Raw genomic sequence first — 72,089 nt, forward strand, 5'->3', positions numbered from 1 at the left:
TATTTATAGAGGTATATTACATCTCACTTCACACTTCTCTAATACATTTTGTCTGTGTGTGAAGACCCTGCAGAAGTGTTGTGAAAATCTGTGAATAAATGTTCCTAAGTGAAGTAAACTTCAACAGATTTCCTGTTAAGGAACAGGATTAAGAACCGCTGAACTATGTAATTGTTGAAACATGCAGCTGAACAAATATAGCTATCAAAATGAACATTGCTAATGACCCCCCCAACTGTCAACAGTATTTGTCAATCAGCAACAAAGGGAAACGGAAGAGCAACAGCAGACCTGGTGTGAGAGTCTCCCAAGCTTTCAAGGTAAATTATTAGTTGTATCTGGCTGTTGGGTATGCTCAAATGAAAATGCTTTTTTGAAGTTTGTAAGTTATGGGGTAATGCCCTGTCACAATTACACATATTACAAGTGCAACCTACCCACTCCACCTTTTGCAGCTCCAGTGCGTGTGTCTGAGGCAGACCATTACGGAGATGGCTGGAGTGTTGATCCACCTAACACACAAGGTACAATAGCATAATCAGGGATGAGTAAATCAGAAACACATTCACAGAATTTAAATGCAATATAAAACTAAATAACATCATATGTGTGTTCAATCCATAGAGCACACATTCTCTGTCCTGAGAACATCAGGGGACGACCAAGGAAGAACACGGAGTAAGATTACTGCACATAAATTCACTTGAGTAAATTTTACAATTTGACATCCCTCACCCAAATAGAGTCAGTTAACAGATCACAGTTCAAATTGCAATTGAAATGCACTTTACAGTAAAATAACTGCAAAATGATTTTTGGACAAATGTAGCCAGACTCAAGGCACTGGGATGACTCAAAATTATCCACCCTTGTTAAGATAGATTCTGAAATGAATGTGTCCCGATGAGTGTGAGGCCTTAGAGTGTTAATTTGCAAATTTAACAAGTGAATCTTACCTACTCCACCTTTCTCAGCTCCAGTGGGCGTCTCTCAGGCAGAGCATCATGGAGCCGGCTGGGGTGTTGATCCACCTAACACACAAGGTAAAAGAGCATTTATTACAGTAAGTAGGAGGAAACAAGACAGGCTTGTAAAAAACTGGTAGGGACTACACAAGCTTCCTCCAGGGTTAGTGACATCACTAACCCTAAAAATTACATAAACCCTGACCCCGGGAACACACAGTCCATGTTAAGAATTGTTGTTGTTGTAGAGCACATTTGTGAGTCTGCTCAAGCTGTCGGATCCGTCTTTTCACATGCAATACAGTATTAACACAAATGCAATAGCATGTCACTCTGTAGGCATCTTAAAACAGTTCCCACACAACCGATTTATAGATTATCATGACAGAATATGCTAATTGAAGATAGTTAACTTCACATCAGCAACATAAATTCATCAACTGACCATTCAGAAAGGTCCTTTTGCGCTACATGTTGTCACTTCTTTTTGAATCTCTCCATCTTTGTCCAACTCCAGTGTTTTATTATTTTCTGATATTTCAATTAACTACACATTTACATATTTTAGTGTGTGTTAACTTGTGTTTGAAACAAGCCAATCTTACCTACTCCACCTTTCTCCGCTCCAGTGGGCGTCTCTCAGGCAGAGCATCATGGAGCCAGCTGGGGTGTTGATCCACCTAACACACAAGGTAAAAGAGCATTACTTACAATAGAAAAGGGAGAAAAAAACAAATCTTATTCACAGCACTTCAACAAAATCTAAAACTGTATATTTCATGATCTTTTCCACTCCATAGAGCACACATTCTCTGTCCTGAGACCCTCAGGTGATTGTGACCACCAAGGAAGATCACAGAGTAAGATAAGAAATAATGAAAATAAATAAAAACAACAAATAACTGACAGTGTCCTTACCAGACACAGGCTGCGTTTACACTTGGCATTAACATGCTTTCACAGTGATCCAATCAAGCAGATTGGATCATTAGCCAATCAGGACATGGCACATTTACATTTGTTCACATTAAGTGGCCACTGTATCTGGATAACCGATTGGATTTCTAAAGTGTTGTCAATTTTTTATTGGCCATATGAGTCTAAAATTAATTTGAAGGAATATTAGACTGGTTCAAACTAAGCTTCTGTACTGTATATGTTTGATTTATGTTGTGTTTAGGACAAAACTTGTAATTAGGCTCTCTAAGTATATCAAATTTTGGATTTAGATTTATCGTCCAATATATCGTTATTGGCTTTCAGATATAAAGAATTAATGGTTATCGGTTTCGGACAAAATTTTCATATCAATGTATCCCTATTTCGGAGAGCAACTACTCCTAGTCACCCCTTGTCATTTCAAAGATTTGTATAATAGAGAGCATGTCAAGTAGAAACGCCTCATCCATTTTGTGATTTTGCACCCATTTTGGGAGATGCGTGCGCAGTCAGTAGTGAGGAGCCAGGCAAAAGTATAAACATTACACTTGTTTCAAACGGATTTGACAGAATCAAGTGACGAGACCAATGCTGCAGGGGGTGCCAGGAATAGTCACACTCACATTTGGAAATATTAGAGTCCTAACTGTACTCAAAAGAGCACTGATATACTGACTGGTGATTGTTGGTAATGCCAGTGTAATAATTAATAAATTAACCATACTGTTTTTATAAGAAGTGAACAAAAATCTGTTTTATGCTTTTCGGTTTTATATTTTAGTGTGTGTTAACTTGTGTTGGTAACAAGTGAATCTTACCTACTCCACCTTTCTCAGCTCCAGTGGGCGTCTCTCAGGCAGAGCATCATGGAGCCAGCTGGGGTGTTGATCCACCTAACACACAAGGTAAAAGAGCATTCATTAGGCATGAGGAAATCAACATTTAAAGACAATCTAATATATATATATATATATATATATATATATATATATATATATATATATATATATATATATATATATATATATATATATATATATATATATATATATATATATATATACACACACACACACACACACACATATAATTACATTATCTGTTCAATCAATAGTGCAAACCTTTTCTGTCCTGAGACCTTCAGGGAACCACCAAGGAAGAGAGGAGAGTATGTTTCCTACAAATTATATTTTTACATATATTGTGTTATGCTGTTATGAAAATCATCATCAGCATTTAAGTTTTTACTTACCAAAATCCAGTCTTGAGTATTGTACCATGCAAGTCATTTATCGATTTAAATGATCTTCTGTATTGCAGCAAGGGCAATTCTGGAAACACTAGAGAAAATGGACATGAAGATCAACCACCTGACTTCACTTGTCCAGTCTCTAGTGGGAAACAGACGCATTCTACCACAGATGCAGAATGACGAAGAGGATGACGTCTTTCCACTTGCATCTATTGAAGAGCTAGACCGGCTGGAACAAAGTTTAGTTGACAGAGGGTTTATGCAGAGAATGGTAAGAATCAACTGAATTTTCAACCTACAACTAATAATGAAATACTGTGCATGTTTACACGCTTGTCAAAAGTCTGAGATTATCAAGATTGTAAAAAAAATAATAATAATAATTAAAGAAGTTTCTTCTGCTCAGCAAGGCTACACTTTATTTCAGAAATGCAGTGAAAACAGTAACAGTTAAATATGATTAAACCTTCCCATTTTAATATATTGTCAATGTCAAATGTATTTTTTCTGATCAAAACTAAATTTTCAGCATCATTACTCCAGTCTTCAGTGTTATATTATATTCTAATATTCTGTTTTTCTGATTGGTTAACAGCAATTATTATTGGTGCTCAATTATTGATAATGGTTATTATCAATGTTAAAATAATTTTTGCTGCTTCATATATTTGAAGAAACGGTTATCCTGTTTTTAGGATTATTTGATGAACAGTTCATTATTTAATGAACAGAAAGTTCAAATGAAAGTTCAAATGAACAATTTATTTGAAATGTGAATCTTCTGAAATGTAATAAATGTGTTTGTCATTTTTTAACATTGCTGATTAAAATGGTTACTTACCTAAACTTTTGAATGGTAGTTCATCACAGTTTCCACAAAACTATGAAGCAGCACAACTGTTTTCAATATTGATAATAATCAGAAAGGTTTATTGAGCAGCAAATCAGCATAATGATTTCTGAAGGATCAAGTGCTGCTGAAAATTCAGCTTTGCAAAGCAGGAATTGCTTTTCAAAATAGAAAACAGTTCTTATAGTCAATGAACAGACTTTCAAAAACATTACAAAATAAGAATTATTCCAAACTTTTGACGGATACTAAGAAAAGTACAGAAGAGGTACATCTATATGCTCAAATATTACTTAAAATTTACCTGTTGAAGGTGGGGAGATTATCCATCAGTGGCGGGCCAACAATGAAGAAGACCGTGTGGAGAATCTGCTTCAAGGTCTTCACCACGAACGTCGCCAGGGAACTGAACTGGTGCGGGAGAGGAGACAAGCGGGGAATAAAGGCATCGAACGTCGGCTCACTCTTAATAGGCAAGTTCAAATGTTGTACAGATATGCATTAGATTTGATGGCGGGAAGTTAGCCAGTCAGGTACGTTAAGTACTTGCTAACATGTTCATATGAGGTAATAATCAAACATGTGGTAATACCAACAGCAACGTGTCGTTTTCAAAAATAGTTAGCAATTATAATAGTTTGTTAAGAACTTAAAAGGAGGTTTAAACGTTCAGTTAAATAAGTATTGACCAACCACAGAAACGTGCACGAAACAACGTGCTCACTACCTAACAGGTGATTTTCAATTTAACATTAGGCCTACGTAATTTCAAAGTTATTACATAACCGATCACAAACGCATTTACCGGTAGAATAAAAAATATTTGATTTATTTGATATATTTGATATTTGATTTATAAGCCAATCTTTCCTTACAATTTGATTTATAAGCCAATCTTTCCTTACGCATTCTCCACGCAGCTTCAGTAGTTTTACGTAAACTCACTCAGGAAGAGCTTGACGCATGAACTCTCTGCACGTTTGATATCTTTTGACCAATGTACTCGGATAAAAAAAAATTAAAGTGTCTTTTTTCTTTTTTTTTATGCAGCTTCAGCCATGAGGAATCCCGTCCTGTTGTCACCAACGGAAGCAGAGGCAGAGAAATACATCAAAGATTTCCTACGCTTGGCCCCAGGGAGGGTGTAATTTATGTTATTAGTGTATTGTAGGAATATAGAGTGTTTTGTTATGTTTTATTTGAATAGCCTATGATAATATAGCGTTCTGTTAATGTGGCCTTTTATAATTAATTAAAAATGAATATAAATGATTAATTATAAATATATTGCCTATAATAAATGTATTTCTAAAAACGACAGCAAATGCGTGTTTTATTCTAGGTTCAAGAAAGCGTGGTTACTTCACCTGCACAACAACTTCTATAACTAGCTGATTATTATATCTAACCCAATCAACATAACGTAATTTTAAAGATATAACCGATCACAAACGTCACACAATTAGTATTCAAAATATATTTGTTTTATACCTCAAGCACATATGTTTCCTCACAACTCGTCAACACTCTCCACGCACTCAGCATTGCAGCATCAGCAGCACGTGGTTTAATGTAGACTAGACTCACGCAGGAAGAGTATGTCCAAAGCCAGGTAAAAGTAGGCTACATATTTACCTTTGCAAGTAATTTTTAGAAGAAGCAGTCGAGCAACAGAAGAGAACAGCAGATTGTAAGTGTTATGTTTCCTCATTAGATTTTAGCGCGGTTTGCCGTTGCTATGAAACATTGTTTTGTTTGCTGTGTTTAACGTGGTACACGCCTGCTGAAGTTGCGTTAGTTCTCGTACAGCGTGACAAGCGGCTGCATTTTATGGGAATTAATTTTGTTAATGGAAGGAATTATTTATTAAAACGATGTCTGGGCTACATAAATCAGATGTCTTGGAGATGTATGAACATCTGCTGAACATCTTTAAAAGAGCGGATTGCCGACGTTCTAAATTATTTACGTCTTATTTACATAGCCTAGACGTCGTTCTAACAGCTGGCAATGATGTCTCGGCGACGTAAACCATATGAGCACACGCCCTAATATAAACGTCTTCCAGATGAAAACGACGACGTCACACAGATGTCTGCGCGACGTGCGTGTGCTATCTGGGTTTAAACTATTTAAGATTAATCGTATAGACATCGTATAGAGGTAAGGAAGACGGCTCATTAATATTAAAAAACGGTCGTTCGAATGCGATGTTTGCCAGACGCTACGATCTTTCAAAGACGTCTCCGCGATGTACGTGTGCTATCTGGGATATCTGTCATTAACAGATAACGCTGTCCCGTCAGTCTACACTGTTGGTACCTCACAAACTCTCCGCATGTAACGGCTCAAACATGTAAGGTCTGATTCCCGTGACGAAATGATCCTCCGTGTGTTCCTGTTCTTCATCTTGCGTTTAGATCTGCCTCCATTTTTTTAATTAAACCTACTTATCTAGATCCAATCAGGTGCTAGTTGGAAAATAAGCCACGCCCACTATTTCCTCATTTATTATTCCGTTTCTCTCAGAAATACGTCACAACACTGGAGAAAAGTCGTTTGCAACTTCCGTTTCACGGGGACTTTAAGTTGAACAGCGGTCCCAGCGCGTGCCGAACAGTGTGTGGAGAACTGAACGGTTCGGTTTTTTCAGTGAACCGTCCGATCCCTACTAAATATAAATGTAATTCTGACCGACCTGCTCCCTTACTGGCGAGTGGCGAACATTGCTGGGATTTTGCAGCAACTTGCTGCGTCTGTGGCCAGGGCTTTTCTCCTTTTTATACGTTCCTTTTCTGCTCCTCCTTTGCATTTACGCTCCATTTTTTGCGCGATTTTCTAAGACAAAGCCTGCCTCTGGATATAACCAATTAGGCAGTGCTTCGCTGATGTTTGGTCATGTGGTGGTGTCATTTTCACTCAGCGATCGCCTGATTCGTAGATTCATAAAACCGTCAATTAATTCACACAGTGTTGCCAGACGTACGATAATTATCGTATTTGTACGATAATTTTTACCTCTGTACGATGTACGATCAATAATGAAAATAAATCCCGTAATGTACGATAATTTCAGAATTTTATGAAAATTTAAATGATGGTAGTTGCAGTCATAGGGCTTCTTTTCTCATACACGAAATCGGCTCATTACAGACACTTTAAATGCATTCGTGTGCACCTGAGTGTGTGTTAAGAATGCAGGAGAGTGCCCTGCTTTAAAGCCAATGAGCACAGGGCGGTCCATGACAGCAAGAACCCCTTCAACATCTGGCAACACGCAGGATTCCGATGACAGCGGCTCAGATGTGGAGTTAACCGCACCACGCAGCAACAGCTAAATTCCTTCTTCATTGGACACGACAAAGCAAGTGTTAAAAATCATTTTAATATGTTTTAATATGCGCCGCGACGCAGACAGTCACTGAAAATAAAGGGATAGTATTTTGTCTCACTGCTTCCGTCCAACAATAAGCCTTGTTATCTATTATGGTAATTTGCAGGTCGTGTCAAAATGTTGTTGGTTTAGAATAGATAAATAACTATTTTGACTCATGTACGATCATTTTCTTCCAAATACGATAATTTTGAACCTCTGGTACGATACTTGGGGATTTCCAATCTGGCTACACTGATTTCACAGTTTAATACCAGCCTATTGCACGTCAGCCTGATCAACTACACAGCGGCAGGCCAGAATGACCGTCAGGCCACCGGGAAATGTCCCGGTGCTCCCGATGGCCAGTCCGCCCCTGCTAGCACATAAAATCTCTACATACAGGTAATTACAGAACACAGTGAAACAAAGTCACAAATGTTCAACTATATGCCACTGGTTTTGGATTAGTGTGACATTGTAATGGCAACCATCTGAAAACTACATGGCACATGTGGGCTCCTTCATGCGGGTCAGCTTCCCTGCTGGACAGGGCTCATGTTTAACCTTATACTATTGGCTACTGCAATCATTGTGCCTGAAGCCTTCGAGCTCTTCTGCATGCTGATAATATCTCCACTCGTCTGCTCTCTTTCCATCTTCCTAAAAAAATCTCTTCATGGTAGACTGAAAGTTACTGGTGATAAAACAGTACACCACAGGATCCAAGCAGCTGTTCAGGCTGCTGAGGGTGACAGTCACATGGTACACAATCACATGCTGAGGCAAATCAGGATGGAAGTAAAACAGAACTTGACGGATGTGAAACGGTGTGAAGCAGATAATGAAGTTCACCAGAATGGCTGACAGAAGCTATACAGCTTTCATGTGTCAGTCACGGCTCTGCTGCACGAGACCTGGGCTGGAAAGGGCGCACATGATTTGGGTGAAGAGTTTGGAAAGTCAGCAGCCTGAATGCTTGAAGGCTGTCACGAGCAGCGAGTAGGTCACGATGATGACGAACAGCCAAATGCAGACACACACTGCTTTGGCCACACCAGGTTCCTCCACTTCCATGAGGCCTCTGCCTGAACAATGGCCAGGTAGCGATCCACGCAGATGCTGGTAAGGAAGAGGATACTACAGTACATGCTGACGAAGTAGCTGAATATGTTCATGTAACAGATGAGGCATTTTCCTCTAGTACAATATGATACGAGTGGGAAGAGAGAGGTTAACCAACAGGTCTGTCACCAGCAGGTTAATGGTGTAGATGACTGACATGGTCTTCGGCTTGGTGCTGAAGCAGAAGACATACAAATCCAGACTGTTAACGGTCATCCCTACCACAAAGATAAGGGTGTTGATGACCACCAGAGCTATCCACAGGCTGTAAAAGTCATTATACAGACCCTCATCCAACTGGGCCAGTCTGTGCAAATAAGGTTCACGGAGTGGTGGAGAAGTATTGGTTGTTAGGGAAGGAGCTGATGTTGATGTGAGGTTCACATTCAGTGAACACTCTGTAAGGGTCTTCTCTGTGGTTTTAGGGCTGGATCTGCACAAAAACCAAAGAAAAACAAAAATGTGCAACTACAGTAGATGGCCGTTTTTTTTTTTCCCTTTTTGAAGCAATTTATTTGTACACTCAAAAAATACTCAAGATTTCATATAAAATTTCGATTTGTACTGTACTTTTAACACAGACTATTAAACTTGATGCATTTTAAGTCATTTTAAGTAAGACTAATAATTAACTATTTTAATTTATTTGATTTAATTCAAAAATTATATTTAAAATTAAATTATTCAAATTACATAAATCTGTTAATTGTGAAGACAATTCAGTTTATTCAGGTTAAAAGTATGAACATAAAATATAGCTACAGTAACTGTGGAGCAAGCAATATTCAATTAAAATGTATGAGACTGAAACAAATGGGATTTTTGATACTAAATGGCTACAAATAAACCTGGTTATATATTTAAAACACCTTCATAAATTTGTTTCATTTACGTATGACTGAAAAATATGCATCACTTTAATCCAAATGGAAGGAAATGTAAATATATGTAATTCAAATACATAAATCCTATTTAATAAGAATGTGAGAATAATTAATTTATCATTGTACTAATATTTTTTGAAAGTTATTTATAATGTATTTATTTTTATTTAATATTTATTTATTTTATTTTTTTCTGAATAATTTATAAATTAATTCAATTAAATGAAATAATAAAACAATAGACAAAAAAAGTTTAGGTACAATACAACATGTTGTACCTTATGAAATAAATAAATAAATAAATAATTAAAAGGTTCAATGTGTAGACTGAAATAAAGATTTAATTTTGTATTACTATAAAATAGCTAAGTGGCTTGAATGGATATTTAATTTTAGGTCATATATATTTGTAAAAATAAAACAGAAGTCATTGCTGAATGTTTCAGCTAATTTACAGTAGTATAACATTTATAGTTGCAAACTGTTTACCATACACTCTGTATACAATTGCACTATGCTACAGTATATGAAATAGTGGGCTAATTCAAACAAAAAGTTTCTCTGGTCAAGTTGTACATTTAGTATGCAGAACATAAAAATAAATGACCATTTATTTAGTTTAAGACTGTGTACAGTATACATCATGTCACATGGTACAATGTGGCATCATGGAAAAAATGCCTGCTAAAACAAATATGCTTTACTTCCATCACAGAAAGAATGAGCCTGATAAACAAACAGCCTGGAAACCTCTGACGAAGAGGTGCCTATTCTGGCACCGTTCAAATGGTGTTCAGGATGAGATGTGTTAATAATTAAGACTAATGGGAAGAATTTGTTTGGATACTGAGATTCATGGGAATAGATGTGTATCCCTCTATACACAAATGAATTCTGAGCAGTGTCTGAAGTCTTCAGACTCCCGGCTCTTTCATGTGTTTATTTACTCGGGCCTCTGCTCAATTTACATATTAATTGAAAAGACAGAACAATATACAATGTTTATTGATCAAAATAATTGTTTAGACATCAGATGCGAAAGTCCACAGAATTGCTTTAAATATTTGAATGATGTCAAGCACGGTTGCATGATTAAAATTAAGTTATACTCCTTTGAAATAAATAAAATTTGAACAGTTTTGTTTATTTTTGCCAGTTTCACACTGACAGTAAAATTAAATCTACCTGAAGCTATACAAAGAGCAGAAGACTGACAAGACTTTGGCTTTCTTTTGAGAAACAGTGATGCAATAATGTCTACATAAATTTCTTTGTGTGAGTCACCGATACAGATTTTGATGTAGGCTGAATACTTTGGATCGAGGATGATCCCCAAAATACTGCTTTGTAACAGACAGACAAAAAATGGGACAAAACACCAAGGTCTGGAAACATTTGAGGGGATCCATAATATAACACACACACGGAGAGTATATATACTGACTAAGTTTTACCATCTGTCCAATAAAGAAAAAAAATAAATGATTAAATAGAATAATAAATCTAAATAAAACTGTACTGGAATTAAATAAATTATATAAAAATGTAAGTTTGAAATTAAATTATATTGATTATAATTGATTACAAAACCCTCACTGTCGGTTTCACTCTTTTGTTGTTTCCTTCCTTCCCTCCCTTCATCCTCTCGCTCACAGAAAGATTGAGTTAGTTTGGATGAACCCTGACATTAAAACCATTACAAACTCATCCATCACCATCCGTCAAGGGTCTGTCCTGATGTTTCCGAAATTTCTACCACCAAGTTAGGTTCCAATGTGACTGAGAGTGATTTTAAAATCCCTGAAACAGTGTGCTGTCCTCTGTCTCAATACTGTTTAACAGCACTGGAAGTATGTGAATCATGTTTGGAAGTGGCAATTACAGAATGCCCATAAACTCTTGAAAGTCATGCATGTTAATCAATAGGAACCTCAAGTGGTTGTAACTAAATAACCTTTCATCTGTCAAACAAACCTTTTTTTTTATATCAAGATCAAACCCAGCCATCAGGGGCTACAATACTGAGACTGGAGCACATTCCCGTCCAGCTTTATGTCTGTCCAGACTATAGGGATGAGAGCGGGGCTGGCTGTCACAGGGGTATATCTCAGTTGCTAATATTTTTGAGAAAATCTTTATACAAACAACACAAACTTTTTTTGTATTTACTAAAAAAATAAAATTCACATTTCTGTCTACTGGCTTATGGACTGGCATTTAGTTTAAAAACAAAAACCCAACAACATTTAAGGAGTTTTCACAATATTTCAACTAACACAGATGTTAAAGTGCTTTCCTGTCACTTTTTTCGATTGAATCCATCCTTGCTGAATAAAATTATTTGTTTATATGGTATACCTGTTTAGCTTATTATATAGGCTAGTGAGTTATAGTTATATAGTTTTGCCCAAAATGTTAATGTTTTCAAACTTGTTATTGTTTAAAAAAATAAACAGTGACATCTACAGCAGTGATTTTCTGCGCCGTAATCACTCTTTGGCTGTTCCAATCTTGTATGGCAATGTATACTAAACAGATCGCAGCACGGCGAAGCACTATCAGTGGCACACACGATAGGAAGTTCATACAATAAGACCCGGGGCTATTATAAGACTTATCTCTAAGCCATTTATCACAGACTTGCTCTGATTGTGAGGATCTGGCACCTTCAACGTGAGGACGAATTGCCCTGTAAGGGCCCGATCTGTGAATAATAACAATTGTGATTACAATGCATCCGGTCCTCTCTTGAATACAATTACGCTTGATAAATGCATGCACATAAATAAAAATAAATAAAATTAAATGTGCCAGTTACATCGTTTGCAGGTTTTTTATTCTCAACATTCGCCACAGGGCGGCGCACTTTTGATGAACAGGTCCCATAATGCCCATAACTGAGCGCAGATGGCATCTCAGCACTTGTGAACAACAGTTTAGATACATAAAAATGCAATTCAAAATTATTGCAACAAATATCAATTAAAACATATGGACGTAACATGAATGGATTTGACAAACATTTTCTATCGTTTCCCTTTGCAAAAAACATACATAAACAAAGTGTTTGCTTATATGGGTTTAAAAATATATTCATAAAATAAAATAAAAATGCATATTTCTGTCTGTACATGCTCTCCTTGCATATTCTATTTATATATGGAGTGACATTTAGTTTAAAAACAAAAACCAACAACATATATTTATACAGGATTAATATTCCAGCATGTCCAGTTTAAGGAGATTTCACAATATTTGAACTAAAGGCACATGTTAAAATGCTAAAAAAGAGAAGAAAAAAGAATGACCAGAACAAGGACCTGAGTGTTAGAAAGTCTCCTGAACAGGAGGTCCTGCTAGTAATGCATAAAACACACTCTCAAAAAAATCAGGACAGTTTCATTTAGTAATGAGCAAGTAAAAAAATGAACAATCAACACCTGTGAAGTCACATTCAGAAGCTTATAGACCCTTGTGCTTTCTTCTTGCATTTCCAGATAAGATTTCCATAGACTGGCTGTTGTCATTTTTCATAAAGGTTTAAACATAGCCTAGAGCTAGGAGTTTATTTGAAGACTTCATGGAAATCTGACTGCCGGGAGTCAGGACTCTTCAATTGTATCACTCCCACCAGTACCTTTGCAATATGCAGAAGTCTTACAGCAATATTTCTAAGTTTAGTTGCTTAGCCGAGTCCACAACCTTGTGTGATTACAGAGCTTCAGTGATTGTCGGGTCGTCCTGGCAGTGGGTGACATAGTAGTCATGAACATACATCAGAACTGCAATAGGTTGACCAATAATGAGTGATAGCCACACAGCAGCGTTTCCATAATTACCACGAAGAAACCTGGCCACAAACCATGCCAGTGGGAGCTGAAACAAATTATTAGTATTTTTTAAGTAAACTGTAAATAAGCTAACTACTGCCAAAAAAAGATAATTAGATCATTTACACAACAAAAAAATATATTTGTGGGGGTGGGGTGTGTAAGAAAATAAATGCCATATTTTTATTTATTTGTATAAAAAAAAAATCATACCTGTGCCATCATGCCCATAAACGCCCACAGTCTGAACATCCTTAGAGGGACACTAACCAGGTACTGCAGACAGAGACATATACTTACATTAAACACATTAGACTCCAAGTTTCTAAGAGGACTTCATTTTGTTTTGTTTTTTGCATTTTCTTCTGTAAAAGCCAACTGATTGAAGTGTCATCTGACTGATTCAGTTCATTACTCTGATGAGTCTTGTGTTCAACTGAGTCTGATTCAACAAATGACTCATTGACTATTAAAATAAATGAATGGAATTCTCTCATTATTTACTCACCCTCACTGCATTTATTTCCGTCGAACACAAAAGTTTAAATATTTTAAGACTGAACAACAGGTCCTTTTAGGGCTGAACAGAACTGCCACTGTATGCCAAGAACTGCCTAAGAATTCCTTAAAATGCCTCCTTTTGTGTTTGACAGAAAGAACAATTGCATATATGTTTGAAATGGCATAATGAATAAGTAATTTCATTTTTACTATTAATAAAAAAACTGAGTGATTCACTTGAATTCACTCATTCATTTAAAATGCAATTATACTGGAGAATGCAATATAAAGTTGATTTCTTACCACCAATACTTCGCTCAAAACTCATATAATATATATTTGTTGTGAGGCTGCTGTTTTAAATCCCAAAGAGCAGTGCATGAAACTTGGGTTATATGAACTGGTGACTCTCATTCTTTTTAAATAAAATTTTGAAAAAAAAAAACCTTTCTAAATTTATTTTTGTGAATATATTATTTAGCTCAAATTTCATATAAAATATACATATTTGTTGTAGCACTACTCTTTTAAATCCTGAAGAGTGGAGCACAAAACTTTGTCTTGTTATATGAAATTAGCGATTCTCAATTCACATCAGGAAACACAGAATCACAAAACCAAAATGTTGATTAAGTACTGAAGGGTTGATCATTGTGTACTCACTACCGGTAGGTGCTTAACCTCTAGTTCAATCCGGGAATCTTGAAACACTGACATTCCTGTTACAACCCTCACTAGATCAGCACATCAGCTCTAAATAAATGACCACTTTTTAAAATCTCAGCATATCTTTACACCTCCGCATTTGTGAGACGAAACTTCACTCTCCATCTGAGCTTTCGGAGTCTTTACTGTGATCCTGGGTCTGGTTCTGAGGCGTCCTGTGAAGTTCAATGTATTTTAATAAGATGGTTAAGAATACTATCTGCCTGCACCTGCGGACTGGACACAACTTCCTCTCTGATTCCACCCTCCCTCTCCCTTCCCCCAGCTCAGCTCCCAGCTTATCACAGACAACAGCAGCCTGATAGGTGCCTGTTCTTCCTCTTCCTCATTCCTCCGTTCTGAACTTCATCTCCTCTGAAGAGCGGTGGCTACCAGCCAAACGCCGAGCACCTGCTTCTGAGTCAGGGAAATGAGACTGCCTCGGGAGTGAAGAACATCTAGAATTTTACAAATTATTCTAGAATACACAGCTGCTTCAGAGAACAGCTGCTTGCTGCAATTTCCAAAGAGACCAAAGAGTTTTTATTTTTTAGTAAATTTAATTTTTTTTGCTACGTTGGGTGTGATTTACTATTTTGATGTTAAAATACTTTCTTAATTTTCCAGCCTCATATGCAGAATCATCCAAATGAATACTATCATTCAACTTTTTTTTTTTTTTTTTAAAGAAATTAATATTCAGCAAGGAAGCATTAAATTGATCTAAAGTGACAGTAAAGACATTTATAATGTTACTAAAGGTGTCTATTAAATCAAATGCTGTTCTTTTGAACTTTCCATTTTTCAAAGAATCCTAAAAGCATGGTACAAAAATATTAAGCAGCGCCAACTGTTTTCAACATTTATCATATTGATAAAAAATGCTAAAAATGATTTCTAAAGGATCATGTGACACTGGAGAATGGAGAAACAGCTGTTGAAAATACAGCTTTGCTATCACAAGAATAAATTACAATGTTAGGTATGTATGGAGAGATATTCAAATTTAGTTGACACCAATAAGCCATAAATTATTTTCATGTTATGGCTGATAACTGGTAAATGGCTGATATTAAAATGGGATAATGTTTTGTCTAAAAGAAATTAAAATACAGAAAAACTACGGCTGTCAAATGATTAATTGCAATTAATCGCATTCAAAGTAAAAGTTTGTTTACATAAAATTTGTCTGTGTAGTGTGTACATTTATTATGTATATACTGTATAAATACACACACATGCACGCATATATATAAATACATATATATATATATATATATATATATAGAGAGAGAGAGAGAGAGAGAGAGAGAGAGAATTTATATATAAATATAACACTGTTTAAATGCATGTGTATGTATTTATACATAATTAAAATACATAGTACACCCACTTTTATTATGCAAACACGAATTTAAATTTTGGATGCGATTAATCAATTTGCAGCCCTAAATAAAATAAAACCAATTGTTTTAAATGCTACAACTGAATTTAAATAGCAACAGCAAGCTAGCTTTGAAAGCAAGATCCCACCCCTGCATAATCACTCTGTAAAGCCACGCCTCCTATAAAACACAAGAATGTCCACTGGCAGACCAGAGCTAACCAGCGACAGGATGAGAGACGGCGTTGGTGGAGGATTGAATGAATCGTTGTCAGATTACCTCATATCTCATGCATCATTGAGAAAACATTACAGTACAAAGCACATTATATTACAATAATAACGCCTTCCACTCTCGCTTGGTGTTCAATAGCGTAATGGAACGCGTTGATGATGTATCATGTCTGGTGCACGGAGTAATGCAAATACATGACAGGCAGGAAGAACAGCCTATCGTAATCTTTGGACCGAAGATTTTGATTGGACAAACATTGTATGGTCCTACACCTTCCACAGACGATATAAATACATATAAATAAATTTAGACCACTTAGTGATTGCTATCAGGATGAGACTTTCAACCAGCATAACAAAAAATGGTTTTGAACCAAATCACCTACCCTGGCTTTAAGTAGTGTTTTTAAAAATTGGATTCATGTTTGTTAGTTTATGTTTATGTGGTATTTTAATGGTAATAATAGTAAACCAAGGTAATATTCTGTACGTAAATACACTAGCTTCTAAAATATCAGTGTTTTGCTATTGAGAAGTAGCACATTTCTAAAATGCTAGAATTCACACAGGTTGTTACCCTGATCAGATCGTTAACTTTTATTTGCCATGACCCGACAGAATATTTAAAACAGCGTGTGATTTATTCACATCTCACCTCGTGAAAAAAAGCAGAGGCGAAAAATACAGCTGATTGGCTCAGTAACTTGCCAGCACCTCTTCTCAGCAACGGCTTGTAAAAGTGCCTTTGAAAACAGGAGAGAGAAGCACATAAACTTACAGTCAGTGTGAACCGTAAATAACCATACATTTCTTGTGGACAGATCACATTATAGTCTCTCTTCATTATAGTCTCTGTGAGTTTTACTGTGTCATATTTCATCTCGCCTCCCAACAGCTGTCTGCGGTCTCTTTCAAAACCTCAGTTCACTCACCGGAGACACCACTTGTGCACAGGAATATTCCAGTTTTGCCAGAAGTACGTTATTGTCTCGGAGTTCCTAGAAAAAACACAGAGTCACAATCTATCTGAGACTTAAAATCAAAATTCTGCAAATGAAATGGTAATGGAACAGGCAGAGATTGCATATATAAACCAGACTGACTGCATTTAAAGCCTATCAAACGCAGTATGGTGTGAAAGTGGTACCTCTAGCTGCTCAAATAAAGCTTCACTCACCACCAGTCACGGTAGAATTCCCGATCTCCAAACCTCAATATCTCAGCCACAAAGTTCATTGAGGAATGGAAAAAACAGTAGAAGAAAATCAACCAGATGAGATGGTTGGGCACCTAATATAAAAAAAGATACCATTATTCATTCCATCATTCGTTTCTTGCTTCATATTCTCCTTCAAAACAACAGACGTAGCAAAAACCTGAACACAGGTTTATGTTTCTATTCTGAGGAGGAATTTAGTTTAGTTGGTTTAACTTACTGCTAGTCTAAGCAGACGCTCTGTCATTATACTGTAGTCCATTTCCTGCAAAATAAAAAACGTTTCACTGAATTAAATAAAGCGCTTCTTTTTAAGGGACGGAAAAAAAGAAGATAAAGCACATGAACAAACCTGCAATGGCTTCATTGAACTTCGAATGATTGGCACCATCCACTGAAAGAACATTAGATATGAAATATGTCTTACAGACATGAAAACTGCAGGTGTGATGTGATTACCGAATGCACTGTGATGCTCACCTGCTGCGTTAAACCAACCAATAACTGAGTGAGGAGCAACTGCAAGAGACAAGCAAAACTTTTGATTTCTCACAAAATATAAAACAAAAATTATAACAATTCTGTATACATAAGAGTGTGTGTGTGTGTGTGTGTGTGTGTGTGTGTAAGTGAATTAAATGTGTAATTTGCAATAACTATAACCGGAAGTAATGCCCTAACAAAAAGCACTTTCATAAATAAAAATTAGCCTCATACATTCCTGCCATTTGCAGATTTAGACAAGAATGCAATATTCACAAAATTAACAAGGCATAATATACAGTGACCAAATCTGGTATTGCAACTTATCAATTGTAATGATGAGCTCAACACGAACTGCCAAAACTGTCAGGAAATATATGTCTATGCCAATTGCCTACCATCTCAAAGAGCCTCCTGAGCAGAAATCCCATTCGGATGGATTCAGAGCGGGGAAAATTGAGCTCATAGCACAGGGTTGGAGCAAAAACAAAATAATACATATCTGAAAAACACAAGGCAAAATACTAACTACAAGTTCTCAGGTCATCTGAAGTCATAGTATTTGACAAAATTGTTGTTAAATATCATGAAAATAAAACAAACTCTTTAATTAAGTTTGGAAATAACATTTGGTGACTGGACTGTAAGGCACAGCTCACCCCTGAGAGAGAGATTTCCTGGGTAAGACACATGTGACTGCATACGGCTGGACGCAGATGGAGATGATGGACCTAAAAAAAACACAGAAACTGTCAAGAGATAAACGAATCTGATGTTCAGCTAAAGAAAGAGGTCTCAGCAACTCATTCCGCACAGTCACACAAGCATTTACTACAAAACATATTGAAATGTCCACCAAACACCAAGGACATCACTAAAACAATTATATTAAAATTGATCTCATAACCAGTCCCTCCAGGATTTTGCAGTCTTGCACTCATTCAACCAAAAATGAACTGTCATCACTTACTCACCCTCATGTCATTCCAAATCTGTATGCCTTACTATTTTGTGGAACATAAAAGAAGATATTTTGAAGAATGTTGGTAACTTAACAGTTTATGGTAGTCATTGACTTCCATAGGTTTTTTTTTGCTTCCCAATTTGGAAGTCATTAGCTAACCGTTCAGTTACCAGCGTTCTTTAAAAAAGAAACTCATAGAGGTTTGGAACAACACGAGAGTGAGTAAATGATGACATGGTTTTCATTTTGGTGTAAACTAGCTTGCACTCTTGTCTTATTTCTGTAACCTTTTCTGCATAATTATAAAGATTTCTATACTGTGTCACTAATTGCCTTGTGCATTTTATTACATAAACATAAGGATTATTGGTAGCTTTTCACTGCTAAACAAAACACATAAAGTTGCTGCAAATACTTCAACAATTTTTGATAAAAGGTACAGAAAAATCTGTTATTTTGGGCTTCAAATATATGAAAAATCCAATGAAATCCTGATGGGACTGTATAACTTATGAACAACCTCTTAAACGTTAATTTATGTATTAACATCTTAATCTTGTTTCCTTTGTGTAACACATTTTTCTTCTGCCTTTTTCAGTGCAAACAGTAAATCATTAATTGTAGCAGGATCGTTGCTTAAATTCACATGACCCAGAAACAATTTTATGGATGGGGCCCCCTAATTACTGTACCAGGGCCAGATCAATGTCTGAATTGCAGCATTGCATTTATTGTATTGTAACTAGTCTTATAATAGCCAACGGGGGGCACAAAAATGACATCTCAGTTTTGGACATACTGTATACTGCACTCCAGTAAATACATTGAACTAGCATTTCCATACCCTTTATACTGCTCCACCTAATGTTTGATGAGAGGTGGATGTATTTACTCACATGAAAGAGATCTGGAGAGGCTGCGGGCCTTCACTTGTGTTCTCTCTCTGCACCACCTATTAACATCCTTATAGGAGTACAGTTTCAAAAACAGGATGGTGTAGACTCCCAAAGCAAATGCCCCTCCAACTGCATAAAAGAACACAATTGCAGAAAGATGCCATTAGACTTAGTCAACATAAATGGAACTTGTTTCTTTCTTTTAATACCTGAATATATAAGCAACACAAGAGGTTTGTACACTTCCACCACAACACCACAGCATGCCCCCTTTCAAAGGTTCATAACTCATAGTCACGTGACCCAACATGTTCAGACTCATAGCCCATCACCACAGACCTGGCTCACACCTCTACCACTGCTTTATCAATGGCAGCCATATGTTGGGTGGAAATGGTCCGTGCAGGGGCTCTGGAGTGCATCTATGTTCCAGAGAGATGGCTTTGAGGGCAGTAGGCCCTGACGGCCCCTGAAATGACCTGGCTGTCTGGTACAGGAGCAGTGTGTGCGGTACTAGGCTGACAGATGGAGGCACATTTTCGCCTCCCATGGTGCAAACAGATGAGAGCGACAGAAGAGCCAGTGAAAGTTGTAGTATGGAGAAGAGCAAGCGAGGGAAAATATTTTCTCCCAAAATTTATGATCACTGAATTTAGATTTCAGTTTTTCTGTTTGATTTGAAATGGCTAATTATATAAATCGATCACTAATAAGGACACAATGAGGGTCAGACTCAAACCTGCATCTACTGCTTGAGAACCACTGATAACCATTAGGCTGCGGCTCTAATCCAAGGATTTGTTTACTGCTATATCTTCTATTGTAAATAAAAATACAATACACATGCTAACTGATCCCATGAGATCTGAATGCTTGTTTAATGGTGGATTAGTTCAGTTTGTAAATCATAAATTGGTGCCCAATTATTTCTGCAAAGCTGGATCACCTAATCACATGACATATTATAGTCAACAACATAAATGCTGTTTGTTGTTGGCGGCTGTACTGCGTTTGAGCTCCGTCACTATATTCTTTTCATTGACTATTTTTAACTCAAAAAACAATTTTATACATCATCGTTTCCGTTTATATAACGTGTGAATATATCCTCTATTGTATTCTACAACAAAAACAATCAGAGCGCCTCGCTATCACTAGTTTTATTTTGATCTCCCGGGTCCGCTATTAGCTTTTAGCCCGTTAGCATCAGCGGCGTGGTTGCAGCTAACTGCGCTAACATTGCTAATACTCTATTCACACACATTACCACTGCTGTACTCACTGTTACTTGCTTTAATGGCGGATGAATGTCTCCACTCTGTGCAGCTCGAGCTCGAGGCCGTGGGAAAGCAGATTCGCGACCTGGAGGTAAGGCAGGCCCAGCTGAGAGAGCGGAGAACCGCGCTGGAATCATCCCGGGCTGACGCTCACAAGTCCGGGGTAAGTATACAGCGATCTGTTAACAGTCCCACCACGTCTACTCCGTGTGTTTCTCTGCACAGGCCCGGTGCACCCAGGACGCGATCTTCCCAGATGTCCTTCACTGCGACGCCGGGACACCACGGACCCTGGGTGCATCCACAGCGGAGGACGCGAGCCGGGTCCCGGGCGACGACTTCTCCCCCTCCTGCCTTCGACATCTCCATCCGGAACCGCTTCGCTCCCCTCCGCGAGACAGGACGCGACGCTGTGATCATCGGAGACTCCATCGTCCGACACGTAAGTGCTACGTTAGCCGAAGGTAAAGTGCACACTCATTGTTTGCCTGGTGCTCGTGTTCTCGATGTTTCTGCGCAGATACCCGCGATCCTGAAGGTCGACGAGAGCCCCAGAGCGGTCGTGCTTCACGCCGGGGTTAACGACACCACGCTGCGGCAGACGGAGACGCTGAAGAGGGACTTCAGCAGCCTGATCGAGACGGTTCGCAGCACGACGCCCGCGGCGACGATCGTCGTGTCAGGACCACTGCCCACGTATCGACGAGGACACGAAAGGTTCAGTAGACTTTTTGCTTTAAATGAATGGTTGTTGTCATGGTGTAAAGAACAGAAACTGCTATTTGTTAATAACTGGAATCTTTTCTGGGAGCGTCCTAGGCTGTTTCGCGCTGATGGATTACACCCCAGCAGAATCGGAGCGGAGCTGCTCTCTGACAACATCTCCAGGACACTTCGCTCCATGTGACTAGTAAGACAATTCTCTAATAACTATTATGATGAGTTTTGTTCCACCCGCTTAAATGATAAAAGTACTTGTGCTGTAAAAACTATTAAGACTGTGTCTGTTCCCCGAATAGTGAGGTCAAAATATAATGTAGGATCTAGAAAAAATCTTATCGTAATTAAAGCAGAAAAATGTAAAGTAAATGAACAAAAACAATTTTTAAAGTTTGGGCTCATAAATATTAGATCACTCACACCCAAAGCAGTTATTGTAAATGAAATGATCACAGAAAATAGTTTTGATGTACTCTGCTTGACTGAAACCTGGCTAAAACCAAATGATTATTTTGGTCTAAATGAGTCTACTCCACCAAACTACTGTTATAAGCATGAGCCCCGTCAGACTGGTCGTGGAGGAGGTGTTGCAACAATATATAGTGATATTCTCAATGTTACCCAGAAAACAGGATACAGGTTTAACTCTTTTGAAATACTTTTGCTAAATGTTACACTGTCAGACATGCAAAAGAAATCTAATGTATCTCTTGCTCTGGCTACTGTGTATAGACCACCAGGGCCGTATACAGAATTCCTAAAAGAATTTGCAGATTTCCTCTCAGATCTTCTAGTTACAGTTGATAAGGCGCTAATCATGGGAGATTTTAATATTCACGTTGAAAATGCAAATGATACATTAGGACTTGCGTTTACTGACCTAATAAACTCCTTTGGAGTCAAGCAAAATGTCACCGGGCCCACTCATCGTTTTAATCATACACTAGATCTAATTATATCGCATGGAATCGATCTTACTGCTATAGATATTGTACCCCAATGTGATGATATTACAGACCATTTCCTTGTATCGTGCATGCTGCGTATAACTGATATTAACTATATGTCTCAGCGTTACCGTCTGGGCAGAACTATTGTTCCAGCCACCAAAGACAGATTCGCAAATAACCTGCCTGATCTATCTCAACTGCTATTTGTACCCAAAAATACACATGAATTAGACGAAATTACTGACAACATGGGCACTATTTTCTCTAATACATTAGAAGCTGTTGCCCCCATCAAATTGAAAAAGGTTAGAGAAAAACGTACTGTGCCATGGTATAACAGTAATACTCACTCTCTCAAGAAAGTAACTCGTAGTCTTGAACGCAAATGGAGAAAAACTAACTTGGAAGTTTTTAAAATTGCATGGAAAAACAGTATGTCCAGCTATAGACAGGCTCTAAAAACTGCTAGGGCAGAGCATATCCACAAACTCATTGAAAATAACCAAAACAATCCAAGGTTTTTATTTAGCACAGTGGCTAAATTAACAAATTACCAGACGCCACCTGATTCAAATATTCCACCAACGTTAAATAGTAATGACTTTATGAATTTCTTCACTGATAAAATAGATAACATTAGAAATACAATAGCGAATGTAGATTCTACAGCGTCTAACACTTCAGTTTCATCCATCGCCCTCAAAGATAAACTGCAGTGCTTTACAAATATAGGACAGGAAGAGCTAAATAAACTTATCACTGTATCTAAACCAACAACATGTTTATTAGATCCTGTACCCACTAAATTACTAAAAGAGCTGTTACCTGTAGGCGAAGAACCGCTTCTCAATATCATTAACTCGTCGTTATCTTTAGGTCACGTCCCAAAACCATTCAAGCTGGCGGTTATCAAGCCTCTTATTAAGAAACCAAAACTAGATCCTAGTGTACTGGCAAATTATAGGCCTATTTCAAATCTTCCATTTATGTCTAAAATTTTAGAAAAAGTTGTGTCTGCTCAATTGAGCACCTTCCTGCATAAAAATGATCTGTATGAAGAATTTCAGTCAGGTTTTAGGCCCCACCATAGCACAGAAACTGCACTTGTTAAAATTACAAATGACCTGCTTCTTGCGTCAGATCAAGGCTGCATCTCATTTCTAGTCTTACTTGATCTTAGTGCTGCGTTCGACACCATAGATCATGACATACTCATAGATCGATTACAAAACTATACAGGTATTCAAGGGCAGGCTCTAAGATGGTTTAGATCCTACCTGTCCGATCGCTACCATTTTGTTTACTTAAATGGGGTGTCATCTCATTTATCATCAGTAAAATATGGAGTGCCACAAGGATCCGTCCTAGGTCCCCTTCTATTTTCAATATACATGTTGCCCCTTGGTAATATTATTAGAAAATACGGAATAAGCTTCCACTGTTATGCTGATGATACTCAGCTATATATTTCAACGAGACCAGATGAAACTTCCCAATTATCTAAGCTAACAGAGTGTGTTAAAAATGTAAAAGATTGGATGACAAATAATTTTCTCCAATTAAATTCAGATAAGACAGAGATATTAATTATTGGACCAAAAAACACCACACAGAATCTTGTAGATTACAATCTGCAACTAGACGGATGTACTGTTACTTCCTCTACAGTCAGAAATCTGGGTGTTATATTAGACAGCAATTTGTCTTTTGAAAATCATATTTCCAATGTTACAAAAACTGCATTCTTCCATCTTAGAAACATTGCCAAGCTACGAAACATGTTATCTGTTTCTGATGCAGAAAAGCTAGTTCATGCATTCATGACCTCTAGACTGGACTATTGTAATGCACTTCTAGGTGGTTGTCCTGCTTCGTCAATAAACAAGCTACAGGTAGTCCAAAATGCAGCAGCTAGAGTCCTTACCAGGTCAAGAAAATATGATCATATTACCCCAATTTTACAGTCTCTGCACTGGCTACCTATTAAGTTCCGTATCTGTTACAAATTATCATTACTTACCTATAAGGCCCTAAATGGTTTAGCTCCTGCGTACCTAACTAGCCTTCTACCACGCTACAACCCATCACGCACCCTAAGGTCACAAAACGCTGGACTTTTGGTAGTTCCTAGGATAGCAAAGTCCACTAAAGGAGGTAGAGCTTTTTCACATTTGGCTCCCAAACTCTGGAATAGCCTTCCTGATAATGTTCGGGGTTCAGACACACTCTCTCTGTTTAAATCTAGATTAAAAACGCATCTCTTTCGCCAAGCATTCGAATAATGTATCTCTTAAATTGTGAGTGTAGTTGCATCTGCATTTTTATTCTTTAGCTTGGGTTAAACTAATTTTACTTTGTTGGATCAGCAGCTATGCTAATGATGTCTCTATCTTGTTTCTATGTTTTGCCACGGGATTTACATCCCGTGGTAACTAGGATTTACACAAGCTCCAGTCTGGATCCAGAACACCTGAGAAGAGATGATGCTGACCCTCAGAGGACCCCAGATGATCCTAACCTTGAATCAACAAACAGAACTAACAATTATTGCTACATGTGTGACTGCATCATATAATTACTATTAATTAATAATATTGATAGTTCATCATCTAGCTGACTACGTCTTGTATTATTATTATTATTTTTAATTTTCTGTAAAGTTGCTTTGTAACGATTTGTATTGTAAAAAGCGCTATACAAATAAACTTGAATTGAATTGAATTGAATTGAAATGCAACAACAAGCAAAGCTTCTTTTTTGTGTGTTGATGACGGCCTAGAAAAACAAGTATGACATAAGTGATGCACTGGTATTAAATTTATTTAAAAATCTAATATGTAATATTTAAAAACTTAATAATAATAATCTATAAAATCACATTTGTATTTAAAAATATATATATTTACATCTATTTGTAATTATTAAAATATATAGCATTTGTTAATAATTAAATCATTTTTGTTTTGTCAAGTAACCAATATACTGCTAATATTTAAATTACCGTACACATTATTTTTGTTCAATAAATAAAGAAAACACTAAAAACTACAATTAATCATTTTAAATGACACAATTTAATTTTAAACAAATCATTATTAAAAACAATAATCACAATATTATAATTGACAGTATTGAAAATTAAATCCCATGTATATATGTGTTTGTGTAAGTTTTGTACTGTGTAAACAATGCACAATTAAAATTGTATGCATAATGCACAGTCTCACCTGGTGTAATAGATGGCAGCTTCAACACAACAACCACCGGAAAACACAAGATGACTGTTAAATTAAAGATATAGATCAGCAGGCCGACCTTCTCACTGATTGACCCCTGGAAAACACAATGAGGAAACATTTAACAACTATAATACAAGTGCATGTACATCAATACAGACACCAAGTCTGATAACTGCACAATACAAACAACATTATAACATATAACACAATTCACATTTGCTGCACATAAAAAAGCATCTCCTCCCTAAAAGCCCTATAATTTATTTTTTATGCACGTCTTACACAACATCAGCAAAATGCCTGAACTGTTTAAAAGTTCATTCAGTTTCAATTCAGCCAGTTGAGCAAATGTGCTGATACTTTGCAAGCTCTCTCAAATATGTCAGGCTATTTAAAATGCAATGAATCAAATTTGCCCTCTAAACTGACCTCTCCAACCCCTCAACGTAATTCCTAATGCCAAATTATACTGTGTAAAGTGACTGAACCCCTATATTTTTAAGACAATGGGTTTATTCGTTACGATAAACTGATTAAATGTAGAAATGTGAATGGCTTTTGAACTCACCATGGCTAGTTTTCTCTCGGTGTACAACGCCACAAATATAAAAACATTAGAAACTGCAAGCAAAGAGTTGTTATAATGTCAAATATTATCTTATTATCAGTTTCAGTCATAAAAGCATTTTTGCAGGGTGTATTGAAACAGAAGAGGGTCAGAATTGTATCGTCAGGATGAACTTTACAACAGGGCAGACATCAGCACACATATAAACACACTCACAGCAGTCATACATTGAACAATCACACAACCTGCTACAGACACCATCGCCTGTCGCACTATAATGATTGAGGGTTAAAAAGCATTTATAACATATGCCTCTGTTTTTGATAACATGTAAAATTCTACACACAATCTACATTTAAGTAGATTAACAATGGGAGTGAAGTATTCTGTCAATCTGCAAATCAAACATTATTTGATATATTGCATTATTTGAACTTGGGGCGTGTTGTCTGCCCACCTAATTTGAATAATTTTCCTGTCTGGACTACAAAAGAATAGGCTAATCTAGGAAATATATGCTAATCTTCCCTTAAAATACATACCAATGACAAGGCACGCAGCAGGCCAGCTATAAGGGTCCTTGAGGAACAATGACACCACTTGAATGGGGTCCACCAAAATGCCATACCTACGATACACAAACCAGATATGTTTCCCAAACCTTTATATGTCTAAATATTTATAAATGATTACACATAGGACACAACATGTTTCATTTCCTCTACTGGTCTCTTGCTCTAAACCACTGATTATTTTCAGCAGTTTCTGCGGGCAGCTGTGTACATACTGTCTGCAAGCAGCAGTGTGCAACAAGATGACAGTATATGGTTCTCCCAGCATGGGGTTCAGTGTTTCATTCCACTCAGGGAGAGGAAGGCCTGTACATTTATCAAACAAACCCTACAGACTCATCTTCATCGGCATGACACTCAAAACATAGAGAGAGACAAACTGCTTTTTCTTTTTTTTTTTACACTTTTGTGTCCATTCGACACTTGCTCAATGGGGATGCTTGAGGTAAAGGTCATTGTTTGAGAGGCCATTTAAGTTTTTGATTGGATGGAGGAAGATCTGTATGCAAGTTTGCAATCAAATGAAAGAGAGAGATGGGTTTTAAGTGAGTAAAATGAATGAAGAAGTACAGCATACATGACCAGAGAGGAGACTGAGTTGTGACATTTTGTTTTAAAAATAAATCAAATTAAATAAATAAATAAAACCTGCACAGCCGAATCATTCAATAGATAGTGAATTTTCATCTTTCTCCAGACTTTAAACATTCAAACTGTGTGTTTGGCTGTTTCACTCGAAACTGTATGCATGCTGTATTTGTTCATACCTGAGAAGGTTTTCCAAGAAGAGGCGTGCATTGCTCAAAACCTGCAAAAAGGGCAGACACACACATTCATGGAGAAATCAAATGAAAACCAATGCAATGATACATCACGAAGACTAGCTAAACATGTAAGAACAACCAGAATACAATCCATCAGAATAAGATCCTTATTCACTGTCTGTACACAGTTTGCAGAGATATATTGAAATACATGTCCATAAATCTATACAGAAGACAGACACGCTTATTCATATGTATAGATAGAAAGAGAACAATGAAGAAGAAAAGAAAGAAAATGCAAATGCTAAGCAGAGCCTTAAAACTGGAATATGAAAGAAAAAAGTCTGACTTAAAAAAAGGACAAAATAGAGTCATCTCAATGCTCACATTAACAGCATGCTGAAAAGCGTGAATGCATTCTTCACAGTTTTGAAGACAAGGACTTGGCTGGCTGTCCTCCATGTTCAGCTGGTCTTTAGACAGACAAGCTGTTTTGGGACATTTATTTTTAGGCATCACTTGGCATTAAGTGTGTCTCCATAAACAGACACACTGATTAACGATTCTTCACACGCCACGTGACTGCCACACACCATCCGACGTTACTCAAAATGTGTTTTTGCAATACAATTCTGCCACTAATGTGGGTTTTCCCACATGCATACATTAAGTCCATTAAAGGAATAGTTCACACAAAAATGAAAACTTGAAACTTGAAAATGAAGTCATCCTCTGGTCATCCTTGAGGTACAGTAGATGAGTCTGTTTCTTCATCAGAACAGATTTGAAAAGAATGTGCATTCCATCTCCATCACTTGCTCACCAATGGATCCTCTGCAGTGAATGGGTGCCGTCAGAATGAGAATCCAGCTGACAAAAACATCACAATAATCCACAGATCCATAAATGAACATGTTTTGATGTGAAAATCTTCATGTTTGTATGAATCAAAAACTACATTAAGAAGTTTTTTTAATTAATAAAATATGAGCCCTCTATCCATAATATGGCCTTTTCCAGTGGAAAAAGTAAACCCCTTAATGATGGATTTGTTTCTTAAAAAGGAGTTTTTCACTTTTTCACAAGATGTTGATCTATGGATTGGAGTTGTGTGGATTTCTTGTGGATTATTGTGATGTTTTATCAGTTGTTTGGACTCTCATTCTGATGGCACCCATTCACTGCAGAGGATCTACTGATGAGCAAGTAATGTAATGCTAAAATTCACCAAATCTGTTCTGATGAGGAAACAAACTACAGCTTGGATGGCCTGAGGGTGAGTACATGTTCAGCAGATTTTCTCAAAGTCCAAATATATTCCAAAGTCCAAAATGAGATATATTTTAGCTTCAATAAGGTCTAATGCTTCTACTTTTCAATGTGACTGTGTATGAACACAGTATACTCTCAGACACAATACACATTTAAATTATTCAATGATCTGATAATGGATGTCTGAGCAACAAGTAGGCGTTTTTCTCTGTAACTGCCAAATATGAGACGCAATAAAAATGAATAGTAATCTTTGGCAGCACCTCTGAACGAGAGGGAATGTTTACAAACCCACATTGATATCTGGGACACAGTTTAACTAGAAGAATGAGTAGGCAAGTCCAAGCATGGAGTCCACCAGGTTTGTGACTGTTTCAGACTCACCAGCATTACCACACACCAGTTCAGGATGCCTCTGTAATTTTTGAAGCTGCTTGCAGAACTCAGCATTGATTCCTGCAACTTGTGGCAACTATAAAAAGCAAAAAATTAAATAAAGCATGACATGAAATAAAATCAGTAATGATGATTAAACTTTACAATGTTTTATTATTGTTATTTATATGGATAAAGTCGTTTTTATATATGTATAAAATTCATACAGTATAACAAGGCTAAAATAATGTAAAAGGGCCTTTTATACCCCCTCCCCCTCCCAAAAAACACTACATAGCATCAAACACTGTCACAGCAGTTTCCTAAACACCTGTTTTCATTCATTATTTGAAGGTGATGCCATGTCTACAGACAAACAAATCACAATTGTCAATATGACACAAGTACTAACGTTAAACACGATTATTTAAAATAGGAGTTGAAATATTGTGGGCCGACAGCTTTAATAAAAGCATATTAGATTAACAACCCAGTAGCTCAGAAGGTGAAAATGACTTCAGAAAATGAATTCACTCTAAAAACATTGAGGACACGCCCCTCCTCCCAATATTCCAGATCATTGGCCAACATTTATTTATTTATTATTTATTTTTACAAGTCTAATCTTAATGTTTAACATTGCATTCTCCAATAATCCGAATATGTGGTAACATCTCTAATATGTAAGTAATAACTGACGACGTGCCGTTGAATTATTAGAAAAAATGCACACCCGAGGTGGTGATGCGGCCACGTGAAGTGAAGTTTCTTCCGCATCTTATCCAACGCCTCTTTTGCTAGTTCCAAAAGGTCCTTTTAAAGCTGGCAATAGAGGCTTGAGCCATTGATAGCATTCAAAAGTAGTTATTAATGAAGTTATCAGAAAGAGAGCGAGAGAGACACACAGAGAAAGAGAAAGAGAGAGTGAGAGAGAGAGAGCTTTTGTGAATTAGGCTGCCTCTGTGCGTCCCTCACAGTGGTGGCAAGTAACAAATTACAACTACTCACGTTACTGTAATTAAGTAGTTTTTTGAGTATATTATTAAAGCTGTAATTTTACTTGTACTTAAAGTACAAATTAAGCAAAATAATCTACTTCGTTACTTTTAAATCACAGTTCGTTACTGAGTACGCCCACAATTTGAACTGATAATGAAACTTATGAAGGAACTTCAGCAGCCAATAAAAATATCAAATCGTAAACGGACCAATCAAAGAGCTGATATCTGAATCGGGAAAAGCGTCGCTGCAGCAGGTAAAGAGCTGATCAGACAGAGATGGAGCTCAGCGTCATTTATGGACTCAGAGCTTGGAGAAACAAACTACATGGTAGTGTTATCATAAATATCTATATTTTGATACCGATACTGAAATATCTGACACGGTTCCATTACTCATTTTCCACGGTATCTGAATATACACAGATACAGTCTGCATCTCTCTCTCCTCTCCGAGTGAGTTTGACAATCATCTGTCTCCTGTCAATTGCAGTCTGAATGTCTGCTCGGGATTGCAGGTATTCCGCTTTATTTTAACCGTTTGATGGCTTGAGAGAATCTTCTTGTTAAATCATGATGTTAGGACTGCTGTTTCTGGGTCCAAGCCTCTACTCTCAGCAATATTTATGAGCACTTTTTAATTATATTACATATTTAAGCTAAGCATTTAAAACTTTGCTGTGCACACTACAGTCTCCGTACTCACCGTGTCTTAGACAGTAATATTTTCAGTATAGAGCAAAAGGTTAGGGTTATAATTTTTCAGTATTACATGACATCGTGAGTGTGTATATGCACACAGTTTGTTGTTTTCTGAAGGGGCGTCTGGCAGAGCGCTAGGACCCAGAAGCGGTGAAGCATGATGTCAGACTTAACAAGCAGATATTCCTAAAGGGGTCCTATTATGCTTTTTTTTTTACTTTTAGTCAGTGTGTAGTGTGTATGTTTGGGCATAAAAAAGATCTACTAAGTTATAAATCTCAAAGTTGACTCCAAAAGGAGATATTTAATAAATAAAAAAATTACAAAAAATGGCTAGTTTGAACTACAGCGTAGTTTTCCGTGGTCGGTGATGTCACAAAGCAGGCCATTAGAATATCATTAAAATAAATCCTGCCTATGGAAATAGTTGGTTGGGGAGGGCTGAGGTCATGGTTTGAACACTAGGCTGAGTGGATCAGACAAGACGACGACAGAGAAGTGCTGCTGTAGCATCAAGTTTTGAGGGGAGTCATGAGGGAGTACAGTGCTGGTTTCGCCAAAAGGCTTTTGCTGAAAGATGGAGCAGTTCCCCCTTTGTCAGGAAAATATGCTGTATCTGCATCACAGCCTGTAAGTGTACTGCTTTATTTGTTGTTATGTGTGTTATTTACGTTTCAAAGTATAAGTTGAATGCCGTTTCTGTGATGTAATACATATTACCGTTGCGCTTATCTATAGATATTAAATGCAGTTGTTTTTAAGCAGTTTTTGACATCCTATCTAAAACGTGATTTAGACAAAAAAATAACAATATTGTTAACACTCTAATATGTTTTGCAATATCCGTGTGTGCAAAGGTTAAGCATGATCCTCTTGTTTAATATTCTCAGGGTATAAATCCAGCTCAAATTTATATGACAATATGGATGCCACCTTAACTATACTGGAGCAGACAGGACTTGCTGCTTTGGGAAGGCCGCGGGCAGTACTGAAACACTGTCTGAGCCGTTCGCCAATCACTTCGCGCTGGGACAGCTAACCAACCACAACACATATAGTTTTTCGGAAGGCAGGCCTTCATCAAACCCGGAACTAATCGAACCATTTGTGCCAGACTGGGGAGAAAGGTATTGAAATAATGTAAATTATATGAAAAATAAAATACTTTGTCAATAACATAAAAGTTGGTTTTGTTCAAAGTTGCTATTATCCCCATAGGTCTTTGATATGAATATTTTTTGGTGATTAAATATCGCTGGCTAAAAAGTAACTAGTAATTAGTACTCTGAGTAGTTCTTGAGAGGAGTACTTTGTACTTCTACTTAATTACCTCGCTATTGAGAAATGTCAAGTGTATTTACTTTGTTGTTGTTGTTTTTGTTGGTACTGTATGCTAATTTCCGTTATTACAGTTAACTATGCGAAGTGATATGGAACTGTAATGCGGTCAAGAGAGCTGACTGGAACTACGTTTATATATTATGTTGCAGAATTATGTATCTAAAAATCCTGAAATCATCGCATGTGTTATTTTCGTTTTTGCTCAATGGGATAGTTCTTCAGTAACAGTAAGAGAAGTTAAATGTTTCTTCATTTACAGTAAGATAAGTGAGATGATGGTATTTGGGGTAAAAAGAGGTTAACATCTTAACGTTACAGTGCCACATACGCACACTGGCGAAACCTGTCCGTCTCTCTGTAGTGAGTGACCATGTACTCTGTCAACAACAACCTACGTATTTCATGACGTCCTGACGCACACTATACCTCACCTCATTCCGTCGTAGCGATCGCATTTCTGTTTGCTGTCTTCGTTTAGCTTTAAGGTTTTGGTGAAAGATTCCCGCGCCTTGGCTCCGCTTGTGAGATCACTGGCTGCTGCGGTCGCGCCGTTTCTGTGTTTCACTGTCTCGCTCTTTGCGCTCGTGATGGTCGCGCGTCTACGGTTCCTTGTGATGGGCCCAAAATCATCATTGTCAGTCATGATTCCAGCAAATTTACAGCAAGCCTTAAGCAAACAAATGAAATAAGCCGAGTTCACGCAGGAGTTTCATTTGGCCCTGCGACCGGAAAAACAAGATTTTGCTCAAAGCCCCAGTTTTGCAAGCTCTAGACTGACGCAAGATTGGTAATAACGTAGTTTGACTCAAATAGATGTTCGTGGACTTCAGCACGTTTGATAAAAACACGAGTCTCTGGGAGGTTTACGACTTTCCCCCGGATCTAGTTCCGCGTTTGTTCTGGGCTCTGGCATTAAAAAGGACTCATCTAAGCCAATAGGAGTCAGCAGTGTATAATAGTGTAACTCTAAGCTGCCTTAAAGGTCATGTTGTGATATTTCAGTAAAACCATGACCTTTATAAATAATGTAAAGTATAAGTTGAACAAAGAAACATTTATGGTGTTGAAACTCCTATGACTTTTTTTTGGCTGGGTCTTTTTTCCATACAGTGAAAGTAGAAAGTATTCAAGCATTATTTGTATATCATAAAAGTTTTCATGATCTTCCTGTTAAAATATAGTATTTTTTAATGACAGTACCACTTTAATACAAAGTACCACATTTTTATTATATATGGTCAGAACTTTCTCTTTATCTCACACACATAGTGTCTTCTTAACCTAAACTAAAGCGGTCAACCAGATTAATCAGACTGACCAGGAAGTTCAGAAGTTTTAGTGAACCCGTGACTAGACCAGCATTAACTGGATCATGCGAGTTTAGTTTGATGGAGAAAAAAATAAAAATAAATAAAAATCATATATATATAATAAAATATATTTATATATTTATCATAAAAAAAATATATATATATAAATAATATTGTAACTTACATTTTATTTCGTAATTATACAATTACACACTAGGCTATATATACTTTTTTCTGAGTCAAGAATGTATCTTTGAATGTTTAATTGATTCAGTAATGTTTATTCTATTTAATTAATCAATCTATTAATAGGCTATTTTATGAATATTAGATATTATTAATTAATCTACACCTTATTTTTCCCCTCTTAAAAATAAGAGGGGAAATATAAAATTTTATAAAAATAAAATTATATATATATATATATATATATATATATATATATATATAAAACCTTAAATGTGGTATTCTGGAAACCACAGTAACTTTCTGTTATGGTTGAAGTTTAGGATTCTGTGTGATTACAAAATATTTTATTCCAGGGGTTATGAAAACAGGTGCAAATAATCTGTGCAAGTGTGCAGGTAACAATTATCTGTCGTCTGAAGTTTTTGACTTCAAACAGCTTTACCAAGATGCTCAGTGCTCATCGAGGCAGAACATTTCACCTTCCCGAAGTTGCAAAGTAAACTACAAAAAACCGTCTGCAGTAAACCTGAGCCAGACATTTTGGAAACAACATTTTGGATGCTGTGCAGTGCCAAGCAGTGCAGCCAAAACTGTTCTGTGCAGCCATCCAGTATTTGGTATAGGTTATTTTTTGATTCCAGTGCATCTAAAATAAAATAAAAAAGGAGCTTAATTTTATGTCAGTATTATCGGTGTAAGCTCACAAGCTCAAACTCTGGCCAGGGCAGCAGAAGCAAAATGTGACTTTAGAATTCATATGGCTGCATTTGTTCTCCGCTCTCTCAGTAAAGATACTGCCGCTTGTTTCACTCGGCTGAGAGCCCCCAGATGAAATAGGGGCCCGAGAAAGATTAATTCTATACATTTCAGTGGCAGGTTGATTGTATTTTATGCCTGGCCGCATGACTTGTGACCCTCTCTTCTGTCAGGGTTGTCAGAGCAAGCTGGCAGGGGCTTAGGTTGTGTAGGCCTGAGGTGAGGAGGTATGTGCCTGGCTGTGAGCATGTCCTTGGTTTTGTAATGAAGTTGTGAGGCTGAAATCACTCACTCCTGTGTGGTGTAGTGGCACGTCATGTTTTATCACAGGGATGCCACATTTACTCAGTCATTAGAGACTGAAAGCTAGTTTATCTCAGTTGTGATCCAGGCAGACTGATAGACGCTTCAGATGTGGCACGCGTGTCAGCACTTTTGCAGTTCAGTCAAGGACTTGACTCCTGATATCGCTGTCATTCTCTATATGTCTCTGTCTAGCACACTTGCTCGCTCTCACATATTAGCTGACAGGTTGATTCTTTTAAATAACATCCGCCGTAGTGACATCACTCTATGACAAAGCACAAATTATGAGATTTACAGGTCATTAGGCCGCCTTCAAGAGATGCATGATGTCTAGGTCCAAACCAGAGAAAAATGATATTACTTAGATGTTTTCAGATTTGTATATATATATATTTATATATATATATATATATATATATATATATATATATATATATATATATATATATATATATATATATATATATATATATATATATATATATATATATATATATATATATTCAAACACACACACACACACACATATATTTTTTTTTCTTTAAAGTATAAATAATGCCTCAGATCATATGTTTAAATGATAAAATTCTTAAAGAGAAAATTTTATATATATATATATATATATATATATATATATATATATATATATATATATATATATATATATATATATATATATATTTAAAAAATAATTTTGAAATAAATATACATTTCTCTTTTTTATTTGGTTTAACCTGATTAATTAAAATAACTAGCCAGAACTTAAAAAAAAAAAAAATCAAAACTAAATATATATATATATATATATATATATATATATATATATATATATATATATAAACTCAAACTAATAAAAATCAAAAACATTCAAAAATTCATAAAATGAAAACAGAAAAATATGAAAATAAAAAAATAATTATAACTATTAAAAACCTATCATAATATCTCACTGACACTAAAATAACTTTGCATGGTTAATATGGACACCATATTTAAATATCTGACTTTGATTACAGACTCAAATCTGAGCAGTTTGACATTGTTATTATGTTATACAACTGACATGACATTACTTTGAGATAAGTCTGAGAAGGAGTAGACTTAAAGGGATATTCTTTCATCATTTACTCACCCTCATGTCATTCCAAACATATATCACTCTTTTTCTTCTGTGGAACACGAGAACCATTTTCATCCATATAATGCAAGTCAGTGGATTCCAAAATGATGTTGAACTCCAATGACTTTTCAAAAACACTGCACAATTTATTTCACAACAGAAATAAGTCATACGTTTGGAATGACATGAGTGTAAATGATGACAATTTTCATTTTATTTGAATTGTTCCTCAATTGAAATCTCATAGCTGTCTAGGAGATACAACTGAGATTTTTCTTTCCTGTGGGTTCATCACACCCCACAAGTACTTGCAAAATACACACACTCGCATTCATGCACAAGCTCTCTCAGGCACACTTTGTCTTTCTTTGCTCATGGTGAACGCTCTGTTGATGTTCGTTTAATTAAAAACTGATAATTGTGTTGTCAGAGTTAGTGTTTTGTTGAGCAGAGATGAGATGGACAGGTCTCTAGGCAGCGAAAGCATGCATGTTGCCTCATGAATAGTAATACACATTCTGTTTATCCAGCTACAACAGACCTGTGGATCAGCTTATTCCACCTGAGGCCCTCAACGCCACTTAACTTCCAGAATTTTGAGCAAATGGTGACTCCCCACAATATAATCAAAATACAATATCTTTTCATGTGGGTAATTACATTTTATTTGCTAATTTTAGAGCTTTAGATTAAAGGGCTCCATATTTGGTCAGTTTGGGTGAGGTCTCTGAGTTCAGGGTATAGTTTTGCCTGGCAACGCAGCTCAGAATATGTAAATATGCTGTTGCATTGTCTGCTTAATCATGAAGTAGGATTTAAATATATCTCAAAGGTCACCTAACTAATCAAATAATAACTCAACCAAAATATTTTATATTATTATTTTTTTAATCAAAATGTCATGTCACGATGCCTTTTGTGATATGGGAATGTCACATTTATGGCTGTGGCACTGGTGTGGGTGATGCCAGTTCGAATCTGGTGTGCAACATTTCCCAATCCCATTCCACCACTTCACTCCATCACGTCCTCTTCTATCTTCCCTTCTGAATATATGAATAAATAGATAACAAAAGTAGCTTCCTCTGTATCATCATGCGAGTTTGTCAAAATTTTCTGACATTGAACAGAAAATCTTACTCTCACAAACTGTTGCCCCAGTTTATCATTTTGAGTTATTGAGGTTAAGTAAAGGCAAATGAGCACACTGAGCAGTTTCATTTGTGCATTCATTCATTATAGCTAAATCATTCATTTAGTGAATCCTTTCCTTGTTTCCTTAGAACATGCTATCAAATACTGCAGATTCTGAAATTCCCAGATAGAGGTAATTAATTCAGACAATAGAAATTAAAATTTCATAAACAGCTCATTATTTTCAATATATTTCATTCGTCTGTCATTCATACAATGTTCAATACCTAATGCTGTTTTATGAACTCCTCAAAAATAAGTATTTTTCCACCTTTTTTTCTCTTTTTCTATTTGTGAAAGGTAATAATGCATATGTCTTGGCTATGGCAGCATATTGTCTTACAAAAGCAGCTCAAAGTCCTCTGTTCAGCAGGAAGGCTAGCACATGCTGACGGAACCTGCAGAAGCATACACCCATACACACACACACACTGGATAAATGAGATAAAGATGCATTTCTCAACGGAGAGAGGGATTACATAGCTGAGCATGACCGATTCAGACAGAATCATTCAAAGCCCAGAGATGCCATACAGATCGTCCTAGACTAGTGAGGTAGATAGACAGAATGGAAGAAACAGACAGTGAGATGATAGGGTTTTGTTCATGAAAACAATGACATGATAAAGATTAATTTATGATGCAATCAACCAAGGGTAAGAGTTGCCCTAATAGCCCCTGCTGGTAGAAGCCATAACACACTCCATGCTTTTTATGCAGAGATCTTTTTATACATCATTTCAGTAAATGCATTGAATCAACTTATCTCAGTGACTCAATATATAGTCAGCTTTTTTCTAGTTTTGCTCCACCAACCACCGGCGGCGCCAGGGGGGTCTTGGGGGGTCTCAAGACCCAGCAAAAAACGCTTGGATCCCCCATCCTCTTCCTGATTAAAAATATATATATTTATCCGGGATAAAGATTAAAAAATGTTTCTCTTCAAACTACGCAGAACAATAATAAATAATAATTATTTCGAAATTTATTCGTACTCTGAACCGAGAACCGTTTCTGTCAGACGCATCCGATTCGAGAACCGAGGAGCTGGTGATACTGCGCATGCGTAATTCAGTGTGAAGCAGACTGACTCACACAGCGTCTGAACCGAACTGATTCTTTTGATGAATGATTCTGAACTGATTCTGTCCTAATGTTATTAGCGCGGGTAAACCGAAGGCTTGAATGAAGGGCAGTCGTCACCAATGACATTACTTCGAGCGCAAAAGAACCGGTGAACCGTTTTTTTCAACTGGTTTATTTGATCGAATTGTCCGAAAGAACCGGTTCACTTGAGCACCTGCTCCTTTGCCCCTTAAGTGCCCTTTTGTCAAAGCAAAGTTTCCTCGAATTTTTTTTGTAATAACATACCCTTTTGTGAATGCCATAATCATAATATTATTACAATTTATTAATAATAATTTAGCCGTAAATAAAATGACCAACATGATGACCTTTCACCTGACGACGACGACCTCATCCGCATTTTTTAATTGTTAGAGGATATTTTCAACACCGTGGCAGCTGGTAAGTGGTGTTTCATTTCTCAGCAAAGTGATTTTGATGTTTATTTACTTATTATTATTTTACAAGAACGATGTGATCTGAGAACATGCAGATATATGGTTTATATTGCTGTGTGTAGCCTGTAGTGTAGAAGTAACACTAGCGTGCTGTTTGAGGGAGAAAAGTTTCACAGGCATCGAGGGGTCTGGTCTTTTTTATGTTATTTGACTAAACTTTTATTATATTACAGTACTTATTTATTTTTTAACACATTGAGTGCCTTAAAATAATCATCACAACACTGGTAAGGCTTATTCAGATTTTCTCATTCTCTGAATTATCATTATAAAAATAAAAACAATTCAGAAACGAATTAAAATATAATTATATTTTAAATGTGACGCAAATATTTTTTTTTCTACAATAGCAACAGTGTTTACAACAGCAAGACCACTTTAGCCTGTAAACTCAATAATATCTCTCTGGAAATAAATGTAATAATATCAATGTCAATAAAAAATGCATAATATACATATACATCAGAGTGCAGTGTGAAGGATATGAATAACAAATGTAGCCAGTCATTTGTTTACATTGCAAAGGTGTTCAATTTTAGACAACTACAACAGTAATAATAATATTAATCACTATATTCCAGTGTATCAGTTTTTTAATGTTTTGTATAAATATTTAAGGTGGACTTCTTGATTAGGTGCAAGAGTAGTTGTGATGGTTAAAATAATAGATTAATGCTGAAATAGTAAATTGAGCCTTTTTCCTAGATGGACAGAGAGTGGAAAGTAATAGATCAAATGAGGAGATGGAGAAAGAGGAAGAAAAAGAGGGAAATGTAGAGGCACAAGTGACAGAAAGAGAGCAGGGAACAGCAAGCCAGGAGACAGAGGCTGGTGAGAAAGAGGAAAATGTAGAGGCACAAGTGTTTGCTATAGTTTTTACTATAACCGCTGTTCTTAATTATTCTGTAGAACAGAGAAGAAAAAGCCTTCAGATTGGGACAATTTAAGACATTTCAGTTTCTAATCCCAGAGCTATTATTATTTTAAACTTAAAATTGTCTTCTCTATTGTTTCTTTTTCAAAACTGCATCAAAGCATTTGCTGCCGTATCAATACATAATCATCCATATCTATACGCAAATCAGCAAGGAATGCATCACAATATATTGCTGTATTGATATTTTGAACAGCGCCATTTAAAGCCTTGTTCCATGTGCCCCTTTTATACTTTGAGCACCTGTCCCTCCAAAGGTCTCTGCACGGCCCTGCTCAGAGGGACTGTCAGCCACGTTACAAAAGTTAACCGCTAAAGTCATTTGTGGATTAATGCGTATTGGAGACGCGAACCATTTCAAGCAATTCAGTTCGATTTGGTGAACTGGTTCAAGAAGATCCGGTTACATCGAATGATTCGTTCGTGAACCGGATATCACTACACTTCAGTGTTTTGAAGTCTCACACAACAGACACGGAAGAGAAGACAATGCTGAATAAAGTCATCGTTTTTGCTATTTTTGGACCAAAATGTATTTTCGATGCAGTAATATGCAGTTATTAGCCGTGCCCACTGTATTTTTTGTTGGTTTTCATGAGACCCCCCTTGAAATGACCAGGACCCCCCATTGCCCCCCCAATTGTCTGGAGCAGCCACTGCCACCAACAAAAACATTCCCAAGCTGGATGCATGTCTGTTAGCACGTACAGTAGTGGTGGCTTGTTACATGTTGAATCATTGTGTGTGTTGAAAAATCGCTTGAGTGAATGATTCAGTGACTTATTATTGATTTGTTTCTTAATAAATAATGCTGCATTCCATTCTGAAGGGCTTATCCCTATGCCGTAAACCCTTCAAAGTGTTTACTCTCAGAAGGATGAAGTACAGGACTTGTAACCGAAGGCTGCGGGTTTAAGTCTCAGGTCCGGCAGGAATTGTCATGGGGGAAGTGAATAACCAGCGCTCTCTTCCACGACTGAGGTGAGACCCTTGAGCAAGGCACTGAACCCCCAACTACTCCCCGGCACCGCAGCAATATGGCTGCCAACTGCTCCAGGTGTGTGTATGTGTATGTGTTCCTATTGAAATTATGAGGATAAATTTCAGCCCAGAACCAGCTCCAAGTGGGCAGTGTAGTTCCAAAATAGGTGGAACTATAGTTCCAAATGGGTTGAAAAAAAGGTCCTCCCCTAAACTTAATGCCAATAACTTGAAGGTCTCTCCACCTACTTGCAGAATAAGCTCTTCCCACTTAGAGGTTTTCGGGCTGGAGTGACATTCTCTGAAATGACTGGATTTTGTCGAGCAGAAGTAAATGTGACAGGACTATAACCTGCAGGAAGAGTAGTTGGAAAAATCCCCAACACTAAATGCGCATTTTGATGTCTGGAATGCACACACAAAGACAAAAAGCTACAATCAAATCAAAGGACCTGAACTATAGTTGTTAATATAGTATAGTGGATGTTTTACCACTTACCAGTGATGGATTGTTTTCTCCTGGTATTACATACTGCTTTGTGACCAACAAATCTCTAGTTAATGAAACCAGAAAATATGTTGTATATACATCTTGAGGAGTGTCTCTCAATATGTCTGCTAATATGAAACTCCTATGGATGTTATCGTTGTCTCCAGCAGATGGCAATGTTTAGAGTTTCATCACATCTCCCCCACAGCGCACTTAAAAGCCTGTAAAGCCATTGTGATGCAACAATGCCATGGCCTGCCTGCCTCCATCCTACTCTGTTATATCCAAACACTGCCTGTCAGCACCCAGATTGAATTTGGACATCACATTTCCAGCCTGTGGAAAAAGGGATTTTACAAGGTCAACAATAGGCAGAGAGAAAAAGAGATACAGGAATGAAAGATACAAGCAAGAAAATTTCTGCAGTTCAGAGCAATCAATATCTCCTCCTCTCTCACGTGGGAGTAACTGTATACTATGAAACTATCTCGTATCTCAGGGGCTCACACACATATGCCGTTACATGAAAGGCGGTCCTATTGTTCTTTGGTTTCCGGGGAGAGTGTTTTGTGCTTTTGTTGGGGGTGGAGGCTGGGGAGGATTTTATTGTTTGTGATAAATATGGTATGTCTCAGTGATTATATGCTTGCCTAATTCTATATAAATTACACACACACACATACACACACACACACATTCAAACTTTAGGGAATCTGCTACAACTTTGGAAACAGTGTGTATGTGTACATTTATCTTAACAAAAAAAATAAAAACCACCATGAACAATGCTTTAATGTCTTTCTCCAACTCTTAATGTGGGCCAAGTGAAAAGATCAAAGGAGAAGACTATACCACTAGAGTGGTACATCCTGTGCACATCCTCTCTCTCTCTCTCTCTCTCTCTCTCTCTCTCTCTCTCTCTCTCTCTCTCTCTCACACACACACACACACACACACACACACACACACACACACACACACACACACACACACACACACACACACACACACACACACACACACACACACACACACACACAGATATTGTACCCCCTACTGATTCCATCAAACCCTCTTTGCACTTTTGCTCCCTGCTGTTACACTCTCCCTCTATTCAAGTATGATTACTCACACCAATTTCTACGGATTCTTTGTTTTAATCATAGTTTTTGTTTTTGAAGTCAGCATTTAATATTTCAAATTCAAATGTGCTCATTAGTTTTACTCAAACGTAATGTAATGTTACAATATTGTAAATTCTATGTGCTTCGTTATTATGGTCTGTGTTTTAGAAAAAGAGTAACGTGATTTACGAAATCTGACTAATTGAACTTCATCTGTGGATTTGTCATTTTATGCAGGTAAAACTGTATTATTATGTACAGTAATGTTCAAAAATCTGGGGTTGGTAAGATTTTTAATGTTTTCGAAAAACCTTGGTAACTAAGGCTGCATTTATTTGATCAAAGTAATAATTAATAATTTAATGAGTAATAATTTAAAATATACTACAAATTAAAATAACAGTTTTCTTCTGTAATATATTTTAAAATGCAGTTTATTCCTGTGATGGCAGATTTGAATTTTCAATAGATTATACTCAGTGTTCAGTGTGACATAGTGCTTCAGAAATAATTTTAATGATGATTGGGTGCTTAAAGGCAAAAGGGAAAATTCATATATTTGATTAGATATTATGAGGGCACAATTTCAAAGAATAATAAATAAATAAATAATAATGGGCATGAATACATTTTTAGAATAAACACTGCAATATTTAAAACATAAGAACTGTCATTTTTTATTTCATGGTGATTTTAAATGTAGGGCCTACTTTATTCACAAGGTAAGTTGTTTTGTGGTACTTAAACTGTCACTGTTAGCTGAAACTTTTATGATCAAATAATCAGTTACCCCTACATGGAAACTCACACTGACATCCATCAGTCATACTATCAGGGGTGCCAAGATCTTTTGGTGTGAAAGTGAATTATTAGGCTGAATGACATTCAGGATGTGTGACATGGAATCTGATTATTGTTTTAAGTGAAAAATGCATTCTATCCCCAGAATGCATTACAGTGTTGCAGTCAAGGTTAAAGAATATTTGAATATCCTTTCCTTGGAGTTGTACTTCACAATGCCCACTGCTCTCATCTCATTATCTAAATGACAGATCTGGGAGAGGGACAGTGCTTTGACTCATACATGCTATCAGTCTTTAGTGCTGGATCATAATCAGCGGTGACACTCGCTATATAAAATCACCTCTGCCATCACTTGAGTGTCTTTCAATCCTGATGGGATAATCAGTGCCAATGACCATCCGTTTGAGTGTCATGATAAATACTTGCTATTTCATGTTCTGTTATCACGCACACACACACACACACACACACACACACACACACACACACACACACACACACATGCACGCACGCACGCACACACACACACACACACACACACACACACACACACACACACACCTACACACACACAGACACACACACAGACACACACACACACACACACAAATACACCTGCTCACTCAGGGCCTGGTAAGGCAATGCGAGATACTGGGCAAATAGCCAAACTGAAAATCAATTTTGCACATTTATTCATAAATTAAAAATGTTTCCATGAATAAATACCATTACATATCTATAAACATTTCCATTATTTATATCAAAAAACATTACCAAGGAAATATATATATATATATACATATATATATATATATATATATATATATATATATGCTATAGATAGATACCGGTAGATAGGTAGATAGATTAGCAAGTTTTATCAAATTTGCATTTGGCCCCAGAACATTTTTTCCATCCTGTTTAATTTAGACATACAGTATGTCAGATTACAAAAGTAAAACGGGTTGCAGATGACAATTCATGCTGACTTTAATGTCTGTAGAAACCAGACACAGTTAAGAAATGTCTGTAAATTATGCATTTCGCTTTTCCATTACATGTGCCATGATTTGCTGCTTTTGCAATTCCACAATCCTACCTAGCAGCACCTGTAGGTCTTTAAAAAGGCATCACCATGAAAGACTCCACATGCTGAGTTAAAAGTGAGAGCTCCTTTAGGCTTTGAGCACACTCAGACTGTATAACAGGACTTCTTTGTGCAGCAGTGAGGCTTTTCTGACATGTTTTTCTCTTCTTGGCCATTAAAAGTCTACTTTTGAGAACCATTTATCTGCTTGCAGAGGGAACTCAATGAAGAGTGCTGGCATAAATTGTATATGAGTGTGTATGTAAAAAAGGGTTAAATGTAGAGGGTAACAACCCAAAAGCAGTGAACAGAAGGTTGTGGATTCAAACTCCCTGCAGGGCTTCCCATCATACTGACTTAACTCAAATTGAGCGCTTGTTCTAATGTCCCTGCCCTTCGTTTGACCATTGGTGGAGCGTTGGGGAAGGCACTTAACCCTGGGATACTACAGGGGAACTACATTATGGAACTTAGCATAATGGCCTTGAAAAAACCTTTCTAGAGTAAACATATATAAAAACAGAGAGGACAAACAGTGAATCCTTTCTGGTCATCACACAGCAAAAGTGTCATTGTAGACAGCAAACTATAGACAGCAAACCAATACAACTCTCAATGATTAGACTTACTTGTAACATTTTAGACTCATTTGCAATATTTTAGACTCATATTTAATGTAATCTAGAAGGAAACTGATAGAAATGAGAGGTTTTGTGCAGCCGAGCTTCACACAGCCTCATGGAAACAAGTTAAATCAGTTCAGAGGCAGTGAAACCTAAAGCAGCCATACTGATAACCTCCTGTACCGCCAGCAGGCTTCCATCTGGTATAATAAATCTTTTGTCTTAAATCTGGGGAGTTTCGTATTCCTTATGTCATTTACACAGTCACTCAAAAAACAGTCTGTTAGTCACTGTTTCTGTACACTCCAGCACTCTGTCTTCTTCATGAAAAACATCCTAATGTTTTATTCCAGTTTTCAAACGGGTGCTGATTCATGGGGTCTGAAGGAGGGAGCATTGTGGACCCATCGATCGGTCCTCTCATCAGTCTGGATTGGGCATGGCCAATTGGCCAGGAGCTCACTGATTGATTCATATAATTAATAAATGTTTCTCCAAGAGCTTATCCAGGGCAAATTAAACGGTTTTTGCAAAAAATAGTCATATTCAGAACTATTTTTTGGGATAAACTTTGCAAATGGAGAGATATAAATTTGCAAATGTTTTTTTTTTAAACATGCTTCCATATACAATAGACAGGAGTTGAGGAGAGATAGATAGAAATGTGTAAAAGAGGAAGTGGAAGGGTCAATGACAAGCTGATTTATAATACTTTTAATTTTACAAGTGACTTCCAAAGATTTATGCACGGCTTAAAACTTTTTCGATTTTGAAGTGGAAGGGTCAATGACAAGCTGATTTATAATACTTTTAATTTTACAAGTGACTTCCAAAGATTTATGCACGGCTTAAAACTTTTTCGATTTTGAGGAAGCGGAACGATACTGCTTATTGTATACTATCAACCGAGCATTATAATAATGTGGACCTGCCTTCAGGATGGAAATATAGCTGGGTAAATAAGATGGGTGTTTTATGTCTATTCTTGGCAGTAGATTTTGTTGGAAAGGAGAGAGTAAAAAGGAAGGACATTTGGCTCAGATGAGTTCACTGGCACCTCAGTTAAAAGCTGCCTGAGCGTGAAACAGTTGTCTTTGAAATCTTATCTTTTAATCATCCAAGCTTATGTGTCATCTCGCATGTACACAAGTGGATGGGGCAATTACACACATACAACACACACACCCAAATCTCTGCTCTGCCTCATAAATTGCTCTGCTTTTAAGGTGCAGATTTATAATAGTGGATGCACATGGCATTTAGGCATCAGGTGCTAGCACAACATTGGCAAGCGAACTTCGGGCTATACTGTCATCATATGTCATCGCTGTTGCCTTTCCAAAAGCTAAGACTAAAATGTGTACTTTTTGAGCCTCTCTTCATCTCTAACCACAAAGCATATAATTTATAATTGTAGTAACTCATACATCTGCCAAGGTTGTCACAGCTCCACATCCAAATGAAGACAAAACCACCTTCTCTGCTGGGCTAATCAGTTTTGTGCACCTCTAGGTTTGGAGTTTGCATAGAGTAATCTGGTCTTGGATCATTTTATGAATCAACTTCCAACAAGGCCTCCCAGCTTTGGCAGCCATTTTGGCTCAGAGGGCTCAGCAGTCACAGCAGTTGCATCTGGAGTGCATTGCTTTCTGACAGTAGATGGGGTAAAGAGCCGAACGGGCAGATGGGCCAGAACCCTGCTGCTTTGCAAAGGGCATCAACTAACAGCCACATGCTCAGACCTCTCAGACCTGACCCGGCATGGGGAACATGAGCAAGGGATGGATGAGCAGCAGTGAGCAAGAGAGACAGAAAGATTTATCATGAACATGAGGGAACAAAGAACAGGTGTTGAGAGAGATGATGGATTGAGAGATGGCTTGCAGTGCTTGGATGAGCCTCACAAACCTTATGTGACTGTGTTGATCAAGACAAAGGCCACAGGAAATCCAGTTTACACAAACTGTTTGGATATAGCTAGCTATACACTAATGCCTTACAAAAAAAGAGGGACACTGAGAATCAACTGTGTCAGTAGTAAACTACTTGCTAAACGAACAAGATTTAATCATCAGAGCCGTACACAAATTCCCAACATCTCACCATTATTCCATGATGTGATTGGGCATCTGGTTGATTACCAGCTGGTGGTCTGCAAGTCTCCATGGTCACCGTGACCAAGCAACATGATTGCGGTATTCTGCAAACATGTGTTGCCATCTGGCCCACAGAGCGAGAGTTAGTGTAGTCAGCAATCACTGTGCCAGTGCATGGACTGGTTCATGGGTACTGCCATGAAAATACCCCCTGTTGGCATTTCACACACACATTCTGGGCAATTCTGAATCCAAACTGCCTGCATTTGATGAAACTAAAATAAATAAGCTTTGTTTTGGGAAAGAGTTGTGTATTATCAGAAGCTAAAATAATTATCTGAAGTAAATAAGTTTTTTTTCCTTTCAGTAATTGCTTTGGTGCATTCAGTGAGTCAGTTCAGTGACACACTATGTCAAAAATACTGTCACAGTATTTTTGAACTGGTTCATAAGAGTTATTTGCTCATGAATCGTGCAGAGTGCATACCGCAAAGACAACTTATTAAAAATATGTTTTCTTGGCATTATTTTGCAATACATGGACACCTTGTGTAAAATATGAATGATTTTTGCTGTGGCACTGAACATTCATTCATTATCCCTCACAGGCTCTTTTTTATTATTGAAAAAAATAAATATGACAATGTCGTAATGATCTTCAAATATTGCAATCCACAGCACAGACCAGGTGTAGGCTATTTTCTCAAAATAATTTGTCTATAAAAAATCAAAATATCTACATCTAAATTTGCTTATACCAATTTGATTAGTCATTAAAGGCTCAAATATCTTTATTAATATTCGTATACTAAACTTTGAACCCAATCATCTAAACATTGTTCTCATCAACCAAAACACTTAAAAAGTTTTATTTCTCTGATCAAAGGATTTGAGTGAAACACATTTTTAAGAATTGTTTTTAATCAAAAGTCAAAATTAAACAGAACTGTTGCTCAGTACCCTATTTTCCGCCTCTTGACAGTGAAGATTGTTAACAGACTAAACCAGGGTTGACTTAGAAAAATCAATACGACTGATTTCATACATTACAGAGCATCAATCCACAGTAATTGATTTTATTTATTTATTTTTTATTTTTTGCTTTTTATCTCAGTGTTTGAGTGCCAGCACTTCTTTCTATTTTTGATTATTTTCCAGAATGATGACAATATGTATAGTGCACACTGTACAATATAATGAGCCAATCACATGCACACTTTGGGGCGATTTTGAATATTTATCAGTTACTTACTGAATATGTATGTTTCTCCACACTGCACTTGAAAATGAGCCTTATTTTATATGCTGATGGTTAAATGAGCCTATCCTCCATTTGTCTTCATCAAAAGCACATTTGAGGGCTTGGTCCCATGTTACTGGGGCTCAGAGCTTATCTTTCTTTATAAGGCCTGACAATCTAATCCATGAAAACAAAACCTCTCAATTTCATCTCTGAGCTGCCACATTGAATCACAGGACCGGGTTAACTTGCAAATGTACCTTTAAATAGCCAAACTAGTACTGCAACATTACATAACGTTACATTTATGTTCCTTTATATATCTACATAGATGTAACCTAGAGTGCTGATTGAAAAAAAAATAGTCCTCAAGGGTCCCACAGGAGGTCGAGATTCGTAAATTCTCCAATTACAGCCATTGGGAAGGAACTTTTTACTCAGAGAAAGGCTCCTTTTGAACACTAAACTGCATCAGTTGGTAAAATTGTTTTTTCATTTTTATACTGAGAGCTACATTCTTTGAATGTGCTCAACAAGACTGTCAGCTTGTATAGATGAATGAGAAAATGTGACACAGAGTGTGTGAAAGAGCATGGTTTGGTAACAATGAATTGATACTGCTTGTATATGTTTTCAGCAGGAGAAGGAGAAAGAACATTAAACATGTCTTTCTGTTCATCTTGCCGCATCAGCGGGGTGTGGTGCGATGTGGTGCCACCCAGAGAGACGCGTTACAGATCCGCACATATGGAGAATCAGCACTCTAAAGGAGCAAAACTGAAAAGTGACGATGAAAAGAGAGGACATTTTTTCGGCTGACTGTAAGACGTGACAGAGGTCAGACTTGGCCTTGATTAAGACGAACACTCACAAGGAAGATATTGGACAATATCTACAGTATGATAGGGTTGTGTGTGTGTTTCAGTGATGGCACGTGTGTCTAGTGGCTCAGTAAAGTCAATGTAGCTGGTACTGAGAGTGCCAGTGTTATCAAAAGCTCTCTTTACACTGGCAGCTGAAGAGGCTCCTCGCTGTTGGCTCTCTGTTCCTACGCCTCCCTCTCCCTTGGAAACAAACAGCACGTAAAACTCTATACTTGCCTCTCTGACAGCCATACACGCCACAAAGACTTCCGGAAAGACTTTCAGATGAAAGAGCTTTTTTGTCTTCCTGATGTGCAGTTGGTGGATTTCTTGTACAGGAACCGGCCAGCAGTGGGCTGATGTTTTGAAGCTGATGCTTTTATTGTCCATCTCATGACACTAAATATAATATTTTTTACAAAAATGTTTCACAAAAATGTTCACAAAACATTGTTTTGAAAATGTTAACAAAACATTTCACAAAAGTTCACAAAAATGGTTACGGAAAGCATGTTCCGTAACCATTGTGCAGCAGGGGAAAGGCTGAATGTCTTCCTATTCCACAACACACACAAAAATAAAGAGAGCAAAAAAAGGTTAAATTAAAAATGTTAATTTGAAATATTTGTAAACATTTGTTTATTTTTATTTTTATTTACCACACATTCAAATACTGAAAGTTGTCGATGAAATGTCCAACCACTCGGTCAGAACAACTTAGATGGGCATCCATCATCTACTTTGAAAGTCCTTTCATTTGTCCATATTCTTGAACTATTGTTCTGATACATTTGTGTGTGTGTGTGTGTGAACGCAGATCAACACTGTTCAAGTACAAACGCATGGCTAAACCCCAGAATGGTAATTACGTACGTCAGCAGTAGTCATGTGATAATGGTCAAGGTTTTTCAAAAGGAGATTTGTCTAATTCACAGCATGTTCTGCAGGGCTGGGCTGAGCCAGACCACTGCTGACAGACACAGAGCTTTGATGGAGAACTGGAGGTACAGACAGCTGACATCAAAATACGTCATCATTTCTACGCCTTACTCTTTTATATTTGTTTTATTTATTGTATTAAATTTTTTTTCTGGTGCCAGACCTTCAATCTTAAAATATGAAAATCTGTCATAAAGATTTTATTTAATATTTTAACAGCTTTACTGTTTTTATGTCATGTCTGGGTTTTTTTATTGTGCTTGCCATTTTGGATTACTGGGGTCTGTGCACCTAGCACTTTTGGACATAATTTTTTTTTTGTAATTTAAATATCTTTTATATCTATAGCTCTCGTTTATATCTTAAAAATAAGAAATATTTTGTGAGTTTTATATTATTATTTTTATTATTATGAATGCTGTAAGATATGTCTTATCAAGACAAAAGAGTTTAATTCCATTTAATTACAGTATATATATAAACTCACAAATATATATATATATATATATATATATATATATATATATATAAACACACACACACACACACACACACACATATATATATAAATAAATTGTGAGAGTGTGAAAACTGCTTTAAGAGAGTTTATTTTGTAAAATTCTGCAAGGCTAAACATGCCCATGATAGAAGAAACACCAAAGTATGAGAACATGTTTTGACCTTATTTATAATCTTTTTAAATGGTCTTCACAACTGTCAGACACTTTTAAACTTAAATTCCAGAATTCCCTGTAAGCAAACTGGATTTAGACTGATTTACTTTTAGACTATACGTGGAGCTGTGGAACTCAAGTGTCACCGCGCTGCTGCAGCAGAATTCTCCTCCGGTGATCACACATTATTGGTTTCTAGAAGAGATGACGACGCTGCAGTTTCTTCATTCACTGCTGTGTCAGTCTCCCGCTGCAAAAAAAATGGCTGTTTGACGGTATAATCTGCGGTGACAAGTGCGTTAATCTGCTACAACAGCAGAGAAACAGCATCTGTGGGTGGAGCCTCAGGGTACACGCAAAGAGTTGTAGAAAAATAACATGGAGAGAAGCGTAGAAGCGAGGAACAAACTATTTAGCCTGATGAAAGAGAGAGAGTGGGACACAAGCCACATCTGGATATTAGCCATGGGTACAGCTGATAAAAAACCCTCTGGAAAGATCCTCATGCAAATGTCAGTGAGCAAACAGAAGAGTCAGGGCAGAAACATGAGAGGCATTATGTGTGGTGAAACCTCAAGCCTGGGGCCCCACTTTGCCGAACAAGCAATTAAAAAAAAAAAAATCACTGATTCATTCAGCAGTGAAAGTAGTCTTTATCAATGATTTAATGAATTCTTCACTCCAAAGTGAACTATTCCTTTAATAATATAAATATGAGTTAGAACTGGTTACACTGCCCCAACAAACACCAACATTTCAATCATTGTACAACTGACAGATTTTTAGGAGGAGCCTTTAAACAATCTATTAACTGAAGACATCTGCACAGAGGGCAGAAACAACAGGAACTGAAGCACTTACAGTAATAACAGGAATATTAGATCAGCGGTACTCCATCCAATAACAAGGACAAAATGTCCATAATGTGGGACAAAACCACCCTAAATGTGTTTAAACTGAACATAATAAGCACCCTCTGTAATGTTTCTAAGAGTACTGTTATAGATAATAAATTTGATTTTAGCATTTGAATTGTGAACAGCATACAAATCATTCTCTTGTCTCCATCCTGCAACCACTCTCCATGAGAGAAAAAGTGCACAAAAGTGCAGTGTAACTGAGATGAAAACATGGCTTTGCTGTTATAAACGCTTAACCACTTATCTTCTAGCATCTCATGTCAGTCAGCATAAGCACAGCTTAAATAAACTTATCATCACATTAAACAGAGTAGTGTCTGGATGCTAAATTTTTTAGCCAATTAGCTTATTTCCCTTTCCTCTGGTTCATTAGGCTTGGTTTTGTTGTTTTGAATTTGAGTTTTGCATTTAAAAAAAAAGATGACTCAAGAGTTGTTTCTAATGACCTTTTGCTCTGTCAGCTCTCGGCTGCCGAGAGGGAAAAAAAGAATTTTCCACAGACTTGGCAATTTGTCTTGTTTCTGTTCATGTGTAACTGGGCTACACTAATCAGCATCATTTATGCAGAAAATATTTAGGCAGCATGCTCTTTGTTTGTGCGCATACACGTGAATCTATTAGAAATATAATTTTGTTTGGGTCTTTGACAGCATTATTATAGTTCAGAAAAATGTTATTCTGTATGTTGGTTCAATTTTAGCTGTCCACTTTTAATGATGCATAAACAGTATTTCATTTGATTAAAAAAATTTTTTATGTGTTTTGAAAATGTTTCTGTTTTATTTAGTTGGTATCTTGCAAATAATACATGTATGCTTTTGACAGATGTTTTATCCAAAACAACTATATGTTGCATTCAAGATTCTCTGGGAACCTAACCCATGACCACGGTGTTTCTTGTGCTACTAAAGTTGTAGCTAAAGCTTTCATGTGTCAGATTTAATTTTATGCAAATTAATAATTTTATTTTGGCTAGCAATATTGTTTCCAGTTTTCATCCTCATAATAATTTTCGTTAGCGATAATAACCTTGGTCTGTGATCCTTCATGATTTCAGTTTGTCACTGTGTATTTACAGTACTGTATGTGTATTTGTATGCTTCTCCACAATGTGTGTATGTTTTTGTACTTGCTCTCAGGCCTTGTGGCTCATCTGTTTAATGAGGTCACACTATGAGAGGAAGAGGGATTCAAGTGTTCACTGTGAAACTAATTTAAAACCAATTCTTGCTTCACCCTGGAATTACAAGGGGATCGAAGGGGTACTGGAGAACCTCACCACAAGCTTGAGATATTTTCTTGGTTTATGAATCATATCATGAATCATATAGCTGCTCAGGAGAGAAAGAACTGTTAGAGGACAGGAAAGAGGCAGAACAGTACAGCCAGACATATGAAGGCATGGTTCACCTGGCAGATTTCCAGGCCCTTAGGGATGAGCACTGAGATTCCTTACAGTTTGATATTCAATAATTACCCTCTCCAGATTCACCCAGACACAGTAAGAAATAAAAATGTTTAATAAACTTAATTAATTAAATGTAGAACTGGAACGCAATTCATTTAGTTATTGTAGATACAATGAAACAAAAAAATCCAAAAATACAATAACAATTTTTTTTTTATTTGACAGATATGTCTGTTAGTTTGTACCTGAATATATCTGGTTGTGATCACTGAAATGGTCATAGCCAGATGCTAATGAATTGATCAAATTTAAATTATTTGAATTTGCATGCAATGACATTTAGGTGTGAAGTTAAAAAAAAAAATTCTACTAAATTGACCAAGCAGCAAAAATCAATTTTCCTCTGATACTCCAGTGGAGTGAGACGGGACTTTTGCCTAATTAACTAAATTGTACTGTAACATACAGTATGCAGGGGTCAAAGCATTGAAAACCAGATTCATAAGGGTTTTGAATCACTTTGTGTGAAAATCTCTTTAACTCTAATGGTCTGAGGTTGATTAACAGTCATCTACGTATGCAAAATATGATTGTTTTGGTGCAACAATCCATTGGCTTATATTATAAGAGGATCTTAAAATCAAATACATTTAAAAAGTGTATAACAAAAAGTGTATAAGATCAATTTAATACAATGCATCTTAACAGAGTAATGTAACTGAATATGCAATAAATCAAATACATTTTGAGTTGTAAGTTTTAAGTCATCTGAAATTATGATAATATTGATAATAATTTTGATGCTAATATTCTCTGCAACCCACGGCCCTTTAGTGGCATTTCCCCATTTGCTCCTGACATGCTTCAATTTGCTGTACTCCTTTCCAGATCTTTAGCATCACATATGGATGAGTGTATAAGATTTAAATAAGATTTAAATTTTGCTGTGCCAAAGCAAATTGTATTTAAACTAAAGAAAATAATAACTAAAGAAAATAATGGCATCCGTCAGACATTAATTTATTCAGAAAGACTTGATTTAGCTTGATCTCATCTTTGCTTGATGATCCAGAGTATTGCTTAAGCCAGTGCATTATCTGAGAGGAAACATAGAGGACTGAGCTCAGCTATATTTCAACAACCTGCAGCCATGCAGCTCTGCAGCTTTGCCTTTGTTTGTTCTTTTGTCTTTACCCTCTTTCCATTGCCTGTGGTGCTAAACTCTGGGGCAGCAGATTTGGCCTCCATTCCTTCCTGTTTTCTCTCACTGTCTTGGTTTCACTGTTTCTCTCACATGTACACAAACATTCCTCACCTTACCCCCCTCTTTGTGTCTCTGTCTTTCTGCTTCCCAGAGGAGAGTGGTCTCTCTGTATTTCTGTAGGGGGTGCTGGCAGCATGTTCCGAGCCCCTGAGATGCCAAGCTGGCACTGCCTGCTGTCAGATCCGTCCATGCTGGCTGACCTCGCCCTCACCACCCCAAATGTCTCTGCCAGCCAGCCTGAAGCTGTGGAGTCACTTCCCTTTCTCCTTACCACACGGGCACCATCTCACTCAAAACAGTGCTGCACTGTCCAAAAGCTACTGTAACACAGATTTTGCCTCCAGTCTTACACTCCCTCACATTTGGACACCATTTTAGAGAATGACACAGTCAGTGAAAACCATCTGATGTCTCCTGTATAAAACTGTGTTCAAAAACTCAGTGAGGTGCCTGCAAAGGTTATTCATAAAGGTAGGCAATATAGTTCACCCAAAAACGTTCTGTAATTATTTACTCACCCTCCAATTGTTCCAAGCCAGTATGAATTTTGGTAACCAAACAGCTGACAGTAGTCACTGACTTCCATAATATTTTTTTTCATACTATGGAAGTCAATGGCTACCGTCAATTGTTCGGTTACCAACAATTCTTCAAAATATCTTGAAAAAACTCAAGAAGGTTTGGAAGTGGAGGGTAAGTAAATGATGACAGAATTTTATTTTTATTTTTGGATGAACTATCCCTTTAAGTATGCTGCCTACTAAGATTTGGCCAAAATGTATAGGAGCACTGCATTCACTGTAGGCTAAGAATGCTTATTTTTTTAAATCTGACTTGAAACTGGAGGTTATAACAAAGTCACTATCATGGAAAGTCAGTTCACTCAGCAGCCATATTTTGCAACACCTCTGGGCAGCACAATGGACTATTTTTACGCAGCTAAAATAACTGGCGGCTGAAACCAGAAGACTTGCACATTCAAGTTAAAAAAGGCTGTCCCAGCTATTATATTAAAAATAAGGTGGATAGGTTCAATTTCATGTATTCCTTTTCACACTACAAATGTTGGACAGGCAGAAATTTTGTTTTGTTTTGCTACCAGTCTGAAAAAAGTCAAACCCTGCATCTGAATATGCCTTCTCTATCATATAGTCTCTATTATCGAGTATGTCTGAATTCACATTATTCCTGAAAAGTATGGGTTACCTTCCGGCGAGATTCAGAAATGTGCATCTGACGAACACTTAATTGAACTGTCCCATGAGGCCTTGGAAGAGGAGTTGTGAATGGCAGTGTGACACTGAGATTGGTCATGTGACAGTGACAAGATCCAATTTTTATTCATACTACCCATATTCATAATTTTAATTTAACATACTTTTTTTAACGGTCACAAAGTAAGTTTCAAACTAAATATATTGCCAACTAGACAGTTTGTGATTTTGGGACAGTTTGGGAAACAGCTAAAGTGTGTTTCATTATTAGCTTAGCAACATGCTAATGTGAAACTCTATTGGAATCAATTGAGTCTTTGTGTGCTTCGACTGAAGATTCTATTTGAATGATGCTATTTAAATGCTTTTTGAGGTACCATTTTAGTTAGTATGTAGTATGTAAATTTTTGAACAGAGCTAATATGGCATTATCTGTACAATGTGACTCCAAATATATACAGTATACTCCTCTGTGGAGTTGATGTCATTTTATATTCCAATCAGGGATGTTAATAACTATGTCTGCCATCATATATGTGGGTTTTAATCTGTAATTTGTTTGATTTCATAATGTAGGCTTGTTGATAGACAGCCAAATGACATGTTTTTCCACGTTTTGAGAGAACTCTACGGAACAATCAAGAAAAATCAGACTGCCTTTCACACCGTCTTTGGGGGAGGGGGGTGGATGCAGAAGCTTCAAAAGCTAAAGAGAACAGAAAAAGAACCTGATGCTAATTATGCTCCAGACACAGACAGGGAAGGGAGAGAAGCGTCTGGATCCAAGGAACAGGGGTCAATCATCAAACAATAGCAATAACAAAAAAAAGCTAGAAAATATCAGACATTAGAATCAAAGAACCACGCTAGTACATCCAATGCAATACAGTCAAGCTAATTTCAGCTGCAGCTCTGTAGCGACCACTCATCATCATGTTTCAGAATGGCAGATTTACAGACCTTTTGATGTTTGTTTATTCCCACATATGCTTTGTTCTAGTGAGTTGCTCATACATATAGATGCTCGTGTGTATTCTAAGAACAGGCTGAAGGCCAAGTTTAACGAGCGGTACACAAACAAATGATCTATTGCAGTCTGGGGAGCATCCAGAGTAAACAAAAGAGATCAGATCAATATGATATCTGTCACTGACAGCTTACGTAAACACATCGATCCCATACATTTATATACAGTACAAAATAAATAAACATTAACTGAATTTTCTATGATTTCTTAAGGATTTTTAAATTAGATGGCACAGCAACATCTTTTATTTTATTTATTTATTTTTTTTATCAATATTCTCAGGAGAGAAACAACAGGCTTAAATTGTCATTAATATATATATATTTTTTATTAGTTGTAATGTGAATAACGCATAAGAGAAAGAGGATCGTGGGGAAAGGCTCAGATACTGTTTGTCACTGTTACCTCAGAACAGGCTGAGTTTGATTGCCTTTAATGCAGTGATTTTTTTTGGCATTTTTACATTAAAGCTCCTGTAAAGGACTTACGCCATTTGTTTTAGCCAGACAACAGCAAACCTGTACATGGGTGTTAACTGAGCACTTTTATGTACCAGGGGATGATTTATATTAAAATGATCATGATTTATGATAAAATGATTTTGATTAAAAAAATCAAACTGTAGTGATATAGGGGGAGACCGGGGATGTTAGTAACATTTTTGACATTTCTGTCTGAATCTAGGAGGTGTTTTAAACCAGTGCATTAAAAGTTTGATTCAAACTAGTTACACGTGTCTACTATTAAATGGCATTGCTGTTATCTTTGCAGCACAAACAGAAAATGCATGGATTAGTTTAAAACATGAGGAGTAAAATGTTCCAATTCACCCCATATAGTCTGAGTTAGTTGTAACATACCCTGGGGTATGATGTAACATTATGATATCCACCAGGGTGAGATGTAACATTATGCAATAAGGATTATGACAAAAAACTGACTTTTTATTCAACACTGATATTTCAACATAATTGGTGTGTGTGTGTGTGTGTGTGTGTGTGTGTGTGTGTGTGTGCGTGTGTGTGCATAAAAAATAGACAACATAATTTAACTTGGAAGAGTTTTGCTGCAAAGCAGGGACTGCCATCACAAAAATAAATGAAGTGTAAAAAGTTACTGTCTTACCTCAAAATTTGTTTTTATTCTCTAAAATCAGCTTCCTCAAATGTGGAAAAAGGACTAAACCGAGAACGTGTGAAGTGAATAAGGTGATTTGTCACGTGTTCCTTGTATAAGAAATGGTAAATGTTACAACCATCCCTAATCTCCCCCTAAATTAACTTAAAATCATGTCTTTATCTTTTGTCAGTTTTAAAATATCAGTTTTTCTTATAGATTTTATTTTAGCCTTGTCACAGATCAGATATCAGTCTTAAAATGTATGAGATATTAATACATTACTAGAATTTAACAAAAAACTAAATTATTTTGTTCTTTTTATTCATGTATTTATTTATTATTTGACCTGTTCCACAGTTGTGGTGTCATTGCTACAACACTGAATTTACCCCTAATATTTAATTAAAATTTTATTTATTTATTTTGGCAACAGTGACAACAGTGTACATACTTGAGATTAAATATGAAACTTGATATGTGATGGTAAACATAATAAAAAAAGATTTTTAAAGTGCATAATTTCCAGTTAGGCTGCAGCTGACTGTAGTTGAAGAAACACCCACACTCAAAATGACTGAAAAGAGTGTTTCTGATTTGCTGAAAAACCATCATCGCAGCATCATGGTTTGTTTATCGAGCCTAGAGCTGTCACAAGAGACCAGTATGACACCTATTTTAGTGATACCTGTCAGATAGCACAGTTAGTAGGGACATTTTATGCTTAGTAACTTTGGTTTTTAAAAGGAAAGTTCACCAAAAATGAAAATTCTGTGTTCATGTCGTTCCAACCTTACATTAACTATCCAGTGAAGAATAATTTCTAAAATATAAATTTCATTTATAATGCATGCAATGGCATAGAAATGCACACTGTGGTCTTGCACTGGTGGGCAAGTGCTATTAAGCATGGCTTAACTCATTATATAGTCCAGTCACTTTTGACTAAATCCTGTGAGAGATTTAAATAATAGCACATATCTACTGAGTCAATTGTGAAAACCAGAGGAAAATATCTGCGTTTTTTTTTTGCCAAGAAGTTATCAGCTGAATCAGATCCAGAGCTTCTATCTCAAATCAATCTGCAGTTGATGCTCTATTTATAGCTGATCCACCCTTGAGTGTCTTATTATTATGTGCATGTATTTGTCTGGAAATGGCTTTGGTGATTATCGTTACTCTTTGCCTCCTGAAGCGCCTTCCTTCTGGCCTGAACTTAGCTTTTCATTTGAATATTTAATAAGTCAACAAACCTTTATTCTTTCACGCCAGAAAAAAACTAAGCCCTGCTTAGGAATATAACCGAAAGCCACTTAAGGCTAACAGTGTTTTCTTGTGGGTCAAGTCAAAAGGTTTTGGTTCTCCAAATCTCTCATCCGCAAATACATATAAGTAATGCTGTAACCTCATAACTAAAGCCTGTGTGGTCCAACAGATGGACCTGATGTATTCCACTCACATTTGTCTTCAGTATGCAAGCAAGAAATCCTGCCATTGTGCGAAACATGTCGCCATATGTCAGAAAGACACGATTAAGGATCACAGTCTTTTATGAGAAATGTAAACACCCAACCTTCGCTGGGTTGAGACAGCATGCTGCCTTTGTTCTGCAGCATTATAGATGGACTCGACATTCTCTGCCTGTTGAACCAATGCTCATTAACACTTACTGCCATAACCGCGGAGCATATGTCACTAGCACCATTGTCATACAAATCAAGCTAATTAATCCTAGAAATGACGCGCTCGCATTCTCCATGAGCCTGTTGCTGAAAGAGGCTCATTTATAAGTCCAAACCTGAGAATGTTAGTGGGTACAGTTCCTCAGTCGGTATTTGTCAAAAAGGAAACAGTCAGTCTTGACTACTCATGATGGATGAGGCTTAATAAGAGAATGAAGTAAAATGATGTCAGAGTATAACATATTTCCCCCTAATTATTTCGTGCATTGGTCTGAGCAGTAATTGCAGCGTCTTTTGGGGTCTACGCCGCACTGAAGCACAACTGATGGATGTCACTTGTCAAGTGGGTATGGAAATTCTGTGGGAGTGTGCTGAAATTTCTAATATTTCCTGGGAAGGCAATCTCTATGTGATGTCGGTTTCTATTTTGCCAGTATTTCCTTTGGCTTGTCAAAAGTTTAGAGTCAGAGAAAAATATATGACTCAATTGACAAGTGTGAAAGTATATATGTGACCCTGCACTACAAAACCAGTCTTAAGTCACTTGTAGCAATATCCAAACATACATTGTATGGGTCAAAATTTTTCTTGTATGCCAAAAAACATTAGGATATTAAGTAAAGATCTTGTTCCAAGGAGATATTTTGTAAATTTCCTACTGTGAATATATCAAAACTACATTTTTGATTAGTAATATGCATTGCTAAGAACTTCATTTGGACAATTTTAAAGGTGTTTTTTTCAATATTTACATTTTTTTTTTGCACCCTCAGATTCCAGATATTTAAATACGTAGTTGTATTTCGGCCAAATATTGTCCTGTCCTAACAAACCATACATCAATTGAAAGCTTATTTATTCAACTTTCAGATGATTTATAACTCTCAATTTAAAAAAATTTACCCTTTTTTGATATTATATTATATTATATTATATTATATTATATTATATTATATTATATTATATTATATTATATTATATTATATTATATTATATTATATTATATTATATTATATTATATTATATTATTATAAAATCTAATGGAACCTTTTTTCTCATTACATTATTATTGTTTGTTAATCATAGAAATGGTCACCTGCATGAAAATGTCAATTCTGAAAGTCCTCAGAATGTTCAAAGCATACAGGATTTTAAATGTTTTAAAAACTTTTCTTTTTTTCTTGCTTATGCGAATATTAGATTAAAAAAACCTTAAGGGAATGTGTTTTTTTATCATTTGCAAACATTGTGGGAATGTTACTTTTGAATGTTTTCTGAATCATCTGAAACAAGTAGTAAGTAGTATTTTTTTTTTTTTTTTTTTTTTTAACAGACCAACTATAATGTTCCCGAAAAATGTTCCATGAATTGTGTATTAATGTTTTTTGTGCTAACATTTTGAAAATGTTATTAAAAACCAGATAACTTTAACAAACATATATTCAGAACTTTGAGAGAACCTGGCCAGAACATTTTAAGAACATTTCCCGTTAGCTGGGATAATATAACCTGCTATAAAATAGTTTTGAAGATGCTATGGCACATACAGTAGAAAGTATTTCTCTGGTTGTGAAAGTAAAAGGGCTTAAAATAAACATGTTTTATTTATAGAGAGGTCTTGGACGTTTATTCAACATGATGTCTAACTGTAGATCAGCTCTAGATCTGTCTGCATTTTCTCACCAAAGCGAGACTCACACATTCAGAGTCAGAGAGACAGAATTATTTTGAACCAACAGCTGGTATAAGCATCATTTATAAGGAAGATGAGAGGGAAAGGGGACAGTATTTATTTAATTTATTTATTCATTTATTTTTTTCTGACAGCAACTTGGATTGAACATAGCTGATTAAACCTAGGTAAAAAGTTTCTGCTGTCACTGTAGCTGTTTAAAAAAAAAAAACGTTTTTTGCAGTGCAAAGATTTGTTGAAGGCAGGGTAAAAAAAACACATTTGAAATTCCATCTGTTTATGTGACATAAGTTTACATACTGTAGATGTGCAGACATAATTGAAAATTATACTTAACTTTTGCCCTAATCAAACGATGAGAGCTTACACACAGTAGTTTTCAGAAATTTGAATGTGCTCATCAACTATCTGCAATCAATCAAGCAGATTTTTATGTCTTTCTGCATGCTATAAAACCAAATGGTTCCTTAAGAATTTGTCAACACTTCTTGACAAGTAGATTTAGATAAGTCTCATGAAACTTGACTACAATGGCACACTTGTAACATTTCTCTCCAGGCAGAGAGTGATTTGATAGATGTGGCTTGGTGATATAGTGCTGTGCATCAGGCACGATTCCCCTGAAAGCAAACCACCTGCTCTCTGCTTGCCAGATTGTAAGAGACATGGGTGTGAAATATGATAATTTTATCTTCAGCAGGCTCGTCAGGAAGAGATCCTGTTTCTTCAGAGCTCGAGCTGAGATAAGTCCAGTAGCTTCTGGCTAAAAAACAAACCTGAAAGAGCTGTTGTGCTGGACCATGTTTCAGGGAGTTCAGTAGTTCTCCTGCTATTTAGTCAGATTGTGATTACGTTTTTCTTAATGCTCAGTTATGGTGCTGAATTAGGCAATATGAGCTTTAAAGATCTGATAATGCGTGAGATGACATTAGTTTTGAAAGTTGATTTTTGTGTTGTCCAATGGTGAGAGATGCTGACATCTATGCAACATTTTTTTCATCAGGTTTAATAATTATTCTGCATGCCGGTGTTTGTTTGTTTTTTTTTTTTTTTACCACACTGAGAGAGTATTATGCAATATTAGTACAGCAATTTTACAATTACTTTTAGAATTCAATTAATAGAGTATACTTTTAAAGTAAATATGTTGATTTCATGCTTAAGAAAAATCTCTTATTATTATTAATGTTGAAATCAGTTGTGCTGATTAATATTTTTGTGGACCTGTGATACACTACCATTTAAAAGTTTGGGGTAAGGTTTAATAAGTGTTGATTTATTCTGCAAGGACACATGAAATTGATCAAAAGGGATGGTAAAGACATATATAATATTATAAAATAATTCTATAAAATGTTTTTATTTTTTTATCATTGTGCATTAACTATAGCAAACTTTGTCCACTGTGCAGCCCTGACGAAATGTACAAAAAAAGTGAAGTGAGATCAGAAACATACATAGTGTACTTTTGGAGTGTGTACGTACAGCATTCAATGAAAAAGTTATTTCTCAGCTTTTTATGACATTTCTAGTCACGCAAGTGCATAATGTTTTAAGTGAAATCGATAGCATTAGTGTTTTCAAAACTTGAGTGCTAATTTGTGCATTTTGCTATTATGCTAAAATATGAGAAATACTTTAAATAAATTATTTGTTTACTGAATTGAGTTCACCTTTCGACTGTAATACTTTACCTCATAAACTATGATGTAATGTTTTAATCTTGATTCCCTTGCTTACAACATGCTTTAGGCAGCAGTTTTCTTGTCTAGACAAAAACAGAAAGGCTGCATGTGCCTCATCAGTCGAGGTCTTTGATCTTTTCTCTTGGCTTGCACTTGTCAATCTTCATCTGAACAATGCACCCCAACGCTCCCCCTCCACATGCAGGAGTAGCAGATTAGCTTAATGTGGAGGGGAGGCTCTTTGAATTAGACTTTTATAACTCGGTTATTTTAAGACCATCCGCCCCGTGCCTCCCTTTCTCTGGTTTCTGCTTGCATCCTGTGGCCCTGGCGTAAAAGTGGAAAATAATGTATTACATCGTAAGATCAGACAGACGCTCCATTCTTCTTGCTTTTATTATTCTAGTGTAACAAATCTCTGTAGAGTAGGAGCCGTTTCAGCCATAAAGGATGCATCTGCGCTCTGTAAATATGCAGTAATATTCTTCTTTTTTTAGCTGAAAATTCATTTATGGGGCAGTGTTTATTTTTGTAAGTAACAAAAATGTAAATTTGATGCAGTGTCTGCTTCACTAGTAGTGCTGCATGTGTGTTATTGGAGGCCTGCATCTCCGCTGAGTGTGAATCATAAAATCAGGTGATAGAGAGGCATCAGCAAGTACTGCAGAGGGATTGTGAGTCATCTGACACTTTTTCTTTCTTTTCTTTTTTTTTTTTTTTTTTTTTACCAGGGAGCCCCTGTTGATCTACAATGCGATCTGATATGCTGATACTGCCTAACAGAATGACTGACAAGATACTGGCTGGTAGGGAATGAGAGTCCATAACACTGTTGGGGAAGTTTGTTTTGTTTGTTTTCAGATTGTGACATGTTTGGTGATGGTGAGCCATGGTGGCTAGCCACATGTTTTTACAATGTGGTTCTTGATTTGAAAGATGGCATAGGAGAAGTTACATTGCAGGACTGGTAGAATTGGTAGAGTTTCAAGTAAAATCGACAGCAGATTTTGGCCTGGGATAAGAAGAATTTTTTAGGATTCGCAAAATTTCTTGAGGTGTCCATTTGTAATTGCAGGTTACAGAAACATCCGTCCCCAAAGTGTGAATTCTGAGGAGGACAGCAAGGGTGCCATTTAAGGCAGAGCCACAGTAGAGCTCAATAACAGCTCATTTATAATATTTGTGTAGGCATAATTTTGCCTTCATTAGACCCTGCTTAAAGCTCACAAAATGCAAAGAAGTAAATATTTGCAAGTATATTATTTAGGAATTGCTCTTATATTCCCATTTACACTAATATACCTTCCAAATGCTGCTTTAATTCATTCACCGCTGGGATGAAGTATGCGTTGTATTTTCTGCTGTTTGACACCCTCACAGGTTAAAATTTTCCTCAATATCGCAAACAGCCAGAGAGTGCAGTATTAGCTTCAGCTCAAGATCCAATCAGACAGACCATTTCCCTTAATCCCTGCTGAGATAACTATCCAAACAGAGGACACTGAATCAGTCTGTGACCTTTGTGTGGGAGTAAAAGTGTTCCGTGCCGCTGCTCACATGCACCAGAAAACATACCGCTCTCAGTGTTTTTATTCTGTCCCTCAGATATAAATGTGTGTTTGTGTTGGCGGAGAGGATAGAGGGGGTTTTATGTGGTGACTGCCCGTCGAGTGTGCCAGTTTCGTATTTAAGACAATGATGTGAGCACAGGCAGCTCTGCAGGGGGCCGCTGCAGGCCAGCCGCGTCACATATGCTACAGTGCTGCCAGGGTGCTGGCAGAAGTGTATTTTTGGGCACGTCTCAACAGGATGGTGCATAGTCAGGGGCTGGAAAACGCTTTAAAGGCAGAAAATAGACCCTCTCGCGTTGGAAATTGGTGTGATTTCACTCTCTGAGTTTGAACTCTTTAGGGGGGTGTTGAGTGCAGTAAATATTTAGTAACAATCACATGCCCAAAATACAAAAAAGCAAAAGGCGGCTCTTAAAGACACAGGTTGTATGAGGCAGACTGCAAAGTGTTTGCTCAAAACATCCCTGCCGTTTGAGTGTATTGTGGGCATGTAATGCAACTTCCTTATAGAAACCTCTGTTCTCATGATGCTTAAAGCAAGTACTGTTTCCATATATTATTACATGAAGTGCATCATTTATTATAATCAAGTACATCATTTATTATATTTTGCAATCATTTCTTAAAGGTAAAACTCTCCAGCAGTGCTTCTCTGCCCATAACCCATGAAATGATTAAATCTACACCCATCCACAATATTAGCTGTTTCATTAGCCTGTGTGTGGTGCGCAGCCCTTCCCATAAGAGTGACCTTTTCAATGATGTGGATGGTTACCCCTCCAGCTTTATACATGCCATTAAAGATAAGCCATGTGTGACATTGGACTTATTTTACAGGCATTACAGTGCTTTTGTGGTCCAACTAAAGAAGGCTGGCGTGCCATATGAAACTCACGTCACAATTATAACAGAAGTCACATGGCACTCAATCAGCTCGACAAATTCAAGCCAAATCTACTCAATAAGTGAATCTATTCAGCGATGAGCTGCAATCAGACTCCCACAGAGATGAGAAATGCTTCCATTGAATCTCCCTCGCTGCAGTCACAGCTGAGAACAAATGATTAATTAATACACCAGACAAATGCCCTACAATATTCTTTCTCCTCCTGAATTATTTCATCCACCCACCAATTGTATCCAGTCACTGAGCAAATAGTTGGCAAACATGAATAGGTCATTATGTCTGGCCCTCAGCATGACTTTGAGCCAAATTAAGTTCCTTTTGGACATAAAGGCCTTGTGAACAACGCACAGCTTATAGGAGCACAAAGAAGAAATCAATATGAATTCATATGAAGTCAATGTGAAATCAACATGAAGAAATCAGCAAAACTACATCTGCCTGTGTTTGCAAAATGTGTTTGCATATTGACTTAATACGAGCTTGTTTTTCGTACCTCCCTGAGAGAATTCCTTCTGCTGTTGTTGCCCAAGAGCAGGTAACATTTTTGCATGTCATAATAATGTGCATGGTGCCATGAAGGTGATCTTGTCCATTTGTCGGGTAATACATTTTGCTGCCTTGTCGAGTGTATCTCTGACCTCTTTCACATTAATTCTCAGTAAACAGGAGCTTTAATACCTCATCATTTAATATAATTTAATCTGCAGTGGTACAGGCAACCAAAAGAAACATATTTTCACTATATATAACAGCATACTTTGGCTTTTTACCATTATAATGAAGTATTTCACTCACTTCCACCCAAGGACAAAGTCTTAAAGTTGCACGTGTAAGTCATTAAAATGCAAGATTTTTTAAAATGTGATAGTATTGAGTTGAAATCATATACAGTATATTTAGTATGAATCTAATTACTTCCAGTCCAAGAATATTCACAAGTAGACCTTAACGGTATATATAAGTAGACCTTATATATATATATACACACAGTAAAGACCAAAAGTTTGGAAACATTACTATTTTTAATGTTTTTGAAAGAAGTTTCTTCTGCTCATCAAGCCTGCATTTATTTGATCAAAAATACTGAAAAAACAGTAATATTGTGAAATATTATTACAACTTAAAATAATAGTTTTCTATTTGAATATACTTAAAAAAAAAAATTTATTCCTGTGATGCAAAGCTGAATTTTCAGCATCATTACTCCAGCCTTCAGTGTCACATGTAACATCCAGTCTATCACATGATCATTTAGAAATCGTTCTAATATTCTGATTTATTATGAGTGTTGGAAACAGTTATGCTGTCTAATATATTTGATGAATAAAAGGTTAAAAAGAACTGCATTTATTCAAAATAATTTTTTTTTCTAATAATATATATTTTAATAATATATTTTCTTTACTATCACTTTTTATCAATTTAACACATCCTTGCTGAATAAAAGTATTGATTTTATTTTAAAAAAAAGAAAGAAAAAAAATTACTGACCCCCAGTTATTGATCAGTAGTGTATATTGTAATTACAAAATATTTATATTTTAAAAACATAGCTTCTTTTTTTTTTTTTTTTTACTTTTTATTCATCAAAGTATCCTAAAAAAGTATCACGTTCTGAAAAAATATTAAGCAGCAGAACTGTTTCCAACTTTGATAATGAATCATCATATTAGAATGATTTCTAAAGGATCATGTAATAATGATCCTAAAAATTCAGCTTTGCATCACAGAAATAAATGATAATTTAAAGTATATTAAATGTAAAAACAATTATTTTAAACTGTAATAATATATCACAATATTACATTTTGTTCTGTATTTTTGATCAAATAAATGCAGGCTTGATGAGCAGAAGAAAACTTCTTTCAAAAACATTAAAAATAGTAATGTTTCCAAACTTTTGGTCTGTACTGTATATATATATATATATATATATATATATATATATATTAGTGATGGGCCGTTATCTGCGTTTTAACGTTCTGTGTTAACGTGAGACTCTTATCGGCCGATAAAAAAAATATCGCCGTTAATCTATCCTCAAAGTTGGGTTGGGAACTAGGTCTAGACTAAGCAAGCTATGATGACTTTCACCTTGATATTTTATATAACCGACTGGCTGAAGCCAACCTTTAAAAACATGCTCAGGACAGTTGATGGGCCACTGCTGCGCATCGTCACGAAAGCTTATCTTTTTCACGTGTTTTTAAGCCTTAAAACTTGTCGATTTAAACATTAAAGCATCCAAACACAAGACGCGGAAAAGCTGAACAGAGTAGCTGGTTACTCGCGCGCTGTATTCGGTGCGCACGAGAGAGAGAGAGAGAGAGAGAGAGAGAGAGAGAGAGAGAGAGAGAGAGAGCCGTATATCATGGACAGCGACACAGAACCGAGCTCTCTTCCTCGAAGTCCCTCCTTCACCTGAACGAACAAATACCAATCGCAGTTTGAACAAATAAAAAGATGTGAAAGAGCCCAATTCAGTACTCGCGGTGTTCTGGTGTTCAGGGCTCACGCAGAGAAATGCGTCTCAAAACACTTGAACATCGAATTTGCTTATTTTTGCTCTTGTGCTGACAAATACATACAAAATATCTCAAAATATCCACCTGGGAAATTATGCTCGAAAAAACTGTCAGTTATTTCTTAAGTGAAAGTAAACAGTGAGGAAAAAATGGGATGTGTATTATATTGGATGTGTTCATCGTCTCTTAAAGTGACCGCGCCTAATTTAGCTACTAGCTGCTGTAATGTAAATCCAAGAAAATGAAAATCACTCACTGCTCTTGAATGAATTACTTTGTAGTTTTAACAGTCAAACCAAAAATTATTCAGACACCAGATATAATTTTTGATATATATAGCAAAACTGTAATAATGTGAGAAATGTTGAAGGTGTCTGAATAAATGTAGGTTTGATTGTATATTTCATTTTTTCATTGAAGACTATCCAGTGCTATTTTACATTTAATTATTTGGTTTCTGTACCTTGACACCTACAAACTTGAAAAAAACTTAAACGTTGTGAAAATAGCACAAATAAATCAAAATAAACGAACATACAAATTAAACCATTTCAAACAGGGCCCACTGGTACAACCTTCACCGGGTCCCCGCTGACCCCAGCCACGGCCCTGCTCACGCCTGTTTCACACAAACTCCATCTGCAGTGCGTATGCAGTCCGTGTGCGTTACGTATGTTGTGCAGCACGGACTCGATGTGCTTTCACACAGGACACGTTTGCAGTTCGCTACTCGGTACGTAAACGATCGCTTCACTGCTGCAGACGCAACGCTCCTGGAACGCAACTGGAATCCGTTAACATGAGTGCGTAAAAAAATATGCAACGCATACGCACTGCAGACAGAGTATGTGTGAAACAGGCGTAAGGTTGTTTGCACCTTGTGCAATGTGGAATTAGTTTACAGCTTTACTGTACTGTTTGTCAATTTTATTTGGGTAACACACATATTCTGAATACCTTCGGCAGAATTCGAATGAGCCATTTTAATCTAGATTAATCTAGATTAATCTAGATTTATTTCAAGATCACAGTGAGATTAATCTAGATTAAAAAAATTAATCTATGCCCACCACTATATATATATACACTCACCGGCCGCTTTATCAGGTACACCTGTTCAATTGCTTGGTAACACAAATTGCTAAACAGCCAATCACATGGGAGCAACTCAATCCATTTAGGCATCTAGATGTGGTGAAGACGACTTGCTGAAGTTCAAACCAAGCATCAGAATGTGGAAGAAAGGGGATTTAAGTGACTTTGAATGTGGAATGGTTGTTGGTGCCAGATGGGCTGGTCTGAGTATTTCAAAAACTGCTGATCTACTGGGATTTCAATGCACAACCATCTCTGGGGTTTACAGAGAATGGTCCGAAAAAGAGAAAATAACTAGTGAGTGGCAGTTGTATGGACAAAAATGCCATGTTAATGTCAGAGATCAGAGGAGAATGGGCAGACTGGTTAGAGATGATAGAAAGGCAACAGTAACTCAAATAACCGCTTGTTACAACCAAGGTATGCAGAATACCATCTCTAAATGCACAACACATTGCTACAGCAGCAGAAGACCACACCGGGTGGACAAAATTGGACAACAGAAGATACAAAAAACGTTGCCTGGTCTGATGAGTCTAGATTTCTGCTGCGACATTCAGATGGTAGGGTCAGAATTTGGTGTTAAGAACATGAAAGTATGAATCCATCCTGCCTTGTCTCAACGGTTCAGGCTGGAAGTGGTGGTGTAATGGTGTAGGGGATATTTTCTTGGCACACTTTGGGCCACTTAGTACCAATTGAGCATCGTTTAAACACCACAGCCTACCTGAGTATTGTTACTGACCATGTCCATCCCTTTATGACTACAGTGGACCCATCTCCTGATGGCTACTTCCAGCAGGATAATGCACCATGTCACAAAGCTCAAATCATCTCAGCCTGGTTTCTTGACAGTGAGTTCACTTTACTCAAATGGCCTCCACTGTCACCAGATCTCTATCCAATAGAGCAGCTTTGGGATGTGGTGGAAATTAAGGAGATTCGCATCATGGATGTGCAACCAACAAATCTGCAGCAACTGAGTGATGCTATCAGGATAATATGGACCAAAATCCCTGATGAATGTTTCCAACACCTTGTTAAATCTATACCACAAAGAATTAAGGCAGTTCTGAAGGCAAAAGGGGGTCCAACCCAGTACTAACAAGGTGTTACTAACAAGTACTAACAAGCAATATATATATAATAGTTTAAAATAAAAATGAACACTGCAGCTGACCTTTATAACAGAACTGCAAGAGTGAATGTATTAACCAACTTTTGTACTGATAAGGAGCCTGAAAGTGTCTTCAGAAGTCATCTTCCCATGTCTGAACCTAAAGACTCTTCCTTCCACTGCTGGTTTGAGAGTGACAATCAAACAGGAATCTCTCTCTGCCACTCTTGCAGTCACTGGGGGAAACTCGGCTATCAAGGAAAGACTTATACCCCTCTTTTGCACTTCCTCATCCCCTTCCCATCTTATCCTGCGACCCAGCGCAAAAAAGAGTTCAGGTGAAAAACACACAATTAGGTTGAACTTCAGCTGAGACTGATCTGTTAAGTGTCTCCCCAGGGGTGAATAAAAGGACACCCAGCTCTTCTTAAACCCCCGTTCAGACAGCATGACTAAATTAGACGAATGCAGACGAGAGACTTTCTTTAAAATGACATGTAGAAGTGCCTATCAGACAGAGACAAATGGATGTGGAGAATATAAGTTTGGAGATATATGCTAATTTTGGTGTAATAATCAGCAGGTATGTCTTCTTAATGTCTTACATCATAGTGTTCAGAGTGAATATTGTCCCAGTACTACAGTACCTGCTGTCTTTAAGAAGGAACAGATTGTGGTGAAGAACAATGAAGATTAAAAATATAATGCATAAGAAAGATTCCCCCCCCCCACCCCACAGAAGTTGATCATATTATGTTGGAGAAAATTATTCTAATTCGACACATCTGAGCCAGATGGAGGCAGTGGTCCATCACAGTGTGTTTGACAGCAGGGATGTGATAACTTCCAAGTGCGGTTCAAACAGTTTTGTTGAAGACTTTGATGCAAGGAGAGAAAAGTCTCTTAGAAACCATTTCCTCTTCTGCCAAAGATTCCCTTGTGAACATGCCACCTGAGGACATGAACCGCCTCTATATTTAGAGATTATTAATTCACTATACAAACAATATTGGGTTTATCTCTGCAATTTGAATGGGGAAGGATATATTTAAAAGAAATGAATCTGTTTTATGTAACCAAGATAACAATGGCACCATTCAAAACATGGTTGTTCACTGCTAAAGCTGTTTTTGATTGACTGCATGTTAATCAATATTGTAATCACATCAAGTCAAGATAATAATTAATATTTTTTCTAATAAAACGCTTCTTATTGTATCCTTCCCGTCAGGGACCATTGACCCCAGCGTTTCCTCTCCGAGTTCTAGAAATTTCCTCCTTTCCATCTGTGAACTTATTTGGGTGACAGACAATGTGCAATCTTCAGATTCTAATTAGCTGAAAGCGTGTTCCTGCTGCGTTAGTGACAGAGTTTAGAATATGCTGCATTCGTAGGATTCTTAATATCAGAGACGTTGTGTTAGTGTTCAGCACAGGCTGACAGAGGAACACAAGCAACCAGATCTGAGATCGTTTCTAGCAGTTTTAGAGTTTTATTTAGAAATATGTGTGATGTGTTATTTCATACATATGGTAGTTGATGACAGTTAAAAAAAACTTAATTAAAATTTAAATACTACAAATCATAAAAATAAAAACCTGCTATTGGTCTTTTTTTTTTTTAAAAGCTGTTTATAAAGTTTATAAAAATTAAATAATGATTGTTTTTTTTAAACAGGTTTTTGGAACACTCCCCCCGTCGGCCAGTTGCTCAGATGCCGATCTGATTTTGTAATTTAATTTTCTGATATTTTCTTGTTCTGAAAAGAAAATAAAGAATAGCGCATATACTTTTCAGTTAACGCTGAGAAATCAAAACCTTTTGAAAACCAAGTTTTGCCTTGGTTTAAAATGTTGTTGTTTTTTCTCAAAATGCTTCTCATTTATTTTTACCCTTTAAAATTGTATCTGAATTATACTTATTCTTATTATTTATCAAAAATATTTAGTGTGTTTAAGCATTTCATTTTTGTAATCTAATCCTGAAACATTGTTAATTAATTGTATATAATTAAATAAATACTTGTAATAATTAAATAAATAATTGTCTTACACCAGTTTCTCCATTTTAAGCTAAGATAGCAGAAAGTATCAAAAGACCAGTTTTATTGACTTCTTTTGAGCCATCTGTGATTTATTAATTTACAGGCATATATTGATATAAGAACTGAGC

General features: G+C 36.6%; 1 protein-coding gene and 1 pseudogene across 1 annotated transcript; both read right to left on the reverse strand.

Moving 5' to 3' along the window:
• Positions 1 to 7,912: 7,912 nt before the first annotated feature.
• On the reverse strand, positions 7,913 to 10,033 carry LOC132103512 (G-protein coupled receptor 20-like; annotated as a pseudogene).
• A 1,634-nt stretch (positions 10,034 to 11,667) lies between these two features.
• Positions 11,668 to 33,281, reverse strand: LOC132103148 (diacylglycerol O-acyltransferase 1-like). Its single transcript, XM_059508007.1, has 17 exons — positions 32,811 to 33,281; positions 29,348 to 29,435; positions 27,695 to 27,735; positions 26,898 to 26,983; positions 26,356 to 26,408; positions 25,776 to 25,881; positions 19,602 to 19,730; positions 18,401 to 18,472; positions 18,140 to 18,243; positions 17,739 to 17,777; positions 17,611 to 17,652; positions 17,479 to 17,523; positions 17,220 to 17,332; positions 16,975 to 17,040; positions 16,698 to 16,785; positions 13,432 to 13,494; positions 11,668 to 13,264 (listed from the first exon to the last, which is right to left on the reverse strand). The coding sequence occupies exons 1-17, from the start codon at positions 33,020 to 33,022 to the stop codon at positions 13,100 to 13,102; spliced, it is 1,512 nt and encodes a 503-aa protein (XP_059363990.1). The 5' UTR covers positions 33,023 to 33,281; the 3' UTR covers positions 11,668 to 13,099.
• Positions 33,282 to 72,089: the final 38,808 nt, after the last annotated feature.

The sequence above is a fragment of the Carassius carassius genome, chromosome 24 (genome assembly GCF_963082965.1).
Source record: "Carassius carassius chromosome 24, fCarCar2.1, whole genome shotgun sequence".
Lineage (NCBI taxonomy): Eukaryota > Metazoa > Chordata > Actinopteri > Cypriniformes > Cyprinidae > Carassius > Carassius carassius.

Coding starts and splice junctions, on each gene's coding strand:
- LOC132103148 (XM_059508007.1), bottom strand. CDS start 33,022: ATGACTGACAATGATGATTTTGGGCCCATCACAAGGAACCGTAGACGC. Junction 29,436..32,810: donor GATCGCTACGACGGAATGAG/GTGAGGTATAGT, acceptor TGCTTTTTATAG/TTGCCACAAGTTGCAGGAAT. Junction 17,653..17,738: donor TGGTTGGTTTAACGCAGCAG/GTGAGCATCACA, acceptor ATGTTCTTTCAG/TGGATGGTGCCAATCATTCG.